Source organism: Panthera leo, chromosome A2, assembly GCF_018350215.1.
Source record: "Panthera leo isolate Ple1 chromosome A2, P.leo_Ple1_pat1.1, whole genome shotgun sequence".
Lineage (NCBI taxonomy): Eukaryota > Metazoa > Chordata > Mammalia > Carnivora > Felidae > Panthera > Panthera leo.
The window spans coordinates 75,248,575-75,320,428 of record NC_056680.1 but is presented as its reverse complement, the minus strand read 5'-3'; the positions used below and the strand labels follow the sequence as shown (position 1 = coordinate 75,320,428).

General features: G+C 40.6%; 2 protein-coding genes and 1 long non-coding RNA gene across 6 annotated transcripts; 2 read left to right on the top strand and 1 right to left on the bottom strand.

The window, feature by feature from the left end:
* Window positions 1–2,282: 2,282 nt before the first annotated feature.
* Window positions 2,283–6,311, top strand: LOC122206121 (probable G-protein coupled receptor 141). Its single transcript, XM_042914989.1, has 2 exons — window positions 2,283–2,466; window positions 4,787–6,311. Exon 2 carries the CDS (start codon window positions 4,822–4,824, stop codon window positions 5,707–5,709), a length of 888 nt encoding a protein of 295 aa, XP_042770923.1. The 5' UTR covers window positions 2,283–2,466; window positions 4,787–4,821; the 3' UTR covers window positions 5,710–6,311.
* A 5,405-nt stretch (window positions 6,312–11,716) lies between these two features.
* LOC122206125 lies at window positions 11,717–16,860 on the bottom strand. The gene is made up of 2 exons (XR_006196371.1): window positions 16,771–16,860; window positions 11,717–12,975 (listed from the first exon to the last, which is right to left on the bottom strand). It is a non-coding gene; the product is annotated as an uncharacterized LOC122206125 (long non-coding RNA).
* A 34-nt stretch (window positions 16,861–16,894) lies between these two features.
* NME8 (NME/NM23 family member 8) lies at window positions 16,895–71,393 on the top strand. Of its 4 annotated transcripts, XM_042914935.1 has the most exons (18): window positions 16,895–17,018; window positions 17,719–17,758; window positions 17,838–17,895; window positions 18,095–18,201; window positions 24,037–24,108; window positions 29,089–29,205; window positions 31,998–32,064; window positions 33,417–33,490; window positions 36,426–36,518; window positions 37,882–38,069; window positions 45,594–45,769; window positions 53,854–53,998; window positions 54,882–54,989; window positions 57,203–57,354; window positions 59,118–59,262; window positions 60,223–60,461; window positions 62,587–62,847; window positions 71,209–71,278. In XM_042914935.1, exons 2-16 carry the CDS (start codon window positions 17,726–17,728, stop codon window positions 60,458–60,460), a joined length of 1,773 nt encoding a protein of 590 aa, XP_042770869.1. In that variant the 5' UTR covers window positions 16,895–17,018; window positions 17,719–17,725; the 3' UTR covers window position 60,461; window positions 62,587–62,847; window positions 71,209–71,278. The 4 variants fall into 4 exon arrangements, with proteins under 4 accessions (XP_042770869.1, XP_042770851.1, XP_042770876.1 ...); XM_042914917.1 differs by lacking the exon at window positions 62,587–62,847 and having other exon boundaries at window positions 71,209–71,393; XM_042914926.1 differs by lacking the exons at window positions 16,895–17,018; window positions 62,587–62,847 and adding an exon at window positions 17,059–17,150.
* The last annotated feature ends 461 nt before the right edge of the window (window positions 71,394–71,854 follow it).

Below are 71,854 nucleotides of genomic sequence, written 5' to 3'. Positions count from 1 at the left end.
GGAGGGGTGGGATGGGATGCTCTGTCTGGACCCTCTGGTTTCAAATCCCATCCCTCCATGGAAGAAAGTTATGTTGCACCTGACAGAGATAAGGAGAAGGACCGAGAACACAGATGCCCAGGGTTGGGAGAGGTCCAAGTCCCAGGTGCTGCCTCCAGTATATAGGTGGGCCTAGCCTCTGGGTGTTTGGGGTCAAACAGGGCATCATGCCTGGCACTTCGGGGTCTTGGTTAATAACTTATGAATATAAACAGGTTTGGGAATTAGCAGTTGCAGATTTTGTTACCACTTTCCTACGGATATTTCATAGTAGCAATTTAACAACCAACCATAGAATGACCAGCGACCCCGACCACATCATTCCAGGAGCAGGGATTACCCACCAATGGCCTTCTAAGATGGCATCTTCCACGGAGGGGGAAGAGTGGGCAAGATGGCGGCATTTCCAGCAGCATCGACTTTGGAGCCCCTCTTGCGCAGGACAGATAGACTTCTGCAAACTGACTTAGGATAATCACCAAGGTTAATGCCTTACTTTAGCAGTGTATTTGGGGGCAAAGAACTACATTTAAAGAAGAATTTTAACTTCCTAGAATTTTAAAATATACTTTTATTTAAGCACAGAGGTTCAATCCAAAAACAAGATTCCAGATATTGCAAGGAAGAAGATGGAACCTGAAACCATAGATTATGAAAGGCGCTCTCCGAAAGTATCTCAAGTTCACCATCATACAATGTGGTGTTGTGGGTATGAAGGCTTGGAATGAGGTTGTGGTTGTTACCCTTGGCTACTCCCTAAGTGGTCCTGTGGCGGCCTGTGGTGATTTTATAAACTCTCTGCATTGTGGCGGCTTCATCTGTTAATGAAGATAATTGTTTGTACTCTTGAGGACTAGGACGAGGTGATTGCTAAGCTCTCATATTAAGGTTTTGTTATTTTTCTTGAAAATCTGGGCACCGTTCAAGGAAAGCAGAGCTGAATTCTAGGTATAATGGGAAAAAACATGGTCTGCACAGTGGTGTAAATACAATATACACACATCTTAATACTTTGAAATCCTTACATCGTCAATGTGAACACTTAATTTGTGGGCTGGCCATAGTTTCAAATTATAACTGAATTTATTTTTGCCTGCATTGTTGGTCACACCTAACTCATCTCCCAGTTAGTCCTTCAGCAGACAAGCAACCTCTAAATATAGCACAGTTTCTATGGGAACATCCTTTATCCTACCCATTCTGGGAACACATTTTATCTAAAAAATGAGGCCTGCCAGATCAATCTAGGCATACAAACTAGATTTGTATTTTTGAATTACTTTGATTTAAAGAGAGGTGTTTAAAACCGGTTGAAATGTTGGTTCTATGTGAAAATTTTCCAGTGGAGTTGAGTTGGTATAAATTTGCTTTTGGTAATAAGAGTTGGCAATCTCATCTTCTACTAGGGGGTGTTTCGTTTTTTTTCCTGAAACAATTAAGCATATGGGTCTAGTGCCTTTAGATTCTGCTGTCTTATATCTCTGTGGCCACAAGCATTGCTGCATGATCATTAGCAAATGGAGCAGGTAGGGGATGACATTCATTTTTCCAAAGTAAATGAGAATTTTATCCGTTATTGAAATGCAGGCTGACCTGAACATGCCATATGGGTGATATTATGTATCCTTCTGAATTCCTGTAGCCGAACAGTAATATGACTTGGGGTTGAGTTTGCCTACTGCTAGAAGACATGTTAGTCTTTGCCTCTTTACCTGTCCTAAATCCAATGCTTCCTTAAAATTATTCTTTGAGGACTTAACACAGCTTGAGATGCCTATGAAATTAGGAAGTGAGGTTGAGGTAAGAAAAGGAAAGACTTTTGAGAAAAACGAAATGAGCCCTCTTGTAGCAGTTAGAGCGCCAGAGGTCTGAGCTTCGAAAGAACCATATGTCCAAATGCAGTTAATGAGAGAAGGGAGTCTCTGAAAATTGAAACACAGAGCTGTATTTTGAGCATATGGTTGAGAAGATGCAAGTCTCAGAGAAAGTAGTCCACGAGGTCACAGTGTAAAACATATAAGAATGATAACAAGGAACATTTGAAAAAAAGAAAACTCTTTAAGTTTTTCAGGTTACTAAGAAAAATTTCCGCAAATACATCACTAATAGTAAAAATGAAAGTCTTCACTTATAGGAATCCTTTTTTTTTTTTTTTTTATCTGTTTAACCACGAGCTGGAGAGACAAACATCCGTTTGTGGCCCAGGCAGTTTATCTGGGCCCTCCATCTTGACTGTTCCAGACTTCAGAGGCTGTCAGTCTAAAGCGCGTTCATCATCCACCATCCATCCCAAGATTCCTCTCGACTGTGCCATTACTGGAGTCTGGATTCAAGCAAACGGTTCTTACTGTAGATGTAGGTCACCAACGCATGACCAGGGTGGCCTGACTCCTCCACCAGAAACAAATCATAAGAGGAAAAGAACAAGTAAGTAGTCTGGGTACTCATTTGTTTCTGCATAGAAAACAAACAAAGAAATAACTAGAAATTATAAGCTGTTAAAGGATCATGTTGGGGGTGGGCAGTGCCATAAAGTCCTGGGGCAGTGGGCGGTGGGGGGGAAGGAAAGCAGTGGAACATAATCCCCATGCATTTTTTGTGGGTCAGTTCTGAGAAGTAACTGCAAATGAATGGGATCTTGTGTTTATGAAATATCTTTGTGTGCGTTATGGAGGGAAAATGACATTGGCACTTTGATGACCAATTCTATGTCAGGGAATCCGTTGGGTTCTTTATAGACACACTCTAACTTACTTCTTACAGAATCGATCTTCTCCTTCCCATATTTACAGCTGAAGAGACAACTTTAGGGTTAAACGTTTGTCCCGTGATGAGGCAGCTAGTAAGTGACAGTTCACGCTGTTTGCAAATGTCGTACTGCCTTGAGAGCAGTGTCCACTTAGACTGTGGAACTGATAAATAATTTAGGTTTTTATCGTTTTAAAATAATTTCAAACTTGCATTTTGTCTTCTTCGACTTGAGGACTGCCAAAATTTGAAAGGTAAATTAGTATCATATTTGTTCACAAATCATATAAAACTATTCTGTTTCACCCAAAAAACATATAAACATTGTATATTTTAAATACATGCACTTTGTTAAAATGCATATTTCAGCACATAAAACTTAGGTTATTATGCAAGTTCTAATTATGTTTTTGAGTTATAATAAAATCTTACTTGATCATATTAAATATGCCAGGTCCAATATAATGCTTCGGAAACAAAAAAATTTACTTATTCCCTACAAGGAGATTCTGGAGTAGCAGAAGAAAAATTCTAAGATATTTAGACATTCACTGTAGAATAACTTCTCACGCAGATACAAAGGCTCAAACACTGCTCTGGCCAGCTGGGCAGGAGACATATGAGGAAAAAGGACACAGATCCTTCTGGACAGGGAAGTCTGATCCGTTGATGCCTGGATCCAATCAAAGGTTTAAAAACGTTATTTATTTATTTTTATTTAAAATTTTTTTCAGCAGGAAGTTGGTGGGCCAAAAGGGATTTTTAAAAATTTTTTATTGAGATATTCATTAAATACTTACAGATGCCACAACAATTTTATGTCATACAACTGTATATCTGCCTAGGTGTAGGGTAAGGAGAAAGAGGTAAATGTCCTTTCGTTTCTGTTGTTTCGTGATGAGAATCATAACTTCTATATGGCTTTTTTGCTGTACTTATAAAGCCGTCTCAAGCACACTAACTCATTTAATTTCCCAGTCATCTTCTAACGTAGGCTGTATGATTTTCCCATTTTACAGCCAGAGCTCCATGGAGCCGGGTGACTCATGCACACACCACAGTGACTCAGTGACAAGAGTTGGCACTTACCTGCAGGGTGGCAGATTGCTACGCTGTCCCTGCTTCTTACACATCCATCCCTGAAAAACTTAAATAAAAACTAAACAGAACTCGCCCACCAACCCCAACTTTACATGAGGAAAAGATTCAAGGTTGGCAAGAAGGAGAGAGCGCAGGGAATATGCACAGTCGATGCTGCTCCCTGCTCAAAAGCAATTTGCAGAAAATATTTTATAAATTAGTTATTTGTTTTTTTAAGATGGCTCTATGCCTAACATGGGCTCAGACTCACGACCCTGAAGAAGAGAGTCGCATGCTCTACTGACTGAGGCAGCCAGGCGCCCCTAACAGAAATATATTAAAATGTTGTCTGATGCCTCTTCTTACAATAATTGCACACAATTGATCTGATCTTCTCTCCGTTATCTCAAACTGGATCCTGACGATAGAAGGAACGGCCCTTGTAGATCTGATATGAGCATGTACTGTGTATATACTGACTCTGCCTCTGTTTAAATTTTTGTTATCCTGTTCATCATGAATTTTTGCATTGATTTTGAGGGTTTTTTTTAATTGCATTGAAGTATTGTTTATTTTGATTACTGAGTTTTTGGCCCTTCCTTAAATTTTATGCCAGCAGCTAACATGTCTCATAGTAATCCCAGCCGTGGTATGTGAGCTTAGACATACCTGTGAATAGAACACCTGTGTGTACGGTTAGGAATTTTATATTCAAGCAAACTTATTTTTGTGATTTAGCTTCAGCGTGTCTCTTCAGTATGTCTGGGTAATTAAGTGGAGTCTTAAGTGACTCCATTTTGGGGAGACAGCTTGAGGGTTGTAAATAATCGGCTGGGATTGCAAAACTCAATACTATTAAAGTGCAGTTGCTGTGTAGTTTTACTACATCCATTATAATTTTGCAAAACTTTTGATTTAGGGGTTTATGATCTTCGGAGCATTTTGTGGTGAGACATGGAGCCCATCAGCACGACCACCCTGCCAAATGCCTCAAACACAGACCAAGGCCACTGCAAGGGGCAATGCAGGGTGATTCTGATAACACTCTATGGCGTGGTTTTGCTCGGAGGCACTACTGGAACAGTATTGATGTCACGTATGATGTTCAAAAGGAAAAGCCAATCAATGATTGCCATGATCGTTGTCAATATCATAGTGCTGCACTCAGTCCTCCTGGTCAGCCTTCCATTCCGCCTCAGCTATTATATCTTAGAGGTCTGGGAGTTTGGAACCTTTCTCTGCCGATTGGTCAGCAGCATATTATATGGTCATATGTACGTCACCTTTTTTTTCTACGTGGCCATTGTCATACTCCGATTGCTCATCTATTTTAAGAAACTCCAAATGCAACAGTTGCAAAAGTGCCATGCGGTAGTTTTAAGCATTGTTATTTGGACCGTGAGCGGCCTCATTTTTTTGCCAATATTATTTTTACAATATGGCATAAATCCAAGTTACTCAAAACAACGACGATGCTTTGAGTTCTACAAAGATATCAACCGCAGAGAATTCATTATCTTGAACTACTCTATGATTGTTATCATGATCACAACGGTTGGGGTCCTCTTCCTGATACAGATGGGCGTCATTCTCCAACAGACAAAAGCTCTCTGGCCTGACATGTGGGCCCATCAAGACTATAGAGCTCAAATCAAGAGCTTCTTCTTCCTTCTAGTAATAGTGGTCTGTTTTATACCCCATCATGTATTCCGGGTACACTTTATTCAAAATTACTCAGAGATAGACAATTCTGAGTTAGTTCTTTATAACGAAATTTTTGTTGCTTTAACTACTGTCTGTTGCCTGGATATGGTGTGCTTCATAGGTGGAGTTATCCATTAAATATTCCTCGTCACTTGCTTTGTAATCAGCTTTTTACCATTGTGACAAAATAGTTTCAAATGAATGACTGCTACCATGATTCCAAATGTTTCAATGCTCTGCTCTTAATTATCACCAAAATTGTTTTTCCATGAAAAGGTAGAAGATTGACAGTTTCTTCTCTTCTGAGAGAACGACGATCTGTTCTCCATTAACTATAGAATATATTCAATTTCCATAGCTCTACACAAGTTGACCCCCAAAATCCTTTCGACACTCAACTCCTACCCCTTTTTCAGGAGATACTTCTGCTAAGCACAACTATTGCCTTTCCCTATGCAGTAATCCAGGCTGTTCTCTTTGCATTTGCTCTTGCTGGGCTTTGATCTTAGAATGTTATTTCCCTCCGTCTCCAAACTATCTACTCAAGGTCCAGAGAACCTGAAGATATGGATTGTAGGAGACTTAACTTATTCAACTGATGCTCAACCTGAGATACATGCCTCTTGAAAATGACTGATAGACAGTAAAGCTATGGCTGCTGGCCATGGTATTTAGAGGAAAGAACCAGCTTAGTCAAATGACTTAGAGGAAGTCCTTTCAGGATTAATCGAGCATTAATATGGTTTGATTCTGACTAAGACTTAGTAGGGACTCAGGAAACAGAATGCCTCCCATATCATTCCAGACATGGATCTGTTAAGCAGAAAAAGAAATTGGAAAAGGTGGAAAGCATCTGGACTTAGTCTAAGCATGCTGGCAGACTATATTACAGCCCAAACCTTTGAGAATGTGAGACTATTTTTAACCTTGTTCAAGGCACCCTTTATGACCAAGTAGTGTTATATAATGAAAATCAATTCTGGTATCAGTTAAAATCAATAAAAATAACCAAGACAACCAACTTGGATTGAGATAAGTAGAATCCAAGTGGGTCGTCTTTGTTATTTTTATTGCGTTAACTGATACTTAACTGATATAGGAATTGACATGCTCTGGGGTGGCTGGGTGGCTCAGTAGGTTGAGTGTCCAACTTCAGCTCAGGTCATGAGCTCACGGTTCATGATTTCTAGCCCTGCGTTGAGCTCTGTGCTGACAGCTCAGAGCTTGGAGCCTGCTTGGGATTCTGAATCTCCCTCCCTCTCCGTCCCTCCCTGGCCCATGCTCTGACTTTCTCTCCCTCTCTCTCTCAAAAATAAATAAATGTTAAAAAAAATTTTTTTTAAAGAAATTGACATGCCCTTGTGATTTGTTTATAACAATGCTACCTTTGATATTATATTTACTGACTCAAATAACCAAACCCTTATGGCTGACAAGGCAGCATAGTTTACACAAAAGAGTTTTGGAATAATCTGGGCATGTGGATTCAAAACTTTTTAGTAACTATGGAATCATGGATGAGGTATTTATAATCTCTGATCCCCACTGTCCTATGCTATAGGGTTTTGGTAAAGCTGAAGCAAGATAGCAACATGTGTTAAATAATGGCATAGTGCCTGACATCCCATACTCAGGATAATATTACTTACTCTCCTAATCCAGGGGCAACTTTGTGCAAATAATTTAAAAATAGACCTAAAATGTTGATTCATATAAAAATAAATTTTAGAAGCTTAGATGCTATTGGTCAATGTTAATCTCATACTTTGTGTCATTAAGTCAGTAACTAAATGGATGCTTATTCCTCTTTTTGCCTATAAGAAATTGTCATTATTATTCTATAATTATTAATAATACTTTAAAATACTATAGGAGAACCATTTCATAATCCTGCTGTCACAGAACAAGATAAATAGCGGTGCACTTACATGCAATCAGTGAAGGAAACAATCAGCAAAACTAAAAGGCACCCGACAGAATGGGAGAAATATTTGCAAACGACATATCAGATAAAGGGTTAGTATCCAAAACGTATAAAGAACTTATCAAACTCAACACCCAAAAAACAAATAATCCAGTGAAGAAATTGCAAAAGATATGAATAGACACTCCTCCAAAGAAGACACCCAGATGGCCAACAGACACATGAAAAGATGCTCCACATCACTCATCATCAGGGAAATACAAATCCAAACCACACTCAGATACCACCTCACACTGGTCAGAATGGCTAAAATTAACAACTCAGGCAACTACAGATGTTGTTGAGGATGCAAAGAAAGAGGAACACTTTTACACTGCTGGTGGGAATGCAAAGTGGTGCAGCCACTCTGGAAAACAGTATGAAGGGTCCTCAAAAAGTTAAAAATAGACCCAGCAAGTGCTGATTCGAAGGAGCACAGGCACCCCAATGTTTTTGGCAACACTATCAACTATAGCCAAAAGAGCACAAATGTCCATCAACTGATGAATGGATAAAGATGTGGTATATACATACAATGGAATATTACTTGGCCATCAAAAGGAATGAAATCTTGCCATGTGCAATCATGTGGATGAAACTAGACTGTGTTAGGCTAAGCAGAAGAAGTCAGTCAGAGAAAAACAAATGTATGATTTCACTCCTATGTGGAATTTAAGAAACACAACAGATGAACATAGGGGAAGGGAATAAAAAATAAGATAAAAACAGACAGTGAGACAAACCGTAAGAGACTCTTGAATACAGAGAACAAACTGAGGGTTGCTGTCGAGGTGTTGGGTGGGGGGTGGGCTAAATGGGCAAGGGGCATGAAGGAGGGCACTTTTCCGGATGAGCACTGGGTGTTACATGTCAGTGATGAATCACTAAATTCTATTCCTGAAATCATTATTACACTATATGTTAACTAACTTGGATTTAAATTAAAAAAAAATCACTTTTGGGGGCACCTGAATGACTCAGTCAGTTGAGCCTCCAACTCTTGATTTCAGCTCACATCATGATCCCAGAGTTGTGAGATCAAGCCCCGTGTTGGACTCTGCACTGAGCATGGAGCCTGTTTAAGGTTCTCTCTCTCTCCCTCTGCCCCTCTCTCCCCCCTCATGCACTCTCTCTCTCTCTAAAATAAAATTTAAAAAATGTAGTCACTTTTTAAGGGGATATGGTAATGTCCTAAGTAACTTCAAGATTGATTGTGATTGATTGTGTAACTTTAGGATACAGTCAGGACTCAACTTACCACTTTGTTGGGTTCTACGAATTCCTTTTAATATCGCGGACAGCAGAGCTAAGATGGCCTCTAATGGTCCCTGCCTAATATTACTGCCCCTGTGTCATCTCCCCTGTTATGGACTATTGACTTGTTAGGAAGTAAAGAGGGCAGAGAAATGAGATATCGCTTCCAATGTTAGGGTATAAAAAGACTATGGCTTCCATCCTGGGCACTCTTTCTGTCTTTCTTGCTGTCTCTTGGATTCCTTCACCCTGGAGGAAACCATCTGCCATGTCATGGAAGCACGTGTGGCAAAGAATCAAGACTTTCTCACAGCCACATGAGTAAGCTTGGAAGTGGATCTTCCGAGACCTGACAGTAGACCTGGCATGAGCTCAGAGGCAGATCCTCTCCTACTTGAGTCTTGAGGTGATGCCAGCCCTGGCTGGCATTGAGTGGAGTCTCATGAGAGATCCCGAGCCGGAACTACTTGGTTTATCTGTTCCTGGATTCCTGACATGAAACTATGAGATGATAAATGTGTGTTGTCTGAATCTAGTAAGTTTCAGAATAATGTATTATGCAGCCAAAGGTAGCAAATGCAGTAAGTGAGTTATTTGCACCTGTGCAATGCTGCCACTTAAGGCACTCGTGTCTGACATTTACAATCCACTAGAAACCAATTTGACAATAAACTTCATATATTGAAAAAAAAAAGAATCACCGCCCTAGATTAACTTGCTAGATTAAAAATGGACACAAGTTCTTGACATGGCTTCCATCACGAGGTGGAATCTCTGTCCCTCACCCTTCCCTGTGAGTGGAATTTGTGACTGTGTCAACAAACAGAACACAGGAGAAATGACACTGCCAGTTTCCAGAAGGAAGCCTAAAGAGGTCGGAAGCCTCCATTCCCTGCCACGTGGAACACTAGCTCTTGAAGCCTGAACAGTCCCAGAAGAAGTTCGACTTCTCTGGGAGTACACCTGGAGATGTTTGCGACTACATGGAGATGAAGGGGAGAGGAGCCCAGAGGAGCCCAGCCTTCCAGCCAAAGCACAGATGTGCAAATGAAGCTGCTTGGGCCCTCCAGACCACCCAGCTGCCTTGTGGATACCACCGAGTGACCCCAGTCCACATCACCTGGTGCAGAGAAGTTGCCCACCCAACCCTGCGCCTGAATTCCTGGCCCATGCAATGGAGAGATATAATGATGTGATTGTGTTAAGCTACTAGATTTGGGGCGCAACTCATTATGCAGCTTGGGACAATAGATGACTCACCACAAATGAAATTCTAGATCAGTGCTGCCCAGTGGAAATGTGATGCGTGTCACCAAGGTGAGCCACATATGTAATTGAAAGTTTTCTAGTTGCCATATTAAAACAGGAAAAAGAAAAAGGTGAAGTTGAATTTAAGAATAGGCTTTAACCCATTCTATCCCAAATTTTATCATTTAAAGAGGTGATCAATATAAAAATTATTAATGAGATTTTTCGCATTCTTTTATCCATAGGAAGCCCTTCAAAATCTGGTATTTAGCACTTGTCGGACATCCTGATTCTGAGTAGTCGCACCTCAGCAGCCATACATAGCTCGCAGTTAATATATTAGCCCAGATCTGGGTCATCCAGAGATCATCTAGAGATGTACCTGAGGTCTCTTTTCTTACAGGACATTGGTCTTGTGTATCTCTCTGAAATTCATTTTCCTCCGATGCAAAATGGGAATAAGAGATCCTATTTCAGAGAGCTGATATACAAATTAAGTGGTATTTCATAAGGTGCAAATAGCAACGCCCTGCAAGTGCAAATTTTCAATACTGGAGTGTTATTATTTTGAACATCTTTGTGGATATTGGGAAGAGAAGGACAAATGATAGACAACCATGGAATCAGATGCCCTACAATGCTTGCGGGATGGTGTAGCGTGGGCATTCCCAACAGAGTCCCATTTTCCCCGGTTGTCCCACAACCATCCCTGATCTCAGCCGTCAGAGGCCTCTGTGTCACAGATAAACATTTGGTAGGGCGCCTGGGTGGCTCAGTTGGTTAAGTGTCTGACTTCGGTTCAGGTCATGACCTCCAGTTCATGAGTTCGAGCCCCGTGTCAGGCTCTGTGCTGACAGCTCAGAGCCTGGAGCCTGCTTCAGATTCTGTGTCTCCCTCTCTCTCTGCCCCTCCCCCACTCACACTCTGTCTCTCTCTCTCTCTAAAAAATAAATAAACATTAAAAAAATTTACAAGTAAGCATTTGGGTGCTCCAAAAGTGATCCTTCCTTGAGGTAAGTGCTCAGATCCCATCTCCTTGAGGAATCCTCCTTTGAATCTCCTTTGCCCCAATCTCTGTCAGTTCCACACCAGGTGTTCTTTCTTGCGTAAGTGTGTAGCTGGTCACCATGGATCTACATAAGTGACACTTAAACTTAAACAAATTAAAAAAAAAACAACCCAAAAACCCAAATCCTTTAGGCATGTGTGTGATGGTTAATTCTGTACGTCAACTTCACTGACCACGGGGTACTCAGATACAATATTATTTCCTGGGGGTGTTTGTGAGGGTATTTCTAGACAAGACTAGCATCTGAGTCAGTGGACTGGGTAGATTGCTCTCTTCAAGGTGGGTGGGCGCCATCCAATCTGTTGAAAGCCTGAATAGAGCAAAAGGTAGAGGAGAGAGGAGTATACTCCCTTTCTTTCCTGCCTCGCTGCTTAATCCGGGACATCTCATCTCATTTTCTCCTGCCCTCAAACTGGGCAGGATGAAAAACAGGATGCAGACTGAATTAACCACTGGTTTTCCTGGGTCTCCCGCTTGCAGAGGGCTAATAGCGGGGCTTCTCAGCCTCCATAATTCCTCATACTCAATCTCTATCTCTCCATATATATATACTATTGGCTCTGTTTCTGTGGAGAACCCTAATACAATGTATGACCCAAGACACAGAAAAATACTACGTATGTTTTTATTAAGCGACTTATGATTGCTCCAGTCCCCAGAGCTGAGGGCCAGGAAGCCTTCCTCTTGTGAGTCCAGACACGGGACCATCAGCTGCAGCCACCACACGCTCCTGGTTGGCAAAATCTTCTTCCCACAGAGTGGCACAAGATGTCTAATGTCCTTGCCCCAGATTCTCTGATGCCTCCAGCATTTACGGTCCTTGAAACGCAAGAGCTCTGCTGGACTCCAAGGCTGGATGGAACGAATGGTCTTCTCTCCAAATCCAGCTACACTTCCTTGGCTGACCCACAAAGCAGTTCTGCCTAGGCCCAGAGTCTCACAAACTGTCTTTCATATTTCTGTTAGCTCAGGCTAACATGTCTGGAATCTCTTAAGTCTCTGGACAGACATTCCTATATGTTTCTGCCCCTTCTCTAACCCTATATGTTGTTTTATTTGCCATTCTTCTCTACCTTGCCCTTCTCTGAGCACTGGGAGGCTGGCCCTGATCAGAGTGGGCTCCTGGTTGGATTTGACCACTGGGAGTTACCAGTAGGAGAGTCCATCCAGAGGGAGGAATGAGGATGAGGCATTTACTTTCTACCCCTTCCTTACTTTGTCTTCACAATTCCAGTATGGCCTGCAGACCTTCTAGGCTACAGCTCCTGCTGAGTGGCCCCACTGTCCCTGGGTTCCATTAAGGTCCTTTCTTCCCTTTGTTCCTTCATGCCTGGATGTGGTGTTGCTAGTCTGCTTTCATCAGTATCCATTATTGGCTTCTTCATTTCTGCTCACATCTCTGGAAGGAGTATGTTTATTCACGCCTCTCCAGTTTGTCCATGTGAGGTACATCCTGTTTCCTGCAACAAAGGTGGCTAGTATCTCATGAGAACTCAAATCCATTCCTTAGGGCAGAGTGGAAATGGAAGCTCCCATTCTCTCCATTGTCTTGGGTTACCCCAACTCAAATGTCCTCTTGCCCTTCTCACGAAAGAAAAGATTTCATGAATATCAACAGAGTCAAACAAATAGTGAGGTGGGGAGCAGAGGCAGAGATGTTGACAGTAATATCATCGGGGTGCTAGATCAAAAGGTAAACGTGGCCACGTATGCATCCATAAGGAGGACTCACCACCTTCCCCATTTCCCTGTGAGCAAGGCCAGAGGTTCAGCTTCAGCCAGGACAACGTCACACCAGAGCACTGAAGAATCCAGCAAGGGGTTCCGATGTAACTCCATCACCCTCTGTGAAAAATCCTTCCAACTCATTCTAGATTTGGGGGAGAATTAAAAAAAATCACTAATTATTACACGTGCGCATGTGTCTTGAAATTGGACTTCAAGTTTCTATTTCCACATGATTTTTCCATTGGGCCATTTAGGGTAGAAATATCAAGTAGATTACAGGAGAAAGCATGGCACCCCCTTAAGAAGAAATGATGCAGGAGCTAAGTACATCATTATCACAAGGTCAATATACACCTGTAGTAGGGGGAGGATTTTTTTTTTTTAACTTTGATGCATTTTCTTTAGAGCAGTAGTCTCCATTCAATTTAACAGTGATAGAAATCTTTGTGGAAAGGTACTTTGGCAGGTTTTAGATAGATTGATGTATAAGGTGTCCACACAGGAGTGCTAATTGAAATATTTTAGCTTTATATCTCTGTCTGACAATAGATAACAATTATTGCATGTGTACCATAAGCTGAAGACTGTTCTGAGCCTTAGGTATAATTTAAATCATTGAATCCTCACAAAAGTGATTAAATAGGTTCTATTATTATCTCCAGTAACAACACCAGACTACAGAGAGGTTAAGAAACCTGACCAAGGTCACAAAGACCCCCCACTACCCAATACTGCCTCATGGGAATTTCACACACACAAAAATGTATGAGGGGGCAGTTAGAAAAAGCCCTAAGGTAGGACGCATTATATATTCACAAATTACTGATCATGCAGAGCAAGCTTCATCCTGCTATTACTCAAGGACTTTTGTCCTATTGTTCCCTTGGGATTCACTAATTACATGGATCATAATAACCCTGATTTAACTGTCAATAATGGTTGGACTCATTAGCCTTCTCCTTCCACTTTGTCATCCTAAAATCCCTGAACTCATGATCTTCCCTCCCGTTCTGATAGCTCTTTTTACATCCCTCATTATTCACTCATTGAAATTGGGAACTTTATAGAGTTTTCTGTGGTTTCTCCTCCTTGCTCATCCCTGCGAAGTGCTACTTCCCAGATCCTGTTGATACTAACCCCAAATGTCTCCTAAGTCTTTTTTGCCCCTTATCTGTAATCTCTGCCTTCACTTTGGCCCTTAGCCCAGCCCTCCTGGATTGCTGCAATGGACTTCGATCTTATTATCTCTGGTTTCACTTCCCCAACTACATTTATTCCAATTGTCACACCGATGTCACATTAGTTTCATTATTATTACTTAAGAATTGCAACCTTTTTATGTCATTCATCTGTTGTAAATCTTCCCATTTTATTTTTTATTTCTTTTTATTATTAAAAATTTTTAATGTTTATTTTCAAGAGACTGAGAGATAGAGAGACAGAGTGTGAGTGCAGAAGGGGTAGAGAGAGAGGGAGACACAGAATCCGAAGCAGGCTCTGGGCTCTGAGCTGTCAGCATGGAGCCTGATGTGGGGCTCGAACCCATAACCATGAGATCATGACCTGAGCCGAAGTCAGTCGCTTAACCGACTGAGCCACCCAGTCAGTTATTACAAATTTTTGTGTTTATTTTTGAGAGAAAGAGAGGGAGAGAGGAAGGGGGAGGGGATGAGCAGAGAGAGAGGGAGACACAGAATCCAAAGCAGGCTCCAGGCTCTGAGCTGTCAGCACAGAGCCCGACACGGCTCAAACTCACGAACTGTGAGATCATGACCTGAGCCGAAGTCAGGCGTTCAACTGACTGAACCACCCAGATGCCCCCAAACCTTCCCATTTTAAACTTTGAGAAGTTTTCCTATAAAGCCTACATGCATTAGCATGCTGTGGGATCTTCTGTACTGTTCCAGAATCATCACGATCCCTTAAAAGTAACATTGTCAGAGTGCATTTGTCCTTGAAGTCCATTCTGGAAAGACCCAAGGCAAAAGCTCACCAAGTTTATGTTTCAAAGCTTCAACATTTAAGCTTCTTGCAGTTAATGGGAATGATGTTTCAAAACCTGATTTCACCTTTTGCCTTGCATGTCTTTTTTTTTTTTTAACGTTTATTTATTTTTGAGACAGAGAGAGACAGAGCATGAATGGGGGAGGGGCAGAGAGAGAGGGAGACACAGAATCGGAAGCAGGCTCCAGGCTCTGAGCCATCAGCCCAGAGCCCGACGCGGGGCTCGAACTCACGGACCGCGAGATCGTGACCTGAGCCGAAGTCGGACGCTTAACCGACTGAGCCACCCAGGCGCCCCTACCTTGCATGTCTTGATCATTGGTAAATGTGCTTATTTCAGAATAGACTGGAACTTCTTGATGTATCAATGATGTTTTCCCTTAAATAGCAAAAGTATGTGAAGAGTTTGCTTGAAATTAGTGCATGAACATTTGTGGCACCTGCTAAAATCTTTATGTAGGTGCTGGCACAATGATGTATTTTTGAGTAAGCAAAAAATTTTATTAACAAAAGATTTCCAGCCGATGTGGGCATACTTGGGATGCAGGAAATAACTAAAAGGTGAAGGGATACCATGGACCTTTGTAGACAGGATCCTCATTCCCGGAGTGAATCAAATAGATGAGCAGGATTACTTACAGAATCGTTTCTTAATAGGATGTTCCCCTATTAAGGATACATATGAAGTATATATAATATCCCTGCACATCACCATCTGGCATTTTGAAAGGACTGTCACATATTTCTAGTAACTACTATTTCACCAGATCAGGTTGTCAATAAATTGACCCTGAGTTGTTCTTTGGTCCAACTCACTATTTGGCATTAGAAAGAGATCCCTAAAGAGGAAAGTCTGTGACACCTCCTCTGTGACACCTGTGTTGTTGTCTGTCAACAGGAGCCCACAGGAAAACTTAGGTTCCCCAGAGGTTTACTAGATGGCTTTCTGGGCTGAAACCACAAAAACTTGTGAGATGGACTCCAGAAATCAGGTAACTAACAGCTTAACATCAAGAAACAGCTAAGCATTTTGGAAAGACAAACAGTGAGTGTGGCAGGGCTGATGGGAGGTGTGTTCCCACAGGCTGCTCAGAACTGAGATGAACACTAGTAGGGAGTACTGGTAGTTATTTCTCCTGCAAACCACAGAAATAAAAAGTTCACAAGAAAGATGCCACCTCGGTAGAACAGAGCGACCCACGTGAAACTTGCTAAGAACAGGGAAGTTATGCTCACAACCTATACTCCAGCCATAGATAATACTAGAGAATTCTTCCCCAGTAAAAAGTGGACACAAAAAAATTCCCAGATCAAGCCAGCCACTCACCCTATTTTTCAAAATAGAACCAATCTCACTCTGACGAATGGTGAAGAGAAAGAACTTCATTACCGGGGCAATGGGGAAAAAAAGCAAGACCACCGGAGAGAGGGTGGCTAAGGATGGCTCAGAAACATTATCTCTGAAAAGTATTCATTGTAGGAAACTAATAATACTTGAGGGAAGTTAGCATTTTTTTTTTTCGATTTGAAAGTAGTCGTTTATTAACTGACTAGATTTCAAAAGTAATCATGGTAGATACCCTAGTTCATCCTTCCAATAAGCCTATTGATCTGGTCGTCCCAGGGTGTATGGGAGCTCTGTCTAAAATTATTTCCAAATAATAGAAGAAGGAGAAGGTAAAGAAAGAAGAGGAGGAGAAGAAGAGCCAGGATAGGTGCCGATGTTGGAGACAGGCTGAGGCTGGGCTTCAGAGAGCCTTCCACTCCAACCTGAGGAGCACACATTTTATGCTATAAAGCAGGCCCCGCGGTGGAAGGCGTCGAGCCCAGGAGAGCTGCGATCAAACCTGCAAGTGGCAAACGCACCCGCAGCGGAGGGCGCTGCCCGGAGGCTGAGCTCAGGCGCAGCAGCACCGGGCAGGGGGGATCTCACCTCGGGAAGCGCAGGAAACCGGCGGTTCCAAGGCGGGCGTGCTTTGCCGCCCTGGGCCTGCGCGCAAAGTCCAGGGAGCCTCGAGGCACCGCCCCCGCGGGGGAGGGCCAGGCTCGCGGCCCTGGAGGGGCGGTGCAGACGTTGGCCACGCCTCCTGCGGGGCGGTCCCGGGGACCGTGTCCGGCCTCTTCCGCAGGACCTGCGCGGGCTGAAAGCTCTTCGGAGCGGGGCACCTGTTCCGCGCCCAGGTACTCGGACCTGTCGGAGCTGTGCTCACAAAGGTCACGGGCCTCGTCCAGACGGCTGGTTGGGATCCCCAGGGACTGTTCCTTCCCCTTCGTATAAACGCGCGGTGTCGCTGAGAGGAGGTTCTGTTCTGTGTAAGGCTTGTTGGAGAATCCGGCACCGTTCGCTGGGATGTAGTTTCCATGTCCTGGGCCACGCCTTTGTTTTGTGCTGGGGTCTGCTGTCACCCACTGCGCGCCCGTGACACTACGGAATGGGGGGGGGGGGGTGGCGTTTGGGCCTCACTGGTTTCACGCTGCGGAAAGCTTATGTTGTGCTCAAGAACACTAGTAGTCTCGTCCTGAAAATTAAGCCTCCCTGGAGTGGGATCCATGAGTCCGGCCAAAGGCAATTAACTCGTGTGCAAATGGAAACGGGGAGAGGACACTCCATAACACTATAGGGAAACAGAGCCCTTTTAAGAAACTGTACCTCCTCGCCTTGCCTCAGGGTTATTGGGAGAGTAAGACAGTATGGCTGATGCAGCCAGTTGGCGAGGAATCTTTCAGTGGCATTGGCTCCTCTCTCCCCAGAAAAGAGGAGTGGTATAATCCAGTACTGCCTACGGTCCATTAAGATGCCTCTTTGAATGCATAGAGAATAACTTCATATAAATTTCCTCTTAAACATTTTCTATTTTTCTTCCCTTTTTTCATGTGACAGTGGATAAATGGCAAGCAAAAAGCGAGAAATCCAGTTACAGGTGAGTATGACATTACCAACGGTCTTTACTTGGTGCGCTGGCACTTGGGGACCTCTTTACAGTGCCTTCCTTTTTGCAGACAGTCGTTAATAGTCAAAGCCTGTGGGATGAGATGTTGCAGAACAAAGGCCTAACAGGTACTGGGGCTCCCCTGTTGTCCAGCCATTTGGAGTTCTGCCCAGGGCACCTGTCACCACCCCCAACACAGAGTGTACCTCCCCACTAACAGTGTAAAAACCTGCTCATCTGTGCCCTTGCCCCTGCCCCAGCATTGGGATAAGCGGCTATTCTAGATTCTTCGACTCTGTTTTTTTCATAAATGTTCTCGTCTTCCAGTGATAGATGTTTACCAAGCCTGGTGTGGACCTTGCAAAGCAATGCAACCTTTATTCAGAAAACTGAAAAACGAACTGAACGAAGATGAACTTCTGCATTTCGTTGTCGTAAGGATGTCATTTCCATTAAACCGTTATTTTCTTGATACTTTTCAAATATTTCAGTATCGTCCTTAAGGACTGTCTTAATTTAAACAACCTGTCAACTTTTCAAAATGGACAATGTTTACTTGGCAGTTTTACTATATATTTAGTTCTACCGGATCTGAAATGATCTGAACAATCATGATTTTTATCCCATTCCTGTAGTATTGAAATTGTTCACCATGGGTGTGAACATTGGAAAAGTATAAAAACGTCTGTCTGTCTATTGACCTGTTTCTTTTCACCCAACTGTATGGTGAGTGTATGTCTTTTATAACAAAAGCGGCAAACGCTGTTTTTTTTTTATTATTATTTTTTTAACGTTTATTTATTTTTGAGACAGAGAGAGACAGAGCATGAACGGGGGAGGGCCAGAGAGAGAAGGAGACACAGAATCGGAAGCAGGCTCCAGGCTCTGAGCTGTCAGCACAGAGGCTGACGTGGGGCTCGAACTCACAAACCGTGAGATCATGACCTGAACTGAAGTCGGGTGCTTAATTTACTAAGCCACCCAGGCACCCCGAGGAACTGAGTTTTTAATTTTAATTAACGTAAATTAAAAAACTGATAATTCAGAAATTATCAAACTTTTTAAGTTGTTTGGAACAATTTGGGTATATGAATCTACTTTTTTTACTATACTTTTTTTTTTGTTTTTTTTTTTTTTTTAGAGGGAGAGAATGCACATGTGTGCACATACTCAAGTGAGGGGAAGGGCAGAGAGAGAAGGAGAGGGAGAATCTCAAGCAGGCTCCATGTTCAGTGAAAAGCCCAGTGCAAGGATCTATCTCATGACTGTGAGATCATGACCTGAGCCAAAATCAAGAGTCTGATGCTTAACCGACTGAGCCACCCAGGCACCCCAGGATAATTGATTTTTTTAATGTTTATTTTTGAGAGAGACATAGTGAAAGTGGGGGGAGCAGCAGAGAGAGAAGGGGAGACACAGATTCTGAAGCAGGCTCCACGCTCTGAGCTGTCAGCAGAAGGGCTTGAACTTACAAACCAAGAGACTATGACCTGAGCCAAAGTTGGATGCTCAACCGACTGAACCACCCAGGCGCCCCAAGAAACATTGATTTTTAGTTTAATTTAATAAAATGTATAGTCAAGGGGTGCCACCTAGGTGCCCCAGTTGGTTAAGCATCTGACTCTTTTTTTTTTTCTTAAAGTTTATTTATTATTGAGAGACAGAGAGACACAGAGCGTGAGCAGGGGAGGGGTAGAGAGAGGCGGAGACACAGAATCCGAAGTAGGCTCCAGGCTCTGAGCTGTCAGCACAGAGCCCGACGTGGGGCTTGGACTCACAAACTGTGAGATCATGACCTGAGCCGAAGTCAGTCACCCAACCAACTGAGCCACACAGGCACCCCTATATATAATTTTTAAATCTTTTTGTCCAAAGGTTGACTTTGTCTTCTGAAATAAGAGTGTTACAGTTTTTGAAAGGGTGGTGATTCATAATAGCCTGCTTCACTCTGAGCCCCCTGAGTGGATCTGGAATATGATTTGAGATTTGATCCTTGGCGGGGAGGAGGAATGGAGTTGACAGGACAGAGAATGGGGTTTAATGGGAATTGCCACATACAATAGACAAGGGGTTGGTATAAGAAGTTAAAGGACAATATCAGAAGGCTCTAACAGCTGGCAAATGGGTCATGGAGAATCAAGGGTTGGAAAATTCTTGAGTCATGGCAGTTGGCAGTAGAGAAGTTTGTCTGGAAGTGGTAGGAGTGCAAGTTCACTGGCTAGGAATCACGGGAAAATTTCAGTGTCTAAAAGGAAATTGGGGTCAGTGGGGAGACACCAACAACAAGGCAGGCCCCCTGCATACCTGTCAGGCTACCTGCAAGGGAACTTTGGCATAGGAAGGCAAGGCAAGAAGTCCTTAGACACGGAGAAGGTATAACTTGATGCTGTGTTCCCAGGTGGTTTAGAGGCGTTAAATTTCTCTTTGTTTGTAGAGTCTGTGTAGAAACCAACTTGGGCAATATGTGTGAACCCGGCATGGCTGTGGAGGCAGAGGGGTGGGGGTGGAAGGAGAATTAGATCACATAGTTTGTTGGGCTCCCATTTCAGCTCAGCTCAGAGCTGTGTGAGGATACAGGTCCTAACAGTGCTTCCTCCCAACCCCAGCGACTTTGACTGTGACCTCCCATTGTACCCCAGCCAGCCAGAATTCCTCAGCCTCCTCCACAAGGAATCTGTTCTATTACTGTAGCCATCCCACTGGGAAGGGCTAGTAAGTTCTTTCCAAAATATGTTCAGATTACCACTCATAACACTAGCATCTGTTGAATTTAACAACAAAAAATCTTGTGCGTCATCGCCGAATGGTTTTTCTTGTTATGTTTGAGCGCACTCAACAATAGGACATTCATATAAATTAATGTTGTTTTCTTGCTATGACCTCCCTGAAAGGATGACAAATATTAATATAGTCTTGAAACCGCCATTGGGAGTGACCTATGAGGTTGATTACCTGTTGAAGTCACCCTAAGCTAAATGGTCAGTACAGTTTTTTGTTTTTGTTGTTGTTTTTTGTTTTTTTTGGTTTTTTTGTTATGTGTCCTTTTAAAAGACTTGAAGACTTGTACTAACATTGTATCTATCTATCTATATAAAAATTCAGTAATACTCTTTATTTTAGTTTTTAATAATATTATTAAATCCTTTAATTGTTAATACTTTACTACAATATGAACATTGTAATAATGATACCTAGACTACATTTATTTATTTGTTTATTTATTGATTTAAGTAGGCTCTGTACCCAGGGTGGGGCTTGAACTCCCAACCCTGATATCAAGAGTCAGATGTTCTACCAAATGAGCCCCCCCAGGTGTCTTAGGCTACTTTTAAATATAATCTTTAACTTCTGTCCTTTAATATTATAGATTAGTACCTTTTACCTCCTTCCTTTTCTTTCTTCTAAACTGTGGAAGCTTTAAAAAAAGAAAAAGAAACATAGACTCCAGCATGCTTTAAAAAAAAAAAATTACAACACAGTGCCTCTGGCTGACAGGGCTGAGACCCTCTCTTGGCTTCTTCCCAGTGGTTGAGGAACTTGCAGAAATCCCAGTTTGAAAACAATTGCCTTAGGTTGCAAAAACCATCTCTTAGAGAAGACCCTACTAAATGATCTGACAGCTGGCCAAGGGATGCGTGTTAATATGGAGGAAAACAATAATATTTAATATACAGTTATTGATCACAACAGCTTGAAATTTGTTGTTTTCCCCCAAGTTTTTATTTAAATTCAAGTTAGCTAACATACAGTGTAATATCAGTTTCAGGTGGAGGGTTTAGTGATTCGTCACTTACATACAACACAACAAGTGCCCTCCTTCATGCCCATCACCCATTTAGCCCATTCCGCTCCTTCCAACAACCCTCTGTTTATTCTCTATAGTTAAGAGTCTGTTTTCTGGTTTGCCTCTCCCTGTCTCTTTTTCCCCCTATGTTCATCTGTTTTGTTTCTTAAATTCCACGTATGAGTGAAATCGTATGGTATTTGTCTTTCTCTGACTTATTTCGCTTAGCATAATATTCTCTGGCTCCACCCACATTGTTGCAAATGACGGGATTTCATTCTTTTTTATGGCTGAGAATATTCATCAGTCAATGGTTGATGGACACATTTGGGCTCTTTCCAGAATTTAGCTATTGTTGGTAATGCTGCTATAAACATCAGGGTGCACATATCCCTCTGGATCAGTATTTTTGTATCCTTTGGATAAAGACCTACTAGTGCAATTACTGCATCATAGGGTAGTTCTATTTTTAGCTTTTTGAGGAAATTCCATACTGTTTTCCATAGTGGCTGCACCAGTTCACATTCCTACCAACAGTGTTGAGAGGGTTCCCCTTTCTCCACATCCTGTGTTGTTAATTTTAGCCATTCTGACAGGTGTGAGGTGTATCTCATGGGTTTTGTTTTATGTTTTTTGTTTTTGTATTTCCCTGATGCTGGGTGATGTTGAGCGTCTTTTCATTTGTGTTTTAGCCATCTGTATGTCTTCTTTGAAAAAATCTCTGTTCATGTCTTCTGCCAATTTCTTAGCTGGATTATTTGTCTTTTTGGGGGTTGAGTTTGATAAGTTCTTTATAGATTTTGGGTACTAACCCTTTATCAGGTATGTCATTTGCAAATATCTTCTCCCATTCCATGGGTTGCCTTTTAGTTTTGTTGATTGTTTCCTTCACTCTGCAGAAGTTTTTTGTTTTGTTTGTTTGGTTTGTTTTTAATCTCCATGAAGTCCCAATAGTTCATTTTTGGTTTTGTTTCCCTTGCTCCCAGAAACGTATCTAGTAAGAAGTTGCTATAGCTGATGTCAAAGAGGTTGCTGCCTGTGTTCCTCTCTAGGATTTTGATGGTTTCCTGTCTCACATTTAGGTCTTTTATCCATTTTGAATTTGTTTTTGTGTGTAGTATAAGAAAGTGGTCCATTTTCATTTTTCTACATGTTGCTGTTTAGTTTTCCCAACATCATTTGTTGAAGAGACGTTTTTTCCCCCATTGGATATTTTTTCCTGCTTTGTCAAAGATGAATTGACCACATAGTTGTAGGTCCATTTCTGGGTTTTCTGTTCTGTTCCACTAATCTATGTGTCTGTTTTTGTGCCAGGACCATACCGCCTTGATGACTACAGCTTTGTAATATAGCTTGAAATCCAGAATTGTGATGTCTCCAGTTTCTTCTTTTTCAGGATTGCTTTGGCTATTTGGGGTCTTTTGTGGTTCCATACAAATTTTAGGATTATGTGTGCTAGCTCTGTGAAAAATGCTGTTGGTATTTTGATAGTGATTGCATTAAATGTGTCGATTGCTTTGGATAGTATATTTGTTCTTCCAGTGATGAGCATGGTATGTCTTTCCATTTCTTTGGAACCTCTTCAGTTTCTTTCATAAGTGTTCAATAGTTTTCACAGTATAGCTGTTTCACCTCTTTGGGTAAGTTTATTCCTAGATATCTTATGGTTTTTGGCACAATTGTAGATGGGATGGATTCCTTGATTTCTCTTTCTGCTCCTTCATTATTGGTGGATAGAAATGCAATTGATTTTGTTTCCTGCAACTTGACTGAATCTGTATATCAGTTCTAGCAGGCTTTGGTGGAGTCTTTCAGGTTTTCTACATAGAGTGTCATGTCATCTGTGAAGAGCGAAAGTTTGGCTCCTTCTTGCTGCTTTGGATGTCTTTTATATCTTTTTGTTGTCTGATTACTGAGGTTAGGACATCTAGTGTCATGTTAAATAACAGTGGTGAGAGTGGACAGAAGGAGGGTGATGTGCAAAGAGGAAGATGAAACCTCGTAGATCTGATCGAAAGAAGTGAGACAGGCCCATATGGCGGCGGTGCATTGCTGAAAGGGACCTTGGAGCCCCCAAGGGAGGCAGGAAAGTTCCGGGTAGAGCAGGAGAGGATTTACAGCAGGAGGGAGCAAGACAGGATTCTTGGAGGAGGGACACTTGACCTGGGTTGGAAAAGGAAGGGCCAGAGCTGGTGAGGAGGGAGGAAGTGTGGGTGTGGTTTGACAAATGGAAGTAGGTGAGTTGAGCCACAGGCTGGGTACCACAGAGGTGAGCAGTGAGAAGTAAGGTCGAGGCTACCTGACCCACGGCCTGAGTCACCAGTGTGTACGGTTTGATCCTGAGAACACATGTGACATCCTCAGAAAATGCTGTAGGAAACATCACAATAAAAACTTTATGTGATCTGCATTGTTTTCAACCTTGTGTATCTCATGACCTGGATATAGCTTCTTTTATTATTATATAACATATATTTTTTTTCAGGCAGAAGCTGACAACATTGTAACCTTGCAGTCATTTAGAGATAAATGTGAACCTGTTTTTCTCTTTAGTGTCGTAAGTATCTTCATCATCTAAAATATATCATCAGATTCCAATTTACAGTTAAATATTGTAAAATTACCGTGGTACTATTATTTTCTGATTATAATAATTGCTGATTTTTTTTTTTTGCCTTGTCTTTCCTTGTCTATTAATATATTTGGTAACGTGACCTCTAGAAGCCTGTAATGGGTTGAGGAGGTTAGACTACCACACACTGAGTTTATCAGGAAAGAGAAAAATAAGTATTTACCTTTCCTGAGGAAATAATCAGAAATTGGTATGCTGAATGATTATTTACAGGAGTGAAAAATGAGAAATTTCCTAGATATGCAGTAGGAGAGAATTGGTTGTAAGTATTCGTGTATAGAAATACAAGGAAATACCTATATGATCACTATTTTATAATATATGTTGCTTTGATCTCTGTATGTAGAAATGTGTAGAAGGAAGAAGACAGGAAGAGTATTCACCAAATTGTTAATAGCGGTTTTCTATGTATGGGGGAAGGATGCAATATTTGAGTTTTCTTCTTTATACTTTTTAATATTTTCCAAATATTCTGTGATGAAATACAACTTTGATAATCAGGAAGACATGGTAAGGGCTGTTTTCTAGAAGGAGCGTATATACAGTTAAAAGCCAAGTTATGTGGCCTGGAGTGTAGCTACTACAGAACCCAAGAAGTGGGGATAGTAAGGAAAGGCTTCCCAGGGAGGGCTTGGACTGTTCCTCTGCTATTGGATACTTCGATTATTATTATTTTTTTGTATTAGAAATAGCTATTTAAAGACATTTCTTGGGTACGGGCGCCTGGGTGTCTCAGTTTGTTAAGGGCCCAACTCTTGATTTTGGCTCAGGCCATGATCTCATGGTTCATGAGATGGAGCCCCGTGTTAAGCTCTTCACTGACAGCGTGGAGCCTGCTTGCGATTCTCTCTCTTCCTCTCTCTCTGCTTCTCCCCTGCTCACTCTCTCAAAAGAAATAAACATAAAAAAAATCATTTCTTGGATATAACTTTTTGCTTCTGTTAAATAAGTCCCTTGCAACTATTTCAAGGAATTGAATTCCTAGGTTCATTGAATATTAGACGTTGCCTTCAGATCTTGCTCTCAGTTGGACATGTAGGATTTGATGATTTAGATGAGGCGTCAGCTGGCTTTTTCTGTAAAGGGTCAGGTAGTAAGTCTTTTTAGCTTTGTCAAAATGCAGTCTCTGTGCTGGGTCACTGTTCGTTGACCCTGGGCCTAGATAAAGTTTCGGAAGCAGAGTGGGTAACACCCAGAGATGGGATTGGTGGGCTAGTATTAGGAACAGTGAGGAGACTCGTAGCAGTAGCAGTTAGGAACATGGAACCGAGGAAGACTGGCCAGGGGTACGGCCACATAGAGGCTGGAGCTCTGGGACCGCCATCATCACCCTGCAGGGTTAGTCAGGCCTGTTCAGTAGACCCACCCTCCTTGACTGGACCATCCAGCCCAGTTATCTGGGCTATCTTATCTGCAATCAGTGCCAGGAGTAGGAGTCCTCCCTTCTTCCCAATGTGCAGTGTTCATCCTTCTAATGCTCAGAATTTTCTTTTCCTGACTCAGTTCTCCCGTTCTCCCCCCACGCTCACAAAAACCCTTTCATTGTGTGATGTCTGGAATTGAGAGAAGCAATTAGCACACTTCCTAAGCTCTTTAGTCGCGGCTCTGGGCCTCAAGACATTTCCTTGACTTACCTTAAATCTGGCTCGTAACTTAGGACACGTTTCTCTGCAGCCCAGAGTGGTGACTGGTGTCTCAGATTATGTGTCTTGAGGCCAGAAGTAGAATTGGTATTCCCTTTACTTCTTCTTACTTTGATAACTTGCTTTTCCTTGCCAGTTAGAGGTCTTTTCCTTGCTAATTTAGCTATTTGGCTAAACCTCCTCTCCCCCCACCCGCACTCCTGTCATTTACTGGACTTCAAATCAGTTCTGTCGATGACTGAGGACTTTGGCGTGTGCCTCAAAGGCTTCCTTTCAAACCCGTGTCCTGCCGTCACCCCAGGGACTTCAGCAGCCACATTGGCAACCTGCCCAATATCCTGGCCTCTCAATTCCTGATGCCCTAACTGCCCGTAAACTTTTCTCCAGTGGACCTCAAGCAGTTGCTCATGTAGTTATGCCTCAGATTTTGTTATCGCTCCTTGCAATAACCACACCTATAATCCTTTATCTAAGAATCTAGTCTGTGAGCACACAATCCCCATCACATCATCCCTTCTTTAAAAAAAAAAAAAAATGTCCCCACGGGGGCTTTTTGTATTGCTCCCCACCCTTAGCTGACAAGAAATTCATTTCAGCAACTTTCTGCAGGAAAGGCTTTTGCAAGGCGCCTTAGAAGGCCCCCAGAATTGTTGGAAAGTTCCTTTTAGTGGGGAATGGTAACTAGAATGCCAGTATTTATTTAAGCCTTTCTCACCTGGATCCTTTCAATGTCCTTTGAAGATGGTTAAATATTTCCAATTAAAAAGTAATACTTTCTTTGGTGCCACACCCCTCTCCAGCTATCACCCACCTTTTTTACCTCATAGCTAAATTTCTCAGAAGAGTTTGTATATTTAGTTTTACTCCACTTTTTTTTTTCACATCCCATGAATTCCTCAACCCATCAATCTGCCTTCTGTCTGATTATTCAAGCAAATTTGCTGTTGCCAATGTACCCACTTACCAGCCTGTTGTTAAATACGCGGACACTTTGAGATTCATCATGCTATACCTCTCACATGTATTGAATGTGGTGGCCATGCCCTCCTTTTTGAAACATTGGCTTCTTTTGGCTTTGTTACTTGGTTTCCCTTTTGCCTACCTAGATGCTATTCCCCTCCATCACATTTCCAGGTTTACCTTTCTTTAAAAATTTTTTTTAACGTCTATTTATTTTTGAGAGAGAGAGAGAGAGCATGAGCAGGGGTGGGGGCAGAGAGAGAGGGAGACAGAGAAGCTGAAGCAGGCTCTGTGCTGTCAGTGCAAAGACCGACATGGGGCTTGAACTCATGAACCAGGAGATCATGGCCTGAGCCAAAGTTGGACACTCAACTGACTGAGCCTCCCAAGTGCCCCGCAGGTTTACGTTTCTTAATTCAGCCAGTAAATTTTGATCTTATCATGCTAATACCTTCCTTAGAAAATTGTCTCCACACAGTTTCCATTGTCTCCACCTGTATATAAAGAACTCAAGTTTACATCTTCAGCCGATTCCTATACTTTGAGCTCCAGAGGTGTGTATGCAACTGGTGTTCTGACATCCTTCTTGGGTGTCTCAAGGGCGTCTCACAAGGGACTGGTCCAACACCAGACCCTCCCCCCACCCCACCATCCCCAGGAAATGTGGTCTTCTAAGTGTCACCTCATTTGGTGCTTAACATCTTAATTTATCTACTTTCTTGACAAAAACATCACACCCAAAACACTCCAGACCTTGGACCTGTCAGTTTCATTACCCAAGTCTTTCTCACACTCATCTGCATCTTTCTGTTCTTTCCATCTCCATCACCACAGCCATAGACTGAGCAATCATCTCTCTCATCATCACCTCTAGGATAGCCCTACTTTGTATACAAACATCTTCTCCTGCTCCCTTCTGACTCTAAACATGGTAGGTGAAAGGATCTTTACAAATAACAGTTCTAATTGTGGTCACTGCCTCTGTTTAAACGATGCCTAAGGCTTCCCACTGCATTTAGGTTAAAGGCTATGCTGTTCCATGACCCACAAGGCTCTGCATGGTCTGGTTCCCCTTCACTGTTGGGCCTTTTCTCATTCCAGGCATCCCCTCACTTTCTCAGCTGGCCTTCACATTTGCCATATTCCCTTCTGGCCTCAGGACCTTTGCATCTCTATCCCTTTTGTTTAGAATACTCTTTCTTCTCCACTTTGCCTACTTATCTCTTACCCATCTTACACATTTTAACCCTGATATCAGTAAGCACCTTTGCTGATCTCTTTGACCATGACAAATTCTTGTAGATACTCCCAGTGCTTTGTACCTCTCTTGGTGGTACTTGTCATGATTGTTATTTTACATATTTTGTCTGTGTTGGTTTTTCTTTCCTCCTTTTTTGTGATGTAATTAGGCCATGTACCAGGACTGCCATTCGATGCCATCATACCTGGTATTGTGCCAGTAGACAGATTTTAGTAAATATACGTTGAAAGATGGATGAAAGGGGCCATAGTGTCAATAATAATTAGAGAAGGCAAGGTTGGGAGGCCTGTACAGAACTGTTGAATGTAATTCAGGGCTGCCTTGCCTTTGGTTGAAGGAGGACAGGCAACGTGGAAGTAGAACTCAAAGAGCTGGGATTTAAAAAAAAATTTTTTTTTAACGTTTTTATTTATTTTTGAGACAGAGAGAGACAAAGCATGAACAGGGGAGGGTCAGAGAGAGGGAGACACAGAATCTGAAACAGGCTCCAGGCTCTGAGCTGTCAGCACAGAGCCTGACGTGGGGCTCGAACTCACGGACCGCGAGATCGTGACCTGAGCCGAAGTTGGCCGCTTAACCGACTGAGCCACCCAGGCGCCCCAAAGAGCTGGGATTTTTAAATCAAGACGTACTTTTACATCACTAATACTTTATTTTAAAATGGCTAATTGCAGGGGTGCGTGGGTGCCTCAGTCGGTTAAGTGTCCAACTCTTGATTTCAGCTCAGGTCATGATCTCGTGGTTCATGAGATTGAACCCCACGTCGGGCTCTGCACTGACAGTATGTATTCAGAGCATGCAGTCTCCCTCTCCCTCTCTTTTTCCCCTTCCCCTTCCCCGCTTGCTCTCTCTCTCTCACTCTCTCTCTCTTTCAAAATGAATAATGAATAAATAAATATGAAGAAAAAACATTAAAATGGCTAATTGTAATAGCTAAAAAGAATTGATGGGGGTGTGAGGCCACATGGGGTGACTTAGTCAAGTTGAATTCCAGATTTATCCTGAAAATGAGTTTCCTTTATGCTTTCTTTTCCCTTATAGAATGGCAAAATTATTGCAAAGATCATTGGTGCAAATGCCCCACTTGTTAATCAAAAAATTATTAATTTGATTGATGAGGAGAGGAAAATTGAAGCAGGTGAAATGGTTCGCCCTCAGGTAATACTTTAGATTACTATTTTATTTTTAAAAAAAAAAATTTTTTTTTAATGTTTATTTTTGACAGAGAGACAGGGCATGAGTGGGGTAGGGGCAGAGAGCGAGGGAGACACAGAATCTGAAGCAGGCTCCAGGCTCTGAGCTGTCAGCACAGAGCCCGACGTGGGGCTCCAACTCACGGACTGAGATCGTGACCTGAGCCGAAGTTGGTGCTTAACTGACTGAGCCACCCAGGCACCTGCGCCCTTTGTTTTTTTTTTTTTTTAAATATTTGTCTCAGGTATTTTTTAGTTTCTCTTTTGATTTCTTCTTTGACCCATTGGTTGTTCAGTAACATGTTTAATCTCCACAGATATGTGAATTTTCCAGTTTTCTTTTTATAGTTGGTTTCTAGTTTCCTATTATTGTGGTGAGAAAAGACGCTTGATACGGCTTAGCATATGATCTATCCTGGGGAATGTTCCATGTACACTTGAGAAGAATGTATATTCTGCTGCTTTTGAATGGAATGTGTTGAGAATGTTAAGTCCATCTGGTTTAACATATAGTTTAAGTCCAGTGTCTTCTCACTGATTTTCTGTACGGATGGTTTATCCATTGCCGGGTGTGCTGAACCCATGAACGCTAGCTCTGCTGGCTGCCAGAACCAGGCTATAAAAGGATGTGTTCTTTTGGGGGGGGGTGCCAGGTGTGTGCTCAAGCCATGTTCATGTGGATATCAGCCACTTGGATCCAGGCAGAGAGAAAGTACAAAGATGGCGCCTGCTTGCCTCCCTGGTCTCCAGAAAGGATTGCAGTCAGCTGCTAGTTTTGTGTTAGTTTAGGAGCTTGACTCCCAGGCTACAGCTTTCAAGAGTGTCAAATAGGCTTCTTTCAGAGAAAAATTAGGCAGGTCATTGAGCTGCTGGTACCCTGAGCCTTGATAGGATGGCCACACCCCGTTCTTACTGGCCTGTTAAGAACTGTTTGTTTACCGTGACCCCCTGGGACTCATGGACACAAGCCCCAGTTGGCTTTCAGAGCCAGGCATTTTGGGGACCTGTCTCTCAGTTGGAAGTCTTAAAATCTGGGGCATTATATGTGGAGTCCAAACCCTTCACTCTTCAGGGAGATGCTGGTTGTTCCCTCCCAATGGTGTGTCCCTGTGGTGGGGGTGAAGTTTATGGTCGAGTTGTATATCAACCTCTCCTACCCATTTCAATATGGTTTTTTCCCCCCTCATTTACCAGATGGGTAGGAGTTGCTCAGGCTTTCTCTGGGTTTCTTTCAGAGGAAATTTGTTTGTATATAGCTGTAGATTTGGCGTGTTTATGGGAGGAGGTAAGTTCAGGAGCCTTCTATGTTGGCATCTTGAATGGGAATCTCAAGAAATATTGTGAGACAGTTACAAACAATAAGACAAGGCTTAAAAACATTGAGTCATTTCCCCAGAAACAGGCAGCCAGTAGATGGTGAAACCAGAATTTCATGTCAGGCAGAGTGACTCCTGAATATAAACTCCTAATGGCTTAATTCTATCCAGTTTTCTCTATGTGTGTTCTGTTTTGCGTTTGTATTGTTGTTGGTCTGATTGTTGTCACAGGATGATATCCTGTTTTAACTAACAGCAGTGTGAATGTAAGAAGTGTATTAATATATTTATTTTTATTATTCCATTTTGTTGACTGCTTTTGCTATTTAGCTTTCTTATCTAATTGTCTGGTCTAGCACAACCCTGTCTGATAGTAATAAAGTGCAAGTCATGTTGTGAGCCACATCCATGATTGAAAATACGCTACTAGTCACACTGAAAACAACAGAAAAGAAAGAAGTGAAATTACAAATTTTAAATCCTGTGTATTAAAAAGATTTCCACTTAAGGATGTACTCAATATAAAAATAAGGTATTCTACAATCATTTTTTTTCATATTAAATCTTTGGAATGTGCTGTGTAGTTTTCACTTATGGCACATCTTAATTTGGACTAATTTCATTTCAAGGCTGAAATAATCTTATGTGGTTAGTGGCTGCCCTACTGGCCAGCATACGTTCAGCAACTATAAAGTCAGATCAATCTGAAGTTATAGCTGGCATGATTATCTGATTCCTGATTATAATAAGAACAAATGCTTCCAGTATAGTCATTTCCATACATTTGGGGGTCTTTATTTCATTGAGACTCTGACATTATGCATTCTCTTGCCAAAAAATGTATATATGTAAATGTCTATACCTTTCCAGTAGTTAAAACAGAATCACAGAAGCACTTTAAGGGATTCTCAAAAAATTAAGGCACCCCATCCCCATCCTTCCTAGTTTTTTACCCTATGGTAGAAAATTGGCTGTTGTTTTGAGCAGTAAAATTTTTTTTTTTTATAAGTTAAGGAGGTATTTTTGCTGTTGCTAGTTTACCAAGAGTAATGGTCAGGATTAGATCTAGAAACTCATCAAATGCCCTTTTGATCTATAACATGATAATTGTGTATTAATCACTTTCTTACTTATTAATCTCTGCTTCTTTCTTATTTTATTCCTTGTGCTCTTCTTAAATTTTAAGGTTTTTTGGTTGTTGATCATTTTCCAAACAGCATATATGCATGATTTCTGATAGCCTTCCCACCCCAATCATTTTCAACATTCCTTATTTTATTTTAGTGGGAAGATCAGGAAAAGTAGTGTTAGATAAATGCAGGCACATTCCCACTTTACCTTCTATCCCTTGGATTATAGATATTTATTAGAAACAAAATTTCTAAAAATTCTTTTCCTATCATATTAAAATATAACTTCGACTTGCATTTCTCTTCCACAGTATCATGAAATTGTGTTTGTGGACTCAGATGCGGAAGATGGTGAGGAATCACCCTATGAAAGTGCTGGTGAGTAAATTTCCTTCAAAGTAATGGCAAGGGATTCATGTACATGGATGCTCATTAAGGCACTACTTGCAAGAACAAAAAGCTGGTGGTGACATCAATGTCATTGGTAAGGGACTGGTAGGCTAATATGAGACTCCGCTATTAAAAAGCAAACTTTTTTGTTCCTCTTGCCTTTCCTTTGGTCTCTGTTTCTGAAGCCTTTCTGAGGTTACCCGGGACCGGGCATTCCTGTCCCCTGTGACTAACTAGACAGCAGCTTCCTCTTATTTAATCCTTCATCATCTTCCAGAACCTCATGAAAACAATTTCTTCCTCAATGACCCACACACCGGTTTACTTTCCAGTTAACGATCTCGTGTGTGGATTGTCTGTGTAGGTGTGTGAGTGTGTGTTCATACCTTGGAGCAGAGACAAACAGCATGCTCAGCGAGCTATTATGCACTAAAAACTCATCAGAAGAGTGTGTAGAGGGGCGCCTGGGTGGCTCAGTCGGTTAAGCGTCCGACTTCAGCTCAGGTCATGATCTCATGGTCCGTGAGTTTGAGCCCCACATCAGGCTCTGGGCTGATGGCTCAGAGCCTGGAGCCTGCTTCTGATTCTGTGTCTCCCTCTCTCCCTGCCCCTCCCCATTCATGCTCTGTCTCTCTCTGTCTCAAAAATAAATAAAAACATTAAAAAAAAATTTAAAAAAAAATTAAAAGAAAAAAAAGAAGAGTGTGTAGATAAATGTGGATAAATCTGTAGATGGTCAAATCCATCAGTGTGTAATTTTGCTTGCATTGTAGCTCTACTCATCAGTGATACTGAGCTGGATGGATCATGGGTGTGATTTTAACCCATTGTATTAAAATAACTAGTGCCCACCTAACTTTTTTTTTTTTTCTTTTTGCCTATGGACCACCAATTGTTGTGAATGTTTGTCCTGCATGCAAAGATAGGAGCTGCACTTTGGTTCTAAGCAGAAACTCTTTGGTAGTTGGAATGCTGTAATAAGAGCAAAGCTGTCAATGGACACACATGCACTGGACATTAACAGTTCACATTTCATTTATTTTTTTTTTTTAATGTTTATTTATTTTTGAGAGAGGGGGAGAGAGAGCATAAGTGGAGGAGGGGCAGAGAGAGAAAGGGAGACACAGAATCTGAAGCAGGCTCCAGGCTCTGAGCTGTCAACGCAGAGCCCGATGTGGGGCTCGAACTCATGAACTGTGAGATCATGACCTGAGCTGGGGTTGGACGCTTAACGGACTGAGCCACTCAGGCACTCCATATTTTACATTTCTAATTGCCAAATCCTTCATTATCTAGACTTTGTGTCAAGAAAATGAAATTCTTCTATTTTTTTTCCCTAGAGCAACTATACAGTATTGCTATTATCAAGCCCGATGCTGTGATTGCTAGAAAATCTTTAGAAATTAAAAAAAAAGTAAGTGATATTTTCCAACCTTACTTTAAATTAATTGCAGCATAACAACCTCTTAATTGTCAATTTAGAGACAAGCTTACTGTTTAGAGTAAAATAGAACATAACAAATTTCTGGTGCTAGTTATCTTTAAAGGCTCTGAATGTATTGTCTTTACCAAGGCTGGGCCTATTCAAGCATCTTTATTTAAATAACTCTGCTCTACCAGTGCCCAATATTAATGATAAAAATTATAGCCCTCATATTGGATGATAACACATGTTCTTCCCGTTTAGTTATTAGCAACACAAACTTGTTATAAGCTCACATTGGTTTGTTTTGTTTCCTGTATGTTGTGACAAATGCAGGGTCCTTTTTAGATACATGGGAGTGTAAGGAAGCATTTATTGTTTTGCTTTAGAGCCAAAATAAATTTTTTTAAGAGGAAAATCGCATTCTTTTTTTTATTAAAAAAAATTTTTTTTTTTAATGTTTATTTATTTTTGAGACAGAGAGAGACAGAGCATGAACAGGGGAGGGTCAGAGAGAGAGGGAGACACAGAATCTGAAACAGGCCCCGGGCTCCGAGCTGTCAGCACAGAGCCCGACGCGGGGCTTGAACTCACAGACTGTGAGATCATGACCCGAGCTGAAGTCGGATGCTCAACCGGCTGAGCCACCCATGCGCCCCGAAAATTGCATTCTAATCCAAAGGTCAGCAGATGTATAGGGCCAGAGAGTAACTGTTTCAGGTTTGTGGGGCATATGATCTCTGTCACCACTGCTTAACTGCCATCGCATTGAGAAAGCAGCAATAAGCAGGATGTATACAAATGGGAGTGGCTGCACTCCAACAGGCTTTATTTCCAAAACGAGGCAGTACTTTGCTGACTCCTTAACAATGACTTGGCGTTGAAGCAGCGTCAGTAAATTGAAATTTGAAAGAATGTTGTCTGTGAAATAGAGGGTGTCACCTAGGGAGCTATCAGGAGGGATTGGAGGTCTCCTGATGAACTTCCCATCATGCATTCTTTCTTTAGCTACAGCAGTGTTCTCGTTGACTGAACTACACTAAAGTAGATGGTCCATGATCATAGTATTTATGGTCTCTTCCATTTGTGAGTTGATTTAAGTCATATCACTCTCTAAGGGTAGCCCTTTCCTTCCAGATTTTGGTGTGTATGTTGGGGGGGCACAAAACTGTACCCCAATCCCCCATATGTTTCTTACACTTGATAAAGTTTTAAGAAATAATATCACAATGCAATGATTTACTCTTCCTTATTCGAATGTGTTTGAATAGCTAGGACACAGTAACGATTTTTCAAGATTCTATAATTCTTTTTAAGTTGGGGCAGTACAATTAATCATAAGTTCATCTTGATCTTTTTGTTGTTTTGACATAGTAAATAACATTTCAGATATGTAAATTACAAGTATCTCCTAAATACCTCACCTCTGTGGAATACAGTAAAGGGCTAATAACAAACAGGACAAAAAAATCTAAAGAGTGCTTTGACAGGGAGAGAGCCAAACCATAAGAGACTCTTAAAAACTGAGAATAAACTGAGGGTTGATGGGGAGTGGGAGGGGGGTGTGGGTGATGGGCACTGAGGAGGGCACCTATTGGGAGGAGCACTGCGTGTTGTATGGAAACCAATTTGACCACAAATTTCATGTTAAAAAAAAAAGAATGTTTTGAATAGAAAGAAAATGAGCACACTCTATTTTTCAATTAGGGTAAAGGAGAAGTTATCTAGTTTAAATATTTCTTGGATTTTATTTTCTGTTGTCAGACTCTAAGTAATGTAACAAAGACATGATTTGAATATTTAGAAGTTACTCAAATGAGACAGTCAGAAGAGGGTTCAGAAAGATGTAAGTAATGCTCTGCCATATCAACGAGACAAATGAAAGCAGAACCAGTACCGTGTTGACTTTTATTTTATTCTATTTTATTTTATTTTATTTTACTTATTTTATTTATTTATTTTAAAACACTTTTAAAAACATTTGTTTTTTAACATGTATTTATTTTTGAGAGAGCATGAACTGGGGAGGGGCAGAGAGAAACACAGAATCTGAAGCAGGCTGGCTCCAGGCTCTGAGCTGTCAACGCAAAGTCCAACGTGGGGCTTGAACACACAAATCACGAGATCATGACCTGAGCCAAAGTTGAACCCTTAACCCACTGAGCCACCCAGGTGCCCCCGGTGTTGACTTTTATAATAGAAGCAAAAGGTACCTGGTGCTGGATACTCCCAGGTCAAAAAGAGCTCAAATTATTGGTGTTGTTTGATGTCATTCCTGAGTTGCTTTGAACCTGGATTATACTTCTATTTCATCGTTTAGTACCTCATTAGATTTGTCTTATTTGTCTCAAAACTTCTCTTTGTTTCATTTTACCATACTTGAGTGGCACACAAACTGGATTTATCATTAATTTAAGGGTTTTTTTAATGATAAATCACGACTAAATGTTAAATTCTATCCTTCCCCATCATTTGGATAGTTCTTTTTTTTTGCTATAAACTAGACTAGATTATGAGTTAAAGCCTCAACAAAGGAAGGCCTTTTAAAAAATGTTAAAACGATTTTGAAGATAGATGGTTAAAAAAATGCTTATTAATTTGTGTTTTTATGAATGATTCAGAACACGGTATTTTCCCTTGAAATTTAGTTAGTTCTTTCACATTTTGGGGAAAGTCACTTAAATAATAGAAATACTGTGGAGTCTCTGGCTCAAGCCTTAAAAACTGAAATATAGGAGGCCTGAAAAGGGCCTTCTTTGTTCATGTATTTTTAAGCCTCTTCAAACCTAGTGCCTTATGGATCGTATTGAAGTATTTTACCTGAAAACTCATTCAAATCTGTTAAGCACAGGAAACAAATGTCCTTGACTTGTTTTACATGTGGTCCCATAACACGTCTGGATCTGACCTTCCTCTCTACTGGAAGATTCTTGAGGCAGGATTTGTCATAGAAATAGAGGATAAGAGAGTGCTCACTGAACAGCAAGTAAGGGACTTCTACAGTCAAATAGCAGACCAGGTAAGAAAATTAGAAAAAAAAAAAAAAAAAGCCACTGTGTTTTCAAATACAGTGTATATTTTGAATCCATATTTTATTTTTATTTTTATTAAAAATTTTTTTTTTATTGTTTATTTATTTTTGACAGAGAGAGAGAGGCAGAGCATGAGTGGGAGGTGGGGAGGTGGGGTGGGCAGAGAGAGAGAGAGAGAGACAAGAATCCGAAGCAGGCTCCAGGCTCCGAGCTGTCAGCACAGAGGCCGACACGGGGCTCGAACTCACAGGCTGCGAGATCATGACCTGAGCCGAAGTAGGACGCTCAACCGATTGAGCCACTCAGGCGCCCCTGAGTCCTTATTTTAGAAAAACAAACAGATAAGTCTAACTAGCCAAATAAGCTTCTGTTGTCCTGTTGGTGTCCATATCGTGGTAATGCCAAAGAAGGCAGTGATGCAGTCTCCAGTAGAAAACAGTGGCAGCTGAGCGAAAGCAGATGGTCCAATTGTATTTTGTTGGAGTGAAGACCTATTTAACTTATGTCCTCTCAGACTTTCTGCATTGGCCTCTGGAAGTGAATAGCCAGGGCTTTCCGATAGATTTTTATCCCAGGTTGAAGGCTCCTTGTCATAAAGGCTCACAGGGAAGCTTTAATCCTTTCATTATCTGAAAGCCTGTGTCTGGAGCTATTTTCTCTTTTGCCTGGGGGAGTATTAAGAAAGACAGTGCTGTGTTCGAGAAAGTTCAGTGATTTAGGGGTCAGAAGACATAGCTTCCAGAAATGTACTGTCCAATATGGTAGCCATTAGCTACTTGTGGCCGTTTGAATTTAAATTCATTAAAACCAAATCAAATAAAAAATTCAGAGTCTCAGTTGCAAGTGCTCAGTAGCTGCATGTGGCTACCTATGTTGGAGAGCACAGAATGTGTTTTGTCATCAGAGAAAGCTCTAGTGAACAGCACTTTGTCAGCTGGCTGTGACACTCCAACCATCTCTCTTGGCCCCAGGAAAAGGTTGGACCGGGTGCCTCAGTATCACCTGGGAGCTTTTGAGAAAATCTAATTCTAAAGCCGCATCCTAAACCTACTGAATCATGAACTCTGGGATTGGACTTTCCAAATCTGTGTTTCAGCAAGCCCCGTCAGATGATCTGGAAGCATCCTGAAGTTCGAGAATGGTTATTAGATCATCTTTAAGATCAATCCCTGTTAGCTGTGAACCTCTATCCTTCAAAGATGTGTTTGTTAGCAGTGGGCTTATAAAGAGAACACTCCCTTGCCCTGTGATCATGAAGGGGAGGATGTTGCTTGAGTTGGGTGGTGGCTGCCATTTTTGTCGATCCATATCAGAAGCCTGAAGTAGGTAGTTTATCCTCTTATTTTGTAGCCTGACTTTGAAGATTTTGTCCTTTTTATGACAAATGGCCTGAGCCATATTCTAGTGATATCTCAAGGAAATGAAGAACAGCCTGCCTGGGAAGAAACTGAACCCAATCCCGAGACTGAAACTAAAGTGTATGAGGATAATCACCATGAGGTGGCCCCACCTACGCTGAGGAAGGAGAAGCGGTACAGGTAACTCGACACCATTTACATCGTATGAGGACGTAGTGAAGCGTAGTGTCCAAATACCTCAAACACATTTTGAGGTACACATTTAGAACACACATTTTTACGTTGGAACCACAAGTATTTCTTCCAGTCAGTCTAAAAAAGTGTATATTCGGCAAAGCTGGGATTTCCCTGAAAGTGTATGTCAAGAGGATTACAGTCTATGTTTGTCTTTCTAAAGCTGGGCACACCAGTGTGGCCTCCCAGCCTGGGGCCCCAGGGATAGATTGGGACCATGTGTAATCCCTGCCAGGTCTATCTTTTCTGCTGTCTCCCCACATTCACTCCCACTTGCTCCGGGTCCTAAAGACATCAGATGTACTCTCCCCTCTTACTTTCAGCAGTTGGTTATGAATTGCTAAGAACTGAATGGTTGTATGTTTTCACTGATGGGTTTTTAAATAGTTGAAAATGAATGTAATATATACAGTCCCGGTTTCATGCACTGGCGTTTGTGCCTTTTATTCCCCCGAAGACTCAGAAAGTCCACCCAAGAGTCATTGGAACTATGTCTGAAAGAAAGGTGGGTGAGAATCTCTGAGTCTTGAGATTTCATCATGTGGCTGGACAGAGCATCTTCACTGCATTTTCTGGCCAGGAATCTCCAGAACTTTCCTTGTTGTCCTATTAATGTGTGCAGTAGCTTTTCTTGACTAGCTACATCTGCTGGTTCCTACCGATGCTTTTTAGGTAGCAGGAACTAATGTCATTCGTTGCAAGTTTTGAGTGGGATAGAGGGACTTATAGGTAAGTTGGCTGCTGACAAAGAGCTTTGTAAACAGTAGTACTTACTTTCACAGTTTTAACAGGGAATGATGGTCAGTGGTCAGAGGGAAGGTTTGGTGGGGAGAGTTGTGCTCAAAAAGATACCAGGCTTCATACCAGGACTTCTGAGCCATTAAAAAATGTCCTGTGAAACCCTCATTGTTAGCAGCTGGCATAAAAGAAGTCAGTATTCCACTGGTGCCATTGTTCTGGGGCAAGTCTGTGTCACATCTGACTTTGGAAAGCAGTTGTCTCCAAACGTTCGATACCGGCATAATCAGATGAACAATTTAGGCAATTGGCAGGGTGGGCATGGAGTGAGACGTGTTAATCTTGCTTTGGCAAAGTCTGCGGTATTTCCTTTCTGAACTTAGAGACTCCGTTTGCGTTTGGCCCGTCGTTACTCTGAGCAGTGGCCACCAGTAGGCAGCATGGAGTGGTGGGGTTCAAGTTCGTTTGTCTGGGAATCTGTTTTCACAGCTTTTGTTCTGGAGGCAGAGCATAACGGGCTGTGTACAGCTGCTGTCATCTTTTTTTTTTTTTTTAATGTTTATTTATTTTTGAGAGAGAGAGAGAGAGGGAGAGAGCACAAACAAGGGAGGGGCAGAGAGAGAGGGAGGCACAGAATCTGAAGCAGGATCCAGGCTCTAAGCTGTTAGCATAGAGCCCAATGCGGGGCTCAAACTCATGAACCACGATATCATGACCTGAGCTGAAGCTGGATGCTTAACTAACTGAGCCACCCAGGTGCCCTGCTACTTTCATCTTTTAACTAAATCTAAAACCTAAAGGATAAAGAACTAAAACTCTCATGAATGATGTACCCATTTGTTCACTGTTTTTCTTTATGGCCGCCCTTCCCCCACCTCAAAGCCTCCTCACCTTCCTCTATGGGTATTGGGAGGAGGGAGTACTGGTGGGTGAGGAAGAAGGGAAATTAAAAGCAGGACAATTAGACTGGGAGTGGTAGGTGCCTCCTTCTGTGAACGTGAACAGAGCTCCCCGTCTTTGTTGGAGTGTTTGCCCTATGGAGAAAAACTCACATGTGGACCCACATGATTTGGGAGAACTTTCTTCGTGTTGTCACTTGCCCACTGGACCCCATGGCTGGCCCGGAGGAGGGAGTAGGAATCAGGAAGATGGTTCAGGCATCCATGGTTTTCATCCGCATTCCAAATTTGTTCATGATGACTTCTGATTATGGCACGTATATTATCTGTTTACATGTCTGTCTCCTTAATCAGTATATTAAGAACGCAAAGGTCAGAGTCCTTTATCTCTGCTTTCTGGTCATTCTACAGAAGAGGAAGGGCATGGTTCTATTAGCTACATTGTCCAGAGTCATATAAGTAGTTCCTGGCCATCTTCACTAATTCACTCACTCCTGCCTTCCTTCCTTCCTTCACTCATTTATTCTGTTATGCATCCTTCCTTTATGTAGTATTTATTAAAGTCCTGCTATGTGCCAAGTCTTGGGGATACAGAGATGGGTGAAAATTAAACGATCTCTAAAGTCTCTTTTGCTCTAAATCCTTATGACTGAGTAAAGATGATAGTTCCGACCTCCTATAATATATTGCATTTCTCTGGCCACACAAAGTGTCTATTGTATTCTTAGTAACCTATTTATCTCCTATACATGACATAGCTTGTAGACAGCAGGTTTTTCTTTTATAAAACTCTCATTTAAATTAAAGATAATAGGTACAATTTCTAAAATAATCTTTAAAAGTATTTCTGGGATCAGAGCAGTCTGAATACTATACCCCTACTATCTATTCCCATCTCCAGACCTTTCTTGCCTCTCTGGAATCAAAGGGAACCTGTACTAATAAGCATCTGGCCACAGGTGAGGCCTGGAGCTCTGTGTACAGAACGAAAGAGAAGGGGAGGGGACAGGTCACAGGGGACAAGAATCTGGAGAAAACCACCAGCCTTGGGAAGAACAAACACAGACTTGTGACTTCCCGGGACCAGGTTGACACTGAACTTCACTGGGCCTTCCTGACCTTCTGAAAGCCCAAGATGGAGCTGAGTGGGATTACTGAAATGCCCTGCCTTTGAGGACCAGCTCCATAATGGCTCTTACCAGAGGAACAACAACCTGCTCGCTGGTAGCCTAGAGGTCATTCTGGCCTTTCAGCCATAGGGTTTCCATCACCTAAGACACTCAAAACCAGGTGTAAGCCCCAGTAAACAAACCAAGAAAAATGACTGTCTACCAAGGGGAGCCTAGTGGCCAAAGGAAGATCTACACAAACACCAGAACAGAAGCCCAGTGAAAAAGAACTACTAAGGATAGAAAAATCCTCAAATAAAATAATAGTAATAGGAGTTATCATCATAGTAATACTTGCGATCCAAGTGCTACATACACATAAAAAGAGACTTTCCCATTTGAACTATAAAATAAATTATGATTTGAACTCTAAATTCAGTCTGATAGTCATTTGAGACTCGGTTTAATGCCTTGGAAAATCAGATACAAGAAGTAGCTCAAAGGACAGAAAAAAAATGAGACAGACTTCATGAGAGCAGACCAGAAACAACGTGGAGAATGTACTGGAAAGATCAATGTGCTAATAAGAGAGATTCCATACAGAAAAGAAAGAACAGATGAACAAGCTATAACTCAACGAATAATAGGGAAAAAATTTCCTGAAACGAAGAAACACATGCATTTGCCGACTGAAAGGGTTTACGGTGGCCCAGTCTCGACTGATGCAGAGAAACACAGATATGGGAATATCCTGGGAAGACACACTGTATGTCATTTCCAGAGACAAAGAACAGCTCGTGGTGTACTTAGGATGGCCAAAACCCCAAGCAGATAATTTCCTTAACACCCCTCTCCTCTATATGACAATATTATTTTTATTTTTATAAAAATTTTAAAGGATTTTTCTGAGAGGGAGAGAGTGTGAGTGAGTGGGGGAGGGGCAGAGGGAGAGGGAGAGAGAAGCTCAAGAAGGTTCCACCAGCATGGAGCCCGACAGAGGGCTGGATCTCACAACCGTGAGATGACAACCTGAACGGAAATCAAGAGTCAGGCGCTCAGCCGCCTGAGCCACCCAGGCGGCCCATGACAATATTATTTTTAGTACTAGCTATTGAGCAAGACAATAATAGCCAGAAAAAAACCCCATAAATAGTGAAAATTGTCCTTTACAAAATTTTGTGTATATATGAACATAGAAGCAAAAAGTAAAAAATGAATATTATAATATCAAAAATGAAACAATAGGTTAATACTGTTTAATTATATTAATATGTTTTCTTAGAAAGGAAAACATTTGCATACTTATATATATTAGTCTATCACAGAAACAAAGTGCAATTTTTGTTTGCAAGCCTTAAGTTTTGATGATTTGCTAGTGACATTCTCAAAATTGATCTTCACTGGATGTCAATAGAGATACGTAAAATTCCTGTTTCCTGATAAATTCCAGATATTGCAATCTGCCAATAGCTCTGTTATTTTAGAATTGATTCTTATATGCAGAGTAGAAGCTAGAGCACACTGTTTATTAAATGTAAATAATAAAAATGCTAACTTGAAGCCCACACATATATTATTAAAATTTAACACATTATAACCACAGGAATTGTTCAGAATGTGGAGAAAAGTTTTTTGTTTTTGTTTTTTCAAGGAGGAGTAGTAACATACCACTAATGCTATTTAGAATTGCTGGTGCATGGTGATGCTAAGAAGCAGCCCAACTTTTAGTTTAAAAATTGGTTTAAGGCGCCTGGGAGGCTCAGTCGATTGAGTCCGACTCTAGCTCAGGTCATGATCTCACAGTTCGTGAGTTCGAGGCCCACGTCGGGCTCTGTGCTGACCGCTCAGTCTGGAGCCCGCTTTGGATTCTATGTCTCCCTCTCTCTCTGCCCCTCCCCTGCTTGCTCTCTCTCTCTCTTTCAAAAATAAACATTAAAATTAAAAAAAAAATAAAAGAAATGGTTTAAAATTTCTTAGAGACAGTGCATCCCCCAGTGACTTGCACTTTAGGTAATCCCTTTCCACCAACTGCCTGTCTGGCAGCAACTGAGAATAAGTTACTTACAAGGACAAATCTCTGACTGGCATGGGACTTGTCATCAGACTCCTGAGAGAAACAGACCCCCCCCCCCCATCTTAATGAAGATGCTCCACTTTACCTAGTGGAGCAAAGGAAAAAGTTTAGGAACATGCTTAGGAATATATCTCCTGGAAGATATTTGAGGGAAGACTTGTCCAAACAAAAAATGAAAAGAGATACTTCCATCTGAGGGAAAAAAGCGAAGGGAAACAATTCTCCTCAGAGAGGAGAAAGATGAGATAAAGAAGTAACACAGCATTTTAAGGTTCTTTTTTGAGTTTGCAGAAGTGGAGATGGGTGGAGTGTTAGAGCTGAGAAATAGTGTGTGCCAGGATGCAGGAAATACTCAGAACATATGCATTTGGTTACGGAAGCAGGTTAAAGATGGTGACCATTAATGCAGTGGATGAGTATACATGGGACCTCTATGTTAACAAGGGAATACCACGGAATGGATAGCAACTTGCTCAGACCAGCAGATGGGAGAAAGAAAAAAGAAGAAAGTATAATTTAAAATAAATAGTATATATAAAGTAAGATGGAAGGAATATAGTTAAGTATATGGCTATTATACTAAGTATGAAAAGGTTAATTATCCCATTAAATACAGAGATTACAAGGTTAAAGTTTAAAAAAGTTAAAAACCATTATAGTAACAATTGACACAGAGGAGAATCCTCAATGGGTGCTAAAACCATTGCGTGAAAAATATATACACTTTCAAATTGTGTCCTCTCAGATTTCTTCTTATTTACAAAGTGGAAATGGTAGCTTTTCAATGGGGAAAACACTTTGAAGGGAGATATCACTTCAACTACATTAATATCACCAACAATAGGAAAAACTTACATTGCGTATATCATCTTGTGACAAGGACACAGATTCGTATCCTGAAAGTAATAGGAAACTATTGGTCCATCCAGTAGTTTGAAACCATCCCAAATGAGGAATAGTCCACAAAACAACTGGCCTGGACTCTTCAAAATGTCAGTATCATGAAAGACAAGAAGGCTGAATATTGTTAGAGATTAAAAGAGACCAGGGAGATAGGACAATTACATGCAATGTATGGTCCAGGATTAGGAAAAATTACTATTGATGGGACAGTATTTTATGATTGGTGAAATTTGAATATGAACAGTTTATGAGATAAAAGTTTTATATCAAGTAAACTTTCCTGAAGTATTTAGGAGGGTGAATGGTTAAAATATCTGCAGCCTACTTTTAAATGGTTCAGTCAACACACACACACACACACACACACACACACACACACACACACACACAGGAGAGGGGAGGGGGATGAGAGGGATAGAGAGAACAAATGTGGCAAAATGCTAACAGTTGGTAAATCTAGGGTTCATTATCATACTCTTGCAACTTTTCTGCCAATTTAATTTTTTCAAAATAAAGTTTTAAAAACGCACTCATCTACATTCTGTTCAAAAGAAACACACAGGGGTGCCTAGGTGGCTCAGGGGTTAAGCATCCAGCTTCGGCTCAGGTCATGATCTCACGGTTCATGAGTTCAAGCCCTGAGTCAGGCTCTGTGCTAACAGCTCAGAGCCTGGAGCCTGCTTTGGATTCTGTATTTCCCTTTCTGCCCCATCCCCTGCTCATGCTTTGTCTCTCTCTCTCAAAAATAAATAAACATTAAAAATTTGTTTTTAAAAAGAAACAAAGAAAAATAAAAGGGATATATCTATCTATCTATCTATCTATCTATCTATCTATCTATCTCCAGGCAAAATAAAGTATTAGAATTGAACATTACAAGTGCTAAATTTAATAAAGAAGGACATGATGTGAAAACAACATTTATGAAGTAGATATAGTCATCAAAAAGTGCCCTGATAGAATTACATATACTCTATAAATATATGTAGCCTTAAATCCCACACATACATTTTCTTTGTTTACAAGAAAGCCTTAACACATTTTTTAAAATTAAGATTTCACCACACGCATTTGCTAGTTATAATCCAATAAAATTGGAAATAAACAATAAAAAGATGACTGGGGCGCCTGAGTGGCTCAGTTGGTTGAGCGGCCAACTTCGGCTCAGGTCATGATCTCACAGTCTGTAGGTTTAAGCCCTGCATCGGGCTCCGTGATGACAGCTCAGAGCCTGGAGGCTGCTTTGGATTCTGTGTCTCCCTCTCTCTCTGCCCCTCACCCGCTCATGCTCTGTATCTCTCTCTCTCAAAAATGAATAAACATTAAAAAAGATTTTTTTTTAAATATGACCAAAATGTCTTATGTATTTGAAAACACACCATGTTCTTCTAAATGATCCTTGACTCAAAGACAACCTTAAGAAAAGTAGAAACTACCTGCAAAGCTTAACATGAAGGAAAGAAAAACGTGTTTAACCATATTTTATGTTGGTCTTCTTTATCCTCCCAAAAAGTCAAAACATACATGATTTCATGTAATTGAGTTTTGGATTGGTTCAACAAAAAATTGAATTAAATGCATATTTTTTGATTTGATAGAAAGATACAACTTTACATGAAAATTTAATTTTTGTTTATTTTATTAAACCATTAAAGTATTTGTGAACTTATTACCAGTTTTAATTTTCTAGCATGGTTATTAAATTTCAGCTTACAATAATCTTAAATTACATTTTGGATTTCCACAGTTTACAAGAATATCTGGAAAGACAACATATATCTCAGCTCTGTGATATTGAAGAGGGTATAGCTAACGTTAATAAGTTTATTGATATGTTCTTCCCTGATTTTAAAAGTATGAAAAACCTCAAATTAGAAAAGATCCTGGCATTACTTCGACCAGATCTCTTTCAAGAAAAGAAAGGTAAGAAATAAGTATAAATAAACCCTAGTATAATTGCATCAAAGACTATTATTTTAAAATTTAACATTGAAGAAAAAAGCACCTGAAATAAGAAATTTAGTTAATACTAATCTAATTTCTCAATGATAAAGAATAACACATTTTTGTAGGTAAAGAGTTTGCAAATTATTTTCTAACATTTGAATTTGTTAAAGTAGATTTTAATATGGTAGGACTTATATAATAAAGATTGGACTTTATATCTGAAATGCCTTGAATTAATGCACCTCCTCATTAATTGTGTGATTTGATACTTTACCAAGTCTATTTCTTCATGTATAAAATTCAGAAGATTAAAATGAGGGGCATCTGGCTGGCTGAGTTGGTGGAGCGTGTGACTCTTGATCTCGGGGTCATGAGTTTCAGCCCCACGTTGGGAGTAGAGCATACTTAAAAAAAATGAGAAAACATAAAGTGCCTGGCACTTGAAGGGTGCTAGTTATTTTTTTAAGTTTGTTTATTTTGAGACTGAGAGAGAGAGTGAGTGTGAGTGGGCGAGGGGCAGAGAGAGGGAGAGAGAGAATCCCAACGACGTTCCACATTGTCAGCCCAGAGCCCAATGCAGGGCTCAATCTGGTGAACTCTGAAATCATGGCCTGAGCCAAAGTCCAAAGTGGGATGCTTTTTAACCAACTGAGCCACCCAGGCTCCCCAGGGTGCTAGTTATTTTTAGCCTTATCCCATATTCACCTGGCAGGGGGAATATGACAGAATAAGAATTCACACCATACATGCACACTCTTAGTTCTTTTTTATAGCTGGTATATGGGAATACAGTTGATATTTGTATATTGACCTTATGTTCTTTGACTTGGTAAACTCACTTGGTTCTAGAAGCTTTGGTGTAATTTTCTTAGGAATTTCTATGTAGACCAGGGTTTCTCAACTTCAGACCTACTTACGTTGGGGGCTAGATGATTCTTTTGTTGAAAGGGGCGTTATCGTGTGCACTGTAAAATGTTTATAGCATCCTTGGCCTCTTGTCACTTGATGCCACTAGCATCCTCTCCGCCCCCAGGGCGATAACCAAAAATATCTCCAGACATTGTCACAAGCACCCTTGCAGGACAAAATATCAGGCCAAGAGCCCGTGAAGGGGACAGTAATATCATCTGCAAATCCAGACAGTTTTACCTCTTTCTTTGGAAGTGTCTTCCGCTTACCTCATTGAACTAGCTAGAACTCTCTGTTGATGCTAGCAAGATGTTAGGCTTGCTTTATGCTTTACCTTACAGCAAAGCACTCGGTCTTTTACCGTGAAGCACAACATTAGCTCTAATATACCCCTCACCTGATTTTTAAAAACCCCACATGTTTTTACTTTGGGGAGTTTTTTTTTTTTTTAATATCATGAATAGATATTGTGTTTTCTCAATTATTTTTTCTGTATCTACTGATCTGATTATATTTTATTTTCTTGAGTTTGAGAATACAGTAACTACTTTGATTTTTGAATGTTGGACCGGCCTTGCGTCCTTCAGAAAAGCCACACTTGGTTGTCTATTGTTCTCTTTAAAAATAGCTGGATTTGATTTTTTTAATATTTTGTTGAGGCGTTTTGTGTCTACATTCATGAGAAATATTTGTTGTTTTCCTTTCTTGTAGTGTCTTTATCTGGTTTTGGTGTCAGGGTAACGCAAGCCTTATAAACGTGAGATAAGAAGTTGTCAGTCCTCTTCTCTGGAAGAGATCATGTATAATTCATGTTACGTCTTTCTTAAATGTTTATTAGAATTTACCAGGGAAACTTATCTGGGCCTAGAATTTTCTTCTTTAGAATGTCTTAGCTTTGTTTTCCTTCTTAAATCCTTTAAAATATGGACATATTTTTTAAATGACCAGACCATATTTTAGAAAGGTTTTAGATTTACAGAAAAATTAAGAAAGATAGTACAGAGTTTCCATATCCCTATCCACCCCCTTCCAACAGCTTATCCAATTAACACCTTATATTATGGTGAAATATTTTTATAATTAATGAACCAGTATTGAAATGTTATTAACTGAAGTTCATAGTTTACAATAATGTTCACTCTTTGTTTTGTACATTCTATGGTTTTTAATAAATGCATAACGTCATGTATCCCCTTTACAGTATCACACAGAATAGAATCACTGCCCTAAAAAAAATCCCCTTTTCCTGTTCTCCCTTCCTCCCTCCCAACTTCTGGTGACCACTGATCTTTTGCTGTCTCTAGTTTTTGCTTTTTCCAGAATGTCATACAGTTGGAATCATAGAGTATGTGGCTTTTCAGACTGATTCCTTTCACTTAGCAATATGCACTTAAGACACCAAAAATTGTGTTGTAATTTTTTGCTTTTCAACAGTGCTGACTTTTTAAAGAACTTCAGAGGAGGAAAATGTTTATTATATTCACCCAGATATTTACTGTTATCTTCTATTCCTTTTGGAAGTTCCACGTTTCCCTCTGATATCATTTCCCTTCTACTCAAAGAACTTTAGCACTTTTTTTTTAAGAGCAGGTCTGGTGGCAATAAATTCAATTGGTTTTCTTTCATCAAAGAAAGTCTTATTTTCTTTCTTTCAAAAAAAATGTTTTAAGTTTATTTTTTGAGAGAGACAGAGCACAAGGCAGGGAGGGGCAGAGAGAGAGAGAGGGTGAGAGAATCTCAAGCAGATTTTACATTGTCAGTGCAGAGCCCGATGCAGGGCTTGAACTCACAAACCATGAGATCATGATTTTAGCTGAAACCAAGAGTCGGATGCTTAACTGACTGAACCACCCAGGTGCCCCAGAACGTCTTTATTTTCATTCCTGAAGGATATTTGTACTGATATAGAATGCTGGTTTTCCAGTTCATTTCCTTCAGCACTTTAAAAATGTTGTGCCACTGCCTTCTGGCTTTACTGGTATCTAATGAAAAATCCATGGTCATTCAACGCATTTTTTTCCTTATATGTAATATAGCTTTTTATTTGTTTATTTATTTTGGGGATTGCTTTCAAGATTTTTTCTTTGGTTTTTAACAGCTTTATTATTATGCATGTGACTATACCTTTCTTTGAGCTTATCTTTGACTTTGGGGTTCCTTGAACTTCTTGAATCTATAAATGTCTTTCACCAAATTTGAGGAATTTTCCACCATTATTTCTTTAAATTATCTTTTCCGTGCCAACTCTTTCACCATCTGGGACTTTTGACATTGTCTTACAGACTCCTGAGGCTTTGGCCTAAATTTGTTTTCTCTGTGTAGTTCTGATTGGATCATTTCACTTGTGTTAGCTTTAAGATTGAAATCTGTGATCTTCTTGTTGGCATTCGGCCCATCCAATGAATATTTATTTCAGTTGTAATGTTTTTCAGTTTTACACACCTCATTCGGTTCATTTTTGTAACTGCTATTTCTCTGCTGAAAACTTTCATCTTTCCAGTCATTTCAAGAGTGTTCATCCTTACTTCATGGAGCATTATAATTGTTCCTTCAAATTCTTTATCTGAATATTTCAATATCTACATTGGAGTTCTTGAGATTTACTTAGTTCTTTTTTTTTTTTTTTTAAGTTTTTATTTATTTACTTTGAAAGAGACACAGGGGATGGGGCAGAGGGAGAGGGAGAGAGAGAATACTAGGCAGGCTCCACACTGCCAGCTCAGAGCCTGATGTGAGGCTTGAACCCACAAGCCATGAGATCATGGCCTGAGCTGAAGTCCAGAGTAGGATGCTCAACTGCCTGAGCCACCAGGTGCCCCAAGATTTGCTTAGTTCTTTATAGGTTGCATAATTTTGTATTGTATTTTAGTTCTTGGTCACTTGAGTATTGTTATGAGACTGATGAATCGTGTTAAAGTCTTTTAGAGAATGTTGACTTCTTGTTTGTTTCAGAAGTCAGTTGGTCAGGTTAAGACCACATGTCCCATCCCACTTTCTATGGGTTGTTTCCAATGTCAGTTGCATTTTCAAAGTTTTTGTATGCTATTCTGGACTTCACAGCTTAGAACTCACTCGGAGACCTAGGTGATGCTCGATACTGAGGTTCAATTCTCAAGCCACTAAGTTGCCACTTATCAGCCCAACCATAGTCATTGCTTGGGGGGTCAGTCCACTACTTCAAACACAGGTCTAGTCAGTCGCTTTCCCCCCCGGTCCCCACCATCTCTGGCTGTATCTCATAAGCCGCTGTTCTTTGTCCTCTGGATGGATATCTGGGGTTTTAGCCTCCCTGTGTGATTGGGCACAGCCCACGTTTAGGACTGCCTCCTAAATGTGAGGAAAAATGTGGAGGTGAGAAAAAAAGTAACAGGGTTTTCCCCACACTGTTCAGGCCACAGAGGCCCCCCTTCCCAGGCTCACTGGTTAAAGGGAAGGACTTGCTCTCAGTTTTAGGTGCTTGCAGGGCCTCCGCTCCCTTCACAGTACATTTCATGGCTGGGGCTTACCTTCTAGTAGGTCCAGGAGAGGGAAAAAGCAAAATCAAAACGAAGAAGCCTCCTAAAATGGGGATATCCTCCCAAGTCTCCATCCCACAAGATGGAGTTTAGCAGAGTTTTATTCCTCTCTCCATGCTCAACCCCACCCCAGTTATAATATCTGTGGTCTTAATTTTTGTGACTGTTGTTTGAAGTTTTAGTATACCGATGGTGGTGGTGATGTTACTTTTATGATGCATATCTTATCTTTTGATAATATTTTGCAATTTATATCTTGTTTATGGTCAGGTTTACAACGGGTATGTTTAGAATTTTTCTTATATAAATTGGTTTTCCTGTTCCCACAGTCCTTAGATCTATTAATTTCCCACTTTTTAATCACTTAGTTATATTTTCTCAGTTACCTGAAATATATATATATATATGTATATATATATATATATACATATATATATATTTTAATTTTTTAATGTTTATTTTTGAGAGAGAGAGAGAGACAGCGTGAGTGGGGGAGGGGCAGAGAGAGAGGGTGACACAGAATCCGAAGCAGGCTCCAGGTTCTGAGCTGTCAGTGCAGAGCCAGACGTGGGGCTCGAACTCACAAACCATGAGATCATGACCTGAGCTGAAGCCGGATGCCTAACTGACTGAGCCACCCAGGCACCCCACACCTGAGGCATATATTTAAACACGTTTTTGAAAAAGATATGTACTTCTTTCGTTTTCTGAACGCTGGCATATTTAAGAATATCTTTTGTTACCTTTGTGTATAAAGGAAACTTACCTGACTATATATTTTTAAGAAATAAATCCCCCATCCCCAAACCTATAGACTTTTTGCATTGAGGAGGAAAGTCTGTTTTCAGCCTGGTTTTTGTTCCTTTGCAGATAATTCAGTTTTTATTATGTTTTGTTTGTTTGACTTAGATACTTGTAGAATTTTCCCTCATTACTCAAAAATTTCCAAGATTTTGTAGATATATCAGAATGAATTGGTCATGGGGCACCTGGGTGGCTCAGTCAGTTAAGCCTCCGACTTTGGCTCAGGTCATGAACTCATGGTTCAAGAGTTCGAGCCCCACGTTGGGCTCTGTTCTGACAGCTCAGAACCTGCAGCCTGCCTCGGATTCTGTGTCTCCCTCTTTCTGCCCCTCCCTTGCTCTCACTCTTTGTTTCTCTCAAAAATAAAACATTAGGGGCACCTGGGTGGCTCAGTCGGTTAAGCATCCGACTTTGGCTCAGGTCATGATCTCGCGCTCCGTGAGTTCCAGCCCTGCGTCGGGCTCTGTGCTGACAGCTCAGAGCCTAGAGCCTGCTTCGGATTCTGTGTCTCCCTCTCTCTCTGGCCCTCCCCCGTTCATGCTCTGTCTCTCTCTGTCTCAAAAATAAATAAACGTTAAAAAAAATTAAAAAAATAAATAAAACATTAAAAAAATTTTTTAAAAGAAAAGAATGAACTGGTTTTGGGGTACCTGGGTGGCTCAGTCGGTTCAACGTCTGACTCTTATTTCGGCTCAGGTCATGATCTAATGGTTCATAGGTTCAAACCCCATGTCATGCTCTGCGCTGTTAGCATGGAGCCTGCTTGGGATTTTTCTCTCCCTCCCTCTCTGCCTCTCTCTCTCACTCTCTTTCTCAAAATAAATAAATAAATATTTTTTAAAAAAGAATAAACTGGTTTTTCCATATTTATTTGGTTACTAACCACCTGACTTAGCGATTTGTCTGTGATAGAGGAGATAGAAGATAGCAAAGTGCTCTAGGCTTTGAAGTATGATTTTTATGGATGAGGTTATTCCATGAAGCATCCTTACAATTGCTAGGTGCTTTGTCTAGGAGTTCTCTGCATCCCCACACCTGCCACTGAACGTATGCATCCAGTAGCATCACTGAATTACTTGAGGTGATGTCTGAAAAGCCTCATGGACACTATGCAACAAAATAAAATAGTTATTATCATATCTATCATATTTGTCTACATTGGAATTTGAAGCGGAACCGAATCCTCGAGTAATGAGGTCAAGGAAACGCAATACCATCTTGCAAATAGTGGTACTCCCCATGCTTTTTACTTTAATCATTGGAAACTGAGGCCCCTCTGTGTTGTGTTGTAATTCTTGTGATCACCCATCTGAGAGAGTGCCAACTAAGGAGAGGCTCATTGAGTCTAGTTTCTTTAACTTTATGGAGCTTTGCTTTCCCTAAATATTTTTCCTCAGCTTTTCTCATAAGCCATGACAAGAAGCCATCCTATGCAAATTGTTTGAGGATTTGCTGTCACTTTTAAACTGTTGGCCACTAGGTACCCTCATATGAGAAAACATTTTTTGTTTTTGTTTTTGTTTTTGTTTTTTAATTCAGCAATGCAAAAACCTTACAAATTATTTCAGTCTCCTCTAAGGATTCCTCCTTAAAAAAATTTTTTTTTTAATGTTTATTTTTGAGAGAGAGTATGAGCTTGTGGGCGGAGGTGGGGGGGGGACTGCAGAGGAGGGAAGGAGGAGGAGGGAAAGGGAAGCAGGGAGGAGGAAAGGGGACAGGGGCAGGGAGGGAGACACAGAATCTGAAACAGGCTCCAGACTCTGAGCTGTCAGCCCAAGGCGGACATGGGACTTGAACCCACGAACCGTGAGATCATGACCTGAGCTAATACTTAACCCACTGAGCCACCCACGCACCCCAGGATTCTACCTTTTAAAATCCAAGAACTATGTAAACATTCTGTTTTTTCTTCCTCTTGTCTGTGAGCTCGTTCTGAAGCATATTATTGCTTAAACTCTATTAACTTGTATGTTTTCTTGTTTGTTTTACTCTTTCCTAACAATGGTTTGCTTAGGCTGAGTCCATTAACTCTATTCCATGCCCAGCAGGGGAGAGGATGCATTTTCAGCTAGGTTGCATTTTTGGCTTTGAGTGGGGCCCAGTGCTGTCCGGGCCCTGAGTCAGCATTTGTGTTTTGGGTTTTGCCTTCTTTGTTACAAGATGGCCTCACAGCTCTAGGCCTCATGCCGCTGAAATGCCTTAGACAGGACAGAAGGTGGTGTAGGGCAGGGAAGCCGTCCCCCTGGGTACCTCTCTCAGAAGCAGCCCCAGTCCAGGTCCTTTGTGTATCATTGACCAGATCTGGGCAGCATCGCCACCTGTCCATAAGGGAGGTTGGAGAAGTTGAGTATTGCATTTTCTAGACTTCCACAGTGGGACGTCGCCAGAGAAGGAGGAGACTGAGAAATACTTTTGGGTTTCCAATCATCGTGTTTCTCCCCAAGTGGGACAAGTAAAATAGGGCTAGTGAAGATATAAACTGTTTACACATACTTATGTAATTGTGTTAACTGGTTATTTTGGTTACTGTCTATACCCACGCACACGCTCGTGTGTGCACCTAAGGAAAAGGTTTACTAGTGAGACACCTCTGCTTGTGTGTATGCATGTGTGTGATTCCTGTGTGACGAAAAATCAGACACAGCGACATAAATCATAATTCGGTACGTTAAGAATGCTGTTCACCTTAAAATCTGAGAAGCTATTTTTGCCAACTTCTAAATTTCATATGAGGATGAGAGGCATTATATGCCTTCATAATAATACATTCAGTCTGGTATGGATAGCCAGCAACCCATCAGTTTAACACTTATCATGTGACTTTTTATTTAGAGAATGTTTTAGGTATCATCCATGATGAAGGCTTTAAAATACTGATGCAGAGACCAATCGTATTGTCAGAAGAAGAAGCACAAACACTGTGCAAGGAATATGAAAATGAAGATTATTTTGAAAATCTTATAAAAAAAATGACCAGGTAAAGTAGATTTCAGGTTTAGAAGGCGCAATCTGATTTAGTCTTATTTATCCATTTAAATTCTAGTTCATTGACATACAATGCGATTTTGGTTTCAGAGTAGAATTCGGTGATTCATCACTTCCGTACAACACCCAGTGCTCATCCCAACAAGTGCCCTCTTTAGTACCCGTCACCCATCTGGCCCATTCCCCACCCACGTCCCTCCATCAACCCTCAGTTTGTTCTCTGTCTTTAAGAGTCTCTTGTGGTTTGTTTGGTTGAGTTTTGAATCATTTAAATCTTCTTCTGAACCTGCCCTGGTCAAGCTGCCACACCTCTCAGTTCTGTAACCATGTGCTGAGTCTCCTTCTTTGCCAGTCTCACCCCCACCTCAAGTCTCTGCTCAACTGTCTCATCTGCTCTCGTCCCCCTGGAATGCTACTGGAGCAATGGAAAGGCCCAAGTGAAGTCACTGGAATCCGCTGAGTCGAGTGCCAGAAATCTGTGGTGTGTGACATCATGTCCAAGTAGAGAACTCACTGACTCTCGAGGGTTTTGGTAGTCCTAGCGATCATTAGTCCAAGGAGAATAAGATGCTAGAAATCTGTCAGGTTTCTGGAAGGGTAAGTGAAATAGCAGCTGGGACAGAAATCCAGCAAGGGTACATGAATCAGCAGGAATATGGGAATACTATATAGGAACCTGTCTATCAGAACCAAGGTCCTTCTCTTCCCTTCCTTAGTCTGCTTCCATACTTGTATAAGGTGCTCAATATACTCTTGGGAGTACACTGATGGAAATTAGTCTTAGAGTCTTGGTAAAAGAATCATCTCGACTTGTATTATCTATACATATTTAGCTACTGAGCCATAATATACGGCTTTTTTTTTTCTTTTAACAGCGGTCCATCTCTAGCCCTTGTTTTATTGAGAGACAATTGTTTACAACACTGGAAAGAGTTAATTGGGCCCAGCAGTGTTGAAAAAGCCAAGACATCTGTTCCAGAGAGGTAGGATTCATACCGTGGGTCCCAAACTTTTTTCATGGGAGACACTTTAATTTTATTTTGGATGTGGGTACAAGAGCCACAGCTCCAGTCCAAGAGAGGCTCTCAGAAAAACTACTTTCCCTGATTGTGACTGGAGGCCCAGTCCAATGGCAGCTCAAATAGAGCCAGGGCTTTGCAGACGAAGGTTTTGGGATGCTCAGTGTGGGGATGGGAAGTAAGTGGTGTACCCAGCCAAAAAGCCATCTCTTGGCCTTGGTAGGAATCAATTCAGGAGAGGAAAGGCCCATCCTTCAAGTGAGCAAGAACAGAGATGTTCTATCAGATACAGAAAACTTGCCATACGTGTTGGTATAATAAATAACAGTACTAATGAAGCATCACATGTAACCGTTGAAATGTTTTCTTTTGGGTAGGATATCTGGAATCTGACTTGTTCTGCATGGACACATTTTACCCCTTATTTAGCCCTACAATTACCATAAAGGATAATAGGGTTAGACGGTCTGTAGAATCACTTAATGAAACGTAGCATAAAAGGCAAGGTATAGCATTCGAGACAGAAATTCCTATCAACACAAGGCCTACACTTCTAGCCATACTGTTCTAGAAATTACAGTTTCAAGTGTGAAGGTAGTGCACCAGCATGGAGGTACATTCTCCCGGTGAAGGCAGGCACTCAGTAACTGCTCCTCCCTACCCCACTATTATAGTGAGGATTCCAACCAAAGCCCTTATGCCCCCTATGTTGCTACAAGTTCACAGCTAATCTTGACTGTTATTTATGGTTCCTCCTTTCCCAGTTTCCGTGGCTCCACCCAGTTCCTTCAGGTTGCTGTTAGAATAACTCAGCAGAGCTCTGCCCTTTCCTGCACTTGGGTCAGATTCAGCACTGCCTGGCTTAATCTGAAATAAGGTCATTTGCATAAAGGAGAAACACAGCAACCCTCACACTCATCACCTACTCCCTCTGTCCTATCCTCCCCTTCACACACACTTTTCTCAATAATCATGTCTCATGGCACCACGGAGGGGCTGGTTGTTGTTCTCTGCAGTGAACAGAGTAAGTGCTGGTGATATGTTAGGTGACATATTATACATTCATTGTGCAAATCCCCTACCCCTGGAAAACCAGGCTCCAAGGGTCTTGGGTTGCAAACATCTTCAAATCAGAGGTGAGAGAACCGCCAAGGATCAAGTGGGAAGTTCAAGTTGGATAAGGCAAAAAGGAAATCTGAATGCATCAGTAAAAGCAGAGAGGCAAGAAGAGGGTCTGAGGACCGAAAGCCAATGACCAGTAAAGTCAGGTCATTAACAGGAAAGGACATTATTCGCTGTGGCTGGATTTTGTGGGTTGGCAATTCAGGACTATGTGTAAAGGGCAGAGAATGAAATAAGGAGTGTGTGTATCCTCTACTGAACCGTATATAGATAAAGAGACAGGAAAAAGGGCAACTGAAAAAAACATCAAGGAGCAACAATTGATTTAGGAAGTGTATGTATTCCTCTATGGTAGAGGAAGCAGATCCAGAATAAACTGCCTAACTCAACATACCCAGTACCATCAACCTCACTCTTGCCTCTTCCCATGAACCCATCCTGTATGCTCCTCTTTTATCACTGTACTTGCTCTGCTGGACGGTTCCATTGCGGTATCTTTTGGATTCAGTGTTTGTGATTCGGGATCCACGTTATAGAGTCAAATGCCGTCTCTAGAGCTCTATAATATTTAGTGATGACAGAAGGGAGATGAATATGGAGAGCTTAATAGGCGCCATATGTTTCAAATGTATCATCTGATTCCACCCTCAAAAATCTCCTTCCAGAACAGTTTTACTATTTGTATTTGAGACGGTTCAAGCACAGAGAGGTTAAGTAATTGCCCAATGACACATAGCTAGCGAGTAGTGCAGCCGGGATTGTACAGTCTGCATTTTCACCGCACCAAGGCATCCGTTCGTTCTTTCAGAGTCAGCTGTAAATATTCACATCGTGGTTATTTAAATGTTCATGCTCTGTCTTCCTGATGACTGTTACCTCCTTATAAGGAAGTAATATGCTCCAAGCCACTCTGTCATTATTGCCTTTCGCATAATGTCTAGATCAGGAATGAGTTGCTTGATAACTTTTGAACAATTCATATAAATAGTGTTCTGTTGTGTTGGCTTATACTGTGTTATGTGATGCTCTAATAGTTCTTGACTTCATTTTCAAAGCTTATGCGTGCAATTTGCAGTGGAAGGTTTGCCTATCAACCAGTTGTATGGAAGTGATTCGTTAGAAACTGCCGAAAAGGAAATACAATATTTCTTTCCTCCTCAACAGACTTTAGCACTGATTAAACCTCATGTAACACAGGAACAAAGAGGTAAATATTTAGAAATGAAAGTCAATGTATACATCCCCTTCAAATTTTGTGAAAATTTTCAAACTATGCAATGAACACCCATATCCCTTCATCTCGATGTAACAATTAGCTCTTGTCATATTTGTTCTGTCTCCCTCCTTCCCTCATCCTTCTTTCTGTCTCCCTCATAATCAAAATGATGACGAATTTTGTTCAAGTCCTTTTAGAGTTGATGGAGTTGATGGAGACGATGTTTTTCTCCATAGATATATTACCACGAAAGATAATGTTAATGATATTTCTAATATCAAGCCATTCTTCCATTCCTGTGTAAATTACACTTAATCATGAGGTATTTTTTAAATGTGCTTTTGAATTCTAGTTGCATATATTTTATTTGGGATTTTTCACATTGAGACTGACAATGATATTGGTCCATCCTTTTCATTTTTTTTGTGCAAGGTTAAATAACAATGTAATACTTCATAAAAAATGTGAATGCCTTTGTTTTCGGCACTCTGGAGGAGTTTAAGCAGCAGTGGGATTGCTGTTTGAAGGTTTCCCATGAAATCTTTCCCATGAAAATTTCTGGGCCTGGTTTCAATGGTTATTTCTACCCTGTCATTTCTTAGTTTGTTGTCTCAAACAAACAGAATTTGATTTATTTAGGAGTTAGTTCTCTTTTTCTAACTCATTACTTTCTGTTGTTGTTGTTGTTTTTTTTTTAATTTTCACCTTCCTTTGATTCTCTAGTAGTTTTAAAAAATGTTCTTCTAGCTTTTTAAATTAGATCTTTAATTCATTTATTTTCATTATCTTATTTTTGTCAATGTAAAATTTTGAAGTTATATGTTTTCCTTGATTACTGGTTTAATCTTCTGATTATTCCATAGATTTTATTTCATTAAAAAATTTTTTTTAATGTTTATTTATTTTTGAGAGAGAGAGAGAGAGAGAGAGAGAGAGAGAGAGAGAAAGCCAGGGAGGGGCAGAGAGTGAAGTAGACATATTTTTTATGAAGCTGTCAGCACAGAGCCCAACGCGGGTCTTGAACTCAAGAACTGTGAGATCATGACCTGAGCCGAAGTCAGACGTTTAACTGACTGAGCCACCCAGGCACCCCTCTCATAAATTTTAATGCATAGTGTTGTCATTAACGTTATTTTTTTGAAATTCTGCACTGTGCCTACAATATTCTTTCTCTACTTGTCTGCTTGGTGATCATCTCTTACCGTTTCTGTACTTAACACAAAGATCGGCCTTTCTGGAAGTCATCTCTGATCTTCCCAGAGAGAGTTAATGGTTTACTTGCCTGTGGTTGCAGGAGCCTTTATACATTGCTCTTTCCCAATCCCTCAGTTGGCTCACTAAATGTAGCCCTTAAAAGTTAGGCGGCTGGTGAGATTTTGACAAGATTTACTTTATTCAATTCCCTCCATGGGCTCCCTGCTTCAATCCATATCTAGCAAGGAGTTCCTTGACATTTGTAGCATGGACGTGAAAACATGACTTCACTTTCGGCACAGAGTCACATCCCTTCCCCTCTCCTTATAGTCTATGAGCTGTTGTCAGTGCGTCCTGGAAAGGTGCACCTCAGAGATTGAACATCTGCATTAATGTATTAACATGGTGCTTTTCAGTTCAATTTCATTTTGCATAGTTTTTGCTTTTAAAGCCACCCTATGCAAGCAAAATGATTACTTTCCATAGTTATTTCAGTCTACTTGAACATGGAACAAAAGTGGAGGCATTCTGCAAGATTACCAAATATCTGTTTTCCCTAGAGGAGATCTTGAAATATATTAAAGAGGTTGGATTTGAAATAACACAGATGAAGGAAATGCTCCTAAATGAAGAAGCAGCAGACAAAATTTACTCAAAAATAAAAACAAAAGACTTTTATAAAGATGTATTGGAAGTGTTATCTGAGTAAGTTTCTGATATATAGTCCTTTGCACGATAAAAGTAGTAAATATTCATTATAGAAACTGAAAAATACAAAATGTAATGAAAACATTCCAACTAATTTCATTCATTCAAAGACACCCTGTTAATATTTGGGGTTCATTCTTCTTTGTTTCCTCCTTTCTCTATATTCTTCTCTCTTTCCTTCCTTCCCTTCTCCTTACCCATCCTTCTTTCCTTCTTTCTTTCCTTCTTTTCTTCCTTCCTTCCTTCTTTCCTTCTTTCCTTCCTTCCTTCTTTCCTTCCTTCCTTCCTTTCTTCCTCTATTTCTGAAGGTCTTCAACATTATATAGAGGTGATATGAGTTTCAATTTCTGGTTTTAAGTTTCTGTTTTGCCAACATATTTAATCTGTGCCTCGATTGCCTTATCTATAAAATGGGGATAATAATAGTATCCATCTCATAGGTTTGTTGTGAGGGTTATATAATTAGTACATTGGACATACTTGGAACAGTGTCTGACACATATCTCTAGACTTAACCTATAGCACTCATGCAGCACAAAAACCTGTTCTCTCCCCAAAAAGGGGGAGGAATGGAAAAACAGAAAGAAAGTACAAGGGGCGCCTGGGCGGCTCAGTCGGTTAAACGTCTGACTCTTGATTTTGGCTCAGGTCATGATCTCATGGTTCGTGAGATCAAGCCCTGTGTCGTGAGATCAACTGGGTTTCGTGCTGACAGTGTGGAGCCTGCTTGGGATTCTTTGTCTCCTCTCTCTCTGCCCCTTCCCCCACTAATGTGTGTGCTCTCTCTCTCTCTCTCTCAAAAACAAATTAACATTTAAAACAACTTAAAAAACCCCCACAAAATCACACTGACAAGGACAAAGAATAAAGACCAAGTGTGGCATTCTGTGTTTAGCTGTGTATGCAATCTCTACAGGTGTAAATAGCCAAATCTTCTGAAAGCATTCTTCTTTGCAGAGGTCCATCTTTGGTCATGATTCTGACCAAGTGGAATGCTGTTTCAGACTGGAGACGATTGATGGGTCCTGTAGACCCAGATGAAGCAAAACTACTGTCCCCAGATTCTATCCGAGCCCAGTTTGGAACAAGTGTTTTGAAAAATGCTGTCCATGGATCATCTAATATCCAAGAAGCAATGGAGACCATCGATCAAATGTTTGAAATGTTGGTTCCCGAGAACCCTGAGGGAAACTAAAGTACGGTACCTTTTAAATGATTGTTTTCTTTTCTTTGCTTGTTACTGTGATTGAGCCCAGGATGAGACTGTCCCAGAAGGACCAGAACTTTTCCCATATGTCTGAATCAAACTTTATTTCTTGCCAGACACACTGTGCTATTCCATAACAGCCTTGAAGCTACATAATACGTATATGGATTGAGTTTGCTTAGCTGTTGATAGGAAGCTTGAAAACTTTTCTGTCCTGGGCCATGTGGGACACAGAGCCTAAGTTAAGTGACTTTTCCCATAAAACCTACTTTCCTTTATTTTTAAAGCGGGCTCACATACACTTGTGTGGCTCTGACTGCTGACTGGAGTAAGACTGTATATGGACTCTTCGCATGTCGAGGGTTGTCCCCCTTGGATGACCCAAACTGAGAGTCAGTATCCAGAACATAATGAGAAAGCAGTGTGAAGTGGAGAAACCCATCCACACCCAGCCAGGTTCCTTGGGGAGAGAAGAGTACCTTTTTCCCTTAATACTGTCATTTAGGCTATATTTCTCCAGGTATAAGCACATTGTATGAAAATATTAGATGCATAAAATAAAAATAAATTTGGGCAAAGGGAGCCTCATTCCATACGTCTCACTCAATTACAGACCGAGGCATGAGTGTACAACCCATAAACATTTATGTTGGGAAAATATGTATCGTGTGTCTGCTTGAACTGTAGGTTCTTGGTTGATACAAAAAAAATGGCTGAGTGAAGGTTGTTACCTTCAGGAAAGGGCAAATCTAGCGGGGAGACAAAACTCACAGAAACAACATCTGATTATAATCACTGTGGGACAGTACATTATTAAACATGTCACTGATGGATGACTACGTGGGGATAGATGTTATAGCAACCTGGTGTAGATCTATGCTAACATCTGCATATCCCTCCTTTTTTGATGAGGGGAGCATTATGAATAATATAGAGGATTTCAAATTAGTGTATAATTAAGTGCTGAATTGACAGGTGTATGTTTGATGGTTAGGCGTTGGAGAAGGTAAGGAATGAAATCAGTCTTGAGAAATAAGGAGGATTTTCAAAATCAGAGGTAAGGAAGCAAGAAAGAGAATTCAGTGTTGTTGTTTTTTTATTTTTTATTTTTAATTTTAAGTTTACTTATTTTGAGAGAGAGACAGAGAGAGTGAGTGGGGGAGGGACAAAGAGAAAGGAGGAAAGAGAGTATCCCAAGCAGGCTCTGCACTGTCAGCGAAGAGACGGATGCGGGGCTCAAAGTCACAAACTGCAAGTTCATGACCTGAGCCGAAACCAAGAGTCTACGCTTAACTGACTGAGCCCACCCCAAGAATTCAGTTTTGTTTTTTTTTAATTTTTTTTTAACGTTTATTTATTTTTGAGGCAGAGAGAGACAGAGCATGAACGGGGGAGGGGCAGAGAGAGAGGGAGACACAGAATCGGAAGCAGGCTCCAGGCTCTGAGCCATCAGCCCAGAGCCCGACGCGGGGCTTGAACTCACGGACCGCGAGATCGTGACCTGAGCTGAAGTCGGACGCTTAACCGACTGCGCCACCCAGGCGCCCCCCCAAGAATTCAGTTTTAAAAGTTTCGAAACTATCATATATGCATACACTTGATGCTTATATATAAAGACACGTTGCTGGTTTCTGTCTTACTATGTCTACGATACCATATCTACTATACTCTATCATATCACCTTAAGGTATTGTTGGCCTGTTTTAGACATTCAAGAATAAGTTATGCAGCTCTTGCTATATGCCAGACGTTGTTGCAAGACTGAATGTACACAGTCCTTGTCCTGAAACTCTAGAACTCTAAAAGAAGGAGATAGAAAATTAACATGTGTTCTACGGTTCTTAGGGGATAAGCACATAGGGGTAACTGCTCCATGGAGGAGATGGAGAGGGAAAATGAGATGCAGGCTCTCCAGGCAGGAGGCATTGCAATAACATGAAAGATTACAGCAACCTGAACTAAGGTAGAAATGGTGAGTTAGTGATAAGGGGAATGATAAGAGAATTGTTAGAAGTCATCAAGACTTGATGACTGACTACCACTCTACCAAATAAGTGGGAAAAATAAAAGCTTCCTGGCCTGAGTAACTGAGGAAATGACCTAACCATTTCCAGACAAAGAACCCAGAAGAGAGAAGTTGGTTGGAAGAAAATATTATGAGTTCTGTTCTGGTCCTGTTGAGAAGAAGGCATCTGAGTTGAGAGTAAGTGTGGTCCTCAGAGCAGGGGCAGGTCAAGAGGGCTCCATTGGAGTGATGTCAGCAAGATGGTGACACAGGCGGCTCCAAGCTCCCATCCTTCTGCAAGAATAAACAACCGAAGCTGTCAGAACCAACTTTATCAGAACTCTGGAAAACACCAAAGGTTTACAGCCAGGTGTGTGCTGAATCAACAAAAAGCCAACTTAAAAATGATATCGTTTTGTGACGTTTTAATGTACCCTACATTTCCCCAGCATGGTGACAGTCTTGAAGATCACGGCCTATTCCTGGTGTGTAACCCTTGTCTCTGGCTCCAGAGAGAATAGAACAGATACCATTTGCAAATCACTGTGTGTTTTTCTGTTCTAACCTATCTGGAGGCTACCTGAAGGATAACACAAGGCACTCATCTCTATTTCACCAAACCTGGAGACAACTCAGGGAAGAAAGGTGTTGGGCATTGATTAAAAACACTGTATGGTGGGCACCTGGGTGGCTTAGTTGGTTAAGTGTCCAATTCTGTTCAGGTCGTGATCTCACAGTTCATGAGCTCGAGATCCACACTGGGCTTTCTGCAATCAATACAGCGTCCATTTTGGATCCTCTGTCCCCTCTCTCTCTCTGCCCCTTCCCTGCTTATGCTCTCTGTCTCTCTCTCTCTCTCTCTCTCTCTCTCTCAAAAATAAATACACATTAAAAGAATAACATTGCATGGTGATCAAAAACCCCACTGCTGTCTGAGGCCAAAGATTATGTTTGAGACATACAATGGAGCACCTAAAGCCAGGGAGGAAAAGCTGGGGAGGGGGATTTTCTTTGGGAAATTGGGGCATTCAAAAGCAGTAATGCATACTGGGGATACATATTCGGAAAATATTTGAGAGACCCTGTGTTTTCACTACTGGCTGATAGGCTCAGTACAAACAGGAAGTTAAGGCTGAGACAGAATTGTAAAAGGCCTGGCTAAGTGTTTGAAATGCTGCAGCACAGAGTCAATCTACAAAGACTTGGAGAAGTGGTTTTTTGTTGTTTTTCAACTCCTGACTTTCAAGGAAGTCTTAGTTAAAACATTGGCTTAACACAAACCAAGTCTTCACCAATCAAGAGCCAACCCTGGGGAAAAGGGAATATCTGATTTCCAGAGTTACCACACTGTAATAATTGAATGTCCAATTTTCTTTTTATTTTTTTTAATTTTTAAAAAAAAATTTTTTTTTTTAACGTTTATTTATTTTTGAGACAGAGAGAGGACAGAGTATGAACGGGGGAGGGTCAGAGAGAGGGAGACACAGAATGGGAAGCAGGCTCCAGGCTCTGAGCTGTCAGCACAGAGCCTGACACAGGGCTCGAACTCACGGACCACGAGATCATGACCTGAGCCGAAGTCGGCCGCTTAACCGACTGAGCCACCCAGGCGCCCCTTGAATGTCCAATTTTCAATAACAGCAACAAAAAAATCAGAGAATAGAAAATATGGCCCATTCACAGGAAAAAAAGTTGACAGAAACCATCCCTGAGAAAGCCCAGACATTGGACTTACTGGATAAAGACTTTAAATCACTGTCTTAATATGCTCAAAGAGTTAAAGGAAACCATGGGACAAAAACTAAAGGAAATCAGGAAATCAGAAAAATAATGTATGAACAAAATGAGAATATGAATAAAGAGAAACTAACAATAAACCAACTAGGAATCCCAGAGCTGAAAAATGCAATAACTGAATTGAAATATTCACTAGAGGGGTTCAAGACAAATTTGAGCAGGCAGAAGAAAAAAATCAGTGAACTAGAAGATAGGACAGTAAGAAGTTTCCAGTCTTAGGAGTTGAAATTAAGAAAGAAAAAGAACAAAAGTGGACAGAGTCTATGGGATCTCTGGGACACTATCATTTAGGCCAACATATGCATTATGGGAATTCCTGAAGGAAAAGGAAGAATACTTGAAGAAATAATGGCTGAAAACTTCCCAAATATAATGAAATTCCTTAATCTACACATCCAAAAAGCTCAAAGAATCACAAGCAGAATAAACTCAAAGAGAGCCACACTGAGGCACATTATAGTCAAATTGTCAAAAGCCAAAACCAAAGAATCTTAAGATTACTAAGAAAGAAATGACTTACTATGTACATGGAATCCTCAATAACAGCTTGTTTCTCATAAGAAGCCACAGAGACCAGAAGGCAGTGGGATAACACATTCAAAGTATTGAGAGGAAAACAAAAACAAAAACAAAAACAAAAACAAAAACCCTGTCAACCAAGATTTCTATATTTGGCAAAAGTATCCTTCAGGAGTAAAAGTGGAATTAAGACATTCCCAAGTTAACAAAAACTAAAGGAGTTTGTTACTAATAGATCTGTCTACAAGCAATGCTAAAGGGAGTACTTTAAACTAAAATGAGGGGCATCTGGGTACCTTGATCAGTTAAGTGCCCTACTTTGGCTCAGGTCATGATCTCACAGTTCCTGAATTTGAGCCCCATATTGGGTTCTCTGCTGTCAGCACGGAAATTGCTTTGGATCCTCTGTCTCCCTCTCTTTCTCTGCCCCTCCCTTGCTCGTGCTCTCTCTCTCTCTCTCTCTCAAACATAAACATTAAAAAAATAAACTGAAATGAGAGGACCCTAGACAATAACTCAAAGCCATGTGAAGAAATAAAGCACATTGGTAACAACAACTACATAAGTAAATGTGAAAGCCAGTAAAACTGCACTTTTGGTTTCTAACTCCCCCTTGTTCTCCTAGAATATATAAAAGACAATGATAAAATAATGACAATAAACATATGTTTATGGGCACACTGTATACAAACATGTACAATCTGTGATGATAATTATATAAAAGAATAGGAGTAGAGAATACTATTGAAACTAAATTGATATTATTCAAACAGGGTTGTTATAAGTTTAAGTATGCTAATTGTAATTCTCAAGGTAACCAAAGGAATAAAAATGGTGCACTACACACAAAAAAATCGAATACAAAAGAAGCCAATAGTGGAGGGAAAATAACACATAGGACATATAGAAAACATACAGCCAAATGGCAGAAATAAGTCCTTTTGAATTGGTAATTATTTTAAAATGTATGTGGAGTAAATTGTCCAATATAAAGGCAGAACTTGGTGGAATGCATCAAAACATGGATTCATCTATATGCTGTCTATAAGACTCACTTAAGCCCCAAAGACACAAAGAGCTTGAAAGTGAAAGGATGGAAATATATATATTTAATACAAATAGTAACTAAAAGAGAGCTAGGGTAGCTTATCAGAAAAATATATCTGCTGTCAAAAAAGTGTACAAGAGACATAAGAAGACATTATATATTGAGAAAGATTCATCAACAAGGTATAACAATTAGAAGCATACACATTCATAACAACAGAGGCCCAAAATATATGAAGCATCCTTTGACAGAACTGAAGGGAGAAATGGACAGTTCCACAATAATAGTTGGAGACTTCAGTGTCCATCTTTCAATAATGGATAGAACAAGACAAAAGATCAATAAGAAAAGGGAGGACTTGAATAATGCTATAGTCCAATTAGACCTAAAAGATATGTATTCCACCAATCAGCAGTAGAATATACATTCTTTTCAAGTACACCAGGCATATGCTGTAAGATAAACCATATGTTAGACCACCAAAAAGTCTTAATAGATTTTTAAAATATTAGAATCATATGAAGTATCTTTTCTGACTATAACGGAATGATACTAGAAATCGATAACAGAAGGAAAACTAGAAAGCTCATGAATATGTAGAAACCAACACACTTTTAGAGCCAATGGTTAGAGAAGAAATCACCAGAGAAATTAGAAAATGCTTTGAGATGAATGAAAATGAAATCACAATACCAAAACGTGTGGGATGCAGCAGAAGCAGTGTCAAGAGGGAATTTTTGAACAATAAAGTATTAGATTAACAATCTCACATTAACAAACTAAATTTGCACTGTCAGGAACTAGAAAAAGAAGAAACAGATCAAACCCAAATTTAGCAGAAGGAAAGAAATAATAAAGATTAGAGTGGAGGCAAATGATATGGAGAATATAAACTCAATATCAAAAATCAACAAAATCAAAAGATTGTCCTTTGAAAAGATCAAAAGCCTTGACAAAAGAAAGGTCCTGCCAGCATGGTAGTGGAGAATGTAAAACAGGACATGCCCCTGCAGCAGGGTGGCGGGGGGTGGGGGGGTGAGGGGGTGATGGGTCCGTGACTACAAGTGAAACCTTCTGTGCTGGGACTGTTGAGCTGCAGGATGTTTGCTGTGGGCTTCGGGACCTTGCTCTTTGGGTACTGGAGCATAATGACGTGGAACCCAGTGTAGGCACCTGAAGATTGAGGACTTCAAGACCCTCATGGCACTGATGCCACTGTTTCAGACAGAGAAGGAACAGAGGGTCCTACAAGATGCTTTGGGAGAACCTGGAGGAAGAGACCTCCTGGAAAGACGTGCCTGCCTGGAAGGTGGGTAAGTCTGTGTTCTACACAATGTGCTGGGTAACCCCTGTGATGGGCAAGCTCTAAGGGCTGCCCATGAAGGAGGAGATTTCTCAGCTGCCTGTGGCTTCATATGGTATCCATAGGGGCTTGCACCGCTTGGAACACTGGACCCCTGCATCCTCCCCACTGGGAAAGAATAAGTGCTCAGGAGACCTGGAAAAAAAAAAAAAAGATGAAAATTACTAAAATCAGAAGTGAAAGAAGGGAGGTTCTACTGCTGAATTTACAAAAATATAAAGGATTATAAGAATTCTACGAACAATCGTATACCATTAAATTGGATAAATAAGGTGAAATGCAAATTCCTGGGAAGACACAAAATGCCAAAACTGGCTCAAGAAGAAACAGAAAATCTGAATAGACCTATAACAAGGAAGGAGAACAAATCAGTAATGAAAACCTTGCCAAAAAAGAAAAACCCAGAACCAGATGGCTTCAGATAGAATTCTCCATTCATTGAGAATTCTATCAAACAATTAAATAAGAATTAACTCCAATTCTCAAGCTCCACAAAAGAATTGAAAAGGAGGCAAAGCTTAACTCATTCTGTGGGGTCAGCGTTACCCTGATACAAGAGCCAGACAAAGAGGGAAAAAGAAGACTACATAACAATAAGCCTTATGAATATATCAACTCTAAAATCCTCAGTAAAATACTAGCACACCGAATTCAACAGCATATTAGAAGGATTATATACCATGATCAAGTGAGATTTATTTTAGGAATATGAGAGTAGTTCAACATATGAATATCAAGGAATGTAACACACCACACTAATAGAATGAAGGAGAAAACAGATATTATCTCAACTGAAACAGAAAAAGCATTCAACAAAATCCAACACCCCTTCATGATAAAAACGCTCAATAAATTAGGAATATAAAGAACTTCCCCCACATGATAAAGGCCATATGTGAAAAATCCACAGCTGACATTATACTACAATAGTGAAAGACCGAAAGCTTTTCTTCTAAGATCAAGATCCTGACTTTACCCACTTCTATTTAGCATAGTATTGGAAGGTCTAGCCAGAGCAATTAGGCAAGAAAAAGAAATAAAAGCATCCAAATTGGAATATTATTAGCAGGTAGCATGATCTTGTATCTAATAAACTCTGAAGAATCACACACATACAAAAAATTGTTGGAGCTAATTCTGTAAAAGTTCAGGATACAAATCAACACACAAAAATCATTCATGTTTCTATGTACTAACAATGAAAAAAATCCCAAAAGGAGATTAATTAAGCAATTCAATTTACCATAGCATAAAAAAAAATAATAAAATACTTAGGGAGAAATTTAGTCAGTGTACAAGCACAAGACTTTTACACTGAAAGATATAAAACAATGCTGGAAGAAACTAAGGAAGATGTAAATAAATAGAAAGACACTCTGTGTTCATGGCTTGGAAAACTTAGTATTGTGAAGATTACAGTGCTACGCAAAGTGGTCTACAGATTCAACGAAAGCCCTAAAAAATCCCTTTGGTGTTTTTTACAAAGGTGGAAAAACCCATCCTAAAATTCATATGAAATTTCAAAGCACTCAGAATAGCCAACACAATCTTGAAAAACAACAAAGTTGGAGCACTCCCACCTCCTGATTTCAAAAGTTATTACAAAGAGACAGTAGTCAAAACAATGCGGTAGTGGCATAAGGATAGACAAATGGAATAGAATTGAGAACCCATGAATAAAACTTCACTTTATGGTTAGTTGATGTTCAACAAAGGATGCCAAGATCATTCAGTAAGATGAGAACAGTCTCTTCAATAAATAGTACTGGAAAGACTAGACAACTACATTTAAAATAATAAAGTTGGGGGGCACCCCAGTGGCTTAGTCCATTGAGCATTCGACTTCGGCTCGGGTCATTATCTTGTGGTTTGTGAGTTCGAGCCCTACATTGGGCTCACTGCTGTCAGCGCAGAGCCTGCTTCAGATCCTCTGTCCCCCCCTCTCTCTCTGCCCCAACCCCACTTGTTCTCTCTCTCTCAAAAATAAACAGTAAAAAAATTTAAATAATGAAGTTGGACCATTACCTTACACTATATACAAAAATTAATTCAAAGTTGATCAAAGATCTACTTTTAAGAGCTGAAACTATAAAACTCTTAGAAAAAAAACATAGGGGTGAATCTGTTGGACCTTGGATTAGGCAGTGATTTTTTAAATATGCCAAAGGCACTGGCAACAAAAGAAAAAATAAAATGGTCTTAATCAAAAATAAAAATTTTGTTCATCAAAGGAAACTATGAAGAGAGTGACAAGACAACCCACAGAATGGAAGGAAATATTTGCAAATTCTACGTCTGATAGGGGTTTAATATCAGAAATGGAAAAGGCTTGAACAGACATTTCTCCAAAGAAGATCAACCACTGGCCAACAAGCACATGAAAAGATTCCCAACACAATCAGTCCTTAGAGAAATGAAATTCACAACCAAAATGAGATGTCACTGCACACCTAACTACGATGGCTATAATAAAAAAAGGACTATAACAAGTGTTGGTAAGGATGTGGAGAAATGGGGACCCTTACACATGATGGTGGGAATATAAAATGGGGCAGCTACTATGGACGACAGTGTGGTAGTTCCTCAAAATGTTAAACATAGAATTATATGTGACCCAGCAACTCCACTCCTAGATATATATCCAAGAAAATTGAAATCAGGGATACAAACATATACTTGTAACACCAATATTCATAGCAGCATTATATACAATAGCCAAAGGGTGGAAACAACCCAAGTGTCCATCAACAGAAGGATGGATAAACAAAAATGGTATATACCTACAATGGAATATTATTTATTCCTGTCTCTGTCTCTCTGTCTCTCTCTCCTTCTGCCCCTCCCCCCTCGCATGTGTGCACATTCATGCTGTCTCACTCTCTCAAAAAAAAATAATTTCTTTAAAAAAAATTTAAGAAAGGAGGGGCGCCTGGGTGGCTCAGTCGGTTAAACGTCTGACTTCCGCTCAGGTCATGATCTCGTGCTCCGTGAGCTCAAGCCCCACGTCGGGCTCTGTGCTGACAGCTCAGAGCCTGGAGCCTGTTTCAGATTCTGTGTCTCCCTGTCTCTCTGACCCTCCCCCATTCACGCTATGTCTCTCTCTGTCTCAAAAACAAATAAACGTTAAAAAAAAATTAAGAAAAAAAAGAAGAAAAAATTTAACAAAGGAAATAGGTTGTGATAGTTGCAAACAATGCAGACATACTTAAAACCACTGATTTGTATACTTGAAAATAGTTAAAATTGTAAATTTTATGTTCTATATATTTTACCACAATAAAAATATCTTAAAAGTAAAATAAAGAATAGTTCCTCAGGAGAGCACAAAGATCCCTCCCAACAGAGTTCTCCAAACCCCCTCCTCAAACGATACAAAATGAAGCTTGCCTCACAACACATTAAAAAAAAAATGCGTGTAATCCCAACATCAAAATCCTTAAATAGTAAGCCTTTACTAAAGTTTCTTGAAGAGATACCAAATAAAGGAATTTTTTTTTCAAACAAAATATAACACCACCACCACCACCACCACCACCAAGAAATTCCTAAAACTCCTTGTTGGACACCGCTGTCCCCAGAATCCCTCTGGGCCCTGCAACTCCTTCCCCAGTCATCACCTCCTGCTCTTGACTTTCCTGCATGTTCCATAAAGAGCTGCACACTCAGGCCTGTTGTCTTCTGCAGCTCCCTCCAAATTCTATTTCCCACCTGTGGCTTAACCAGCAATTCTGAACCCTTGAAAGGATCAGGTAGAAAGCTGCAGTTACTCACAGTGAATGTTTTTAATTAACCCTGTCCACAGAATTTGTTCATTCACTTATTGGGTTGAAAACCCATGCTGATTGTTTACTTGCTGAATCAGGCAGTATTCTCGGCAAAGAAAAGCGACCATCTCCCCAGTGTGATTTACCACGTGTCAGGGATTTGTGTGCAAAATGGAAACACACAACTGCTCTAAAGTTAGTTTTCTGTGTATCTCATCAAGTATATTCTTTCTTTCTTAGAACTTTGAGAAGATAATGCATGTAAGTTCTCACTGACATACGAGCATGTGGCACAGCTTCCTGGGAGGAATAAAAAGGAAGATACTCTCTGGAGGAAAACTCAACGTTACCTCAAGTTAAAAACTCACCTCAAAGTGAAAAACGTATGGGTGTGCATGATAACAATAAAACAGGTAACCTTCAAACAAATCTTAATGTTTATTTTTACCCTATCTTTCTGAGAGGATTTAAGGTGGCTTGTGTAAATGCCGCCCGGATCCAGCAACATAACTGGGGAGGAACGTGGAATGTGGGGAAGAAGAGTGTAGGATGGATCCAGTGAAGCCAGGAGCGGAGTTGTAGACGAAATGCATACGAGGCCCTAATGTGTATTTAGAGGTGGCCAAAAATTTGACTCTAAGCCTTTCAGCAATGAACTCTGAAGAGGTGTTGCGTCAGTTTACATAATTTGCCATCTAACTACAGGACGGTGAGGTCATGCGCCTTGTTTCCTGATGCTAAGACAAGGCAAGTCTCTTCAGGGATGCAGTGGATAAAAGCCAGAGTTTTCCCTGGTTTTGGCATTTCCTCCTCTCAGGATGTAATCTGATGATGGTTACTACGGTGATACGCTTAAGCTTTTAGCCAGAGTTAGGTGTAAATCCCA

Excerpts from the sequence above, each read along its gene's own strand:
- LOC122206121 (XM_042914989.1), top strand. The coding sequence starts at position 4,822 with ATGGAGCCCATCAGCACGACCACCCTGCCAAATGCCTCAAACACAGAC.
- NME8 (XM_042914917.1), top strand. The coding sequence starts at position 17,726 with ATGGCAAGCAAAAAGCGAGAAATCCAGTTACAG. Across the intron at positions 24,109-29,088 it reads CTGTTTTTCTCTTTAGTGTC|AATGGCAAAATTATTGCAAA; the intron begins GTAAGTATCTTC and ends TTTCCCTTATAG. Across the intron at positions 54,990-57,202 it reads AAGACATCTGTTCCAGAGAG|CTTATGCGTGCAATTTGCAG; the intron begins GTAGGATTCATA and ends TCATTTTCAAAG.